The sequence below is a fragment of the Musa acuminata genome, chromosome BXJ2-10 (assembly GCF_036884655.1).
Source record: "Musa acuminata AAA Group cultivar baxijiao chromosome BXJ2-10, Cavendish_Baxijiao_AAA, whole genome shotgun sequence".
Classification (NCBI taxonomy): Eukaryota; Viridiplantae; Streptophyta; class Magnoliopsida; order Zingiberales; family Musaceae; genus Musa; species Musa acuminata.
Genome location: NC_088347.1, coordinates 17,397,359 through 17,469,447, shown reverse-complemented (window position 1 = coordinate 17,469,447; position 72,089 = coordinate 17,397,359). Strand labels below are relative to the sequence as shown.

General features: G+C 37.6%; 5 protein-coding genes across 7 annotated transcripts; 3 read left to right on the top strand and 2 right to left on the bottom strand.

The window, feature by feature from the left end:
- The first annotated feature begins 33,202 nt into the window (after positions 1–33,202).
- LOC135625848 (small ribosomal subunit protein uS8) lies at positions 33,203–35,205 on the top strand. Its single transcript, XM_065130952.1, has 4 exons — positions 33,203–33,355; positions 34,385–34,529; positions 34,604–34,764; positions 34,922–35,205. The coding sequence occupies exons 2-4, from the start codon at positions 34,397–34,399 to the stop codon at positions 35,018–35,020; spliced, it is 393 nt and encodes a 130-aa protein (XP_064987024.1). The 5' UTR covers positions 33,203–33,355; positions 34,385–34,396; the 3' UTR covers positions 35,021–35,205.
- Positions 35,206–35,971: 766 nt separating this feature from the next.
- Positions 35,972–39,899, top strand: LOC135624335 (ras-related protein RABE1c-like). Of its 3 annotated transcripts, XM_065127829.1 has the most exons (10): positions 35,972–36,130; positions 36,247–36,378; positions 38,218–38,336; positions 38,434–38,543; positions 38,667–38,767; positions 38,883–38,948; positions 39,039–39,136; positions 39,236–39,298; positions 39,385–39,477; positions 39,553–39,899. In XM_065127829.1, the coding sequence occupies exons 2-10, from the start codon at positions 36,306–36,308 to the stop codon at positions 39,634–39,636; spliced, it is 807 nt and encodes a 268-aa protein (XP_064983901.1). In that variant the 5' UTR covers positions 35,972–36,130; positions 36,247–36,305; the 3' UTR covers positions 39,637–39,899. The 3 variants fall into 3 exon arrangements, with proteins under 3 accessions (XP_064983901.1, XP_064983902.1, XP_064983904.1); XM_065127830.1 differs by lacking the exon at positions 38,218–38,336 and having other exon boundaries at positions 38,471–38,543; XM_065127832.1 differs by lacking the exon at positions 35,972–36,130 and having other exon boundaries at positions 38,168–38,336.
- A 1,596-nt stretch (positions 39,900–41,495) lies between these two features.
- On the bottom strand, positions 41,496–42,265 carry LOC103999908 (zinc finger protein ZAT12). The gene has a single exon (XM_009421810.3). It carries the CDS (start codon positions 42,219–42,221, stop codon positions 41,691–41,693), a length of 531 nt encoding a protein of 176 aa, XP_009420085.2. The 5' UTR covers positions 42,222–42,265; the 3' UTR covers positions 41,496–41,690.
- A 2,280-nt stretch (positions 42,266–44,545) lies between these two features.
- Positions 44,546–50,241, bottom strand: LOC103999907 (protein ALP1-like). Its single transcript, XM_009421808.3, has 2 exons — positions 49,633–50,241; positions 44,546–45,813 (listed from the first exon to the last, which is right to left on the bottom strand). The coding sequence occupies exons 1-2, from the start codon at positions 49,943–49,945 to the stop codon at positions 44,771–44,773; spliced, it is 1,356 nt and encodes a 451-aa protein (XP_009420083.2). The 5' UTR covers positions 49,946–50,241; the 3' UTR covers positions 44,546–44,770.
- Positions 50,242–50,940: 699 nt separating this feature from the next.
- Positions 50,941–52,966, top strand: LOC103999925 (myb-related protein MYBAS2-like). Its single transcript, XM_065127828.1, has 3 exons — positions 50,941–52,036; positions 52,113–52,242; positions 52,320–52,966. Exons 1-3 carry the CDS (start codon positions 51,916–51,918, stop codon positions 52,705–52,707), a joined length of 639 nt encoding a protein of 212 aa, XP_064983900.1. The 5' UTR covers positions 50,941–51,915; the 3' UTR covers positions 52,708–52,966.
- The last annotated feature ends 19,123 nt before the right edge of the window (positions 52,967–72,089 follow it).

The window sequence follows — 72,089 nt, the reverse complement described above, 5'->3', positions numbered from 1 at the left end:
ATTTCAATCATCAAAAATGAAAGATTAATTCATGAATACCAAAAGACCATATGTCATTTTTGACAAATCTCTTCTTTTGTAAATAGAAGGAACGATAGGAAATTATCTTGATTCAAAGAAAAATTCAAGTCATAAAAAAAATGAGTAATCAAGATAATGATCAAAAAATATATAAGAAGAATTTATGCATTTGGGAGATTTAAGTTTATCATTCAAGCTAGCACTTTTTGGTTCTGTTGATATGCTAGCAATTTTCTTTCTCCCTTTTGTCATTGTAAATAAGGAAGAAGTAGAGTGGAAAAATACAATGATACCCTTTTTTTAAACATCAATGCTATACTTATAACATAAGGTTTCAACCACAAATACAAAGGAATCATGTCATGAAGGATAATATCAAAGATTATATGAATACCAAAAGATATAATTCATTTTCACAAATCTTCTCTTAAATAATCAAAAGAAAATTTTAGGAGATCAAATAGTAAAAGATGTTCAAAAGAAATTTTAAGTCATGAATTCCAAGAAAGATATTCTCTTTAATAAACAACAAAATAATTGTAGGAGAACAAATAATAAATGATCTCGCATAAGAATTTTCAAGTTGTCATGATCATGATTCATTGCATCATTAAAACATCAAGTATGATTTCATTAAACATAATATATTTTTAATCAAAATCATTTTATTTGTTGTAGTAATGCATTTTTCTTTTTAAATGAATCTAACTTTTCATGCTTAGTGCTAGGAGTTAACATGCAATTGTCATGCTCAAATATTAATTATTATATTTCAAAATCACTAGAAAGAGAAGCGTGATATTTTTTTTTATTTTCTACTAACTAATTTTAAAAAAACTCATGAAAATCATCAAGTAATTTCAAAATAAAGTAAAGAGGTTTCGTTTAAGTTGTTTACCTCATTATCGAGAGTCACCAAAGCGAAATTCACCACTTCGTCTTCATCGGTTTGCTCCTCGTCTTCGGATGAGCTCGATTCATCCCAAGCCACCTTGAATACTTTCTTCTTCTTTGGCAACTTCTTCTTTTTAAGTTTATTTTTATTCTTAGTCTCATGTTTTATAAATTTTATAAATTTACTTGTGAGGAGTTCTATGTCATCATCACTTGAGCTTTCGCTCGAGTGGTCTTCTTTTATTCAAAGTGTCAAGTCCTTCCTGTTCTTTGGAAGATTGTTCTCAAGTTCATCATGTGCCTTGCACGTCATTTCATATGTCATCAATGAACCAATAAGTTCTTCCCGAGAAAAATTATTTAAGTTCTTTACCTCTTGTATTGTAGTTACTTTCGGATCCCAATTCTTTGAAAAAGATCTTAATATCTTATTAACAAATTCAAATTTTGAAAAACTTTTACCAAGCGCTTTTAAATTATTGACGACATCTATAAAATGGGTGTATATATTAACAATAGTTTCGCTTGGTTCTATATGAAATAACTCGAAATCATGCATCAAAAAATTAATTTTAAAGTCTTTAACTCTACTAGTGCCTTCGTGTATGATTTCAAGTGTATGCCAAATCTCATAAGCCTTTTCACAAATAGAAATTTGATTGAATTCATTTTTGTCTAAGGCACAAAATAGAGCATTCATAGCTCTAGCATTTAAAGAAAATATTTTCTTCTCTAAATCAATCTATTTGTTCATTAGTCTAGAGGGTTTTCAAAAGTCATTTTTAATGATATTCAATAAATTTAAATTAATAGAAAGTAAGAAAACTCTCATTCGAGTTTTCCAATATATGTAGTCCGTCTCATTAAACATAGGAGGATGAATGATAGAAAGTCCCTCTTGAAATTCGATAAAAGTCATTTCTCTTATGTGTTAAACCAAATGAGAAAAAACATGACTCTGATACCAACTATTAGGATCGAGTCAGCACTAAGAGGGGAGGTGAATTAGTGCAGTGGATAAAAATGACATCAATTCGAAAAATCTTTATTTCGATAAAAAATCGTATCGGAAATGCGCTTGACTTAAAAGCGTACGGAAGAGTGTAATGAGAAAGTAAAGTAAGGCAGTTTGCAATAAAGGTAAATTGCACAAATAGAAATACAAACCAAGTTTTATAATGGTTCGATCGTTGTGATCTACATCCACTCCCGATTCCTCTTTACTCGAGGCCACTGACTTTCACTATCCGGTCTTCTTTCAATGGGCGAAGATCAACTACTCTTTTACACTTTCTCCATTTTACATATTTAGGAGATAATATTTACACCCCTCTTTTACAAGGTATCCCTCACACACCTCCTTAGAACTCTCTCTAAGCTTCAGAATGAGGGAACTCAACTTTCTAATAGGGTTTACAACTTTAGAATCACAGAGTTTTGCTCAACTTTCTTGCTATTCCATGCAGGAATAGCTTGGGTATTTATATACCTCAATTGGCTTTAAAAATGGAGCCAAAAAATGTCTTATCCTGAGTTTCCCTAGTCCTAGCAATACCATCGCCTGAGCTAGGCGGTACCATCGCTTGTGTTGGACGGTACCACCACCTATAGCACTGACACTGGGTAGTACCACCACCTAGTCTAATGGTGTCACCACTTGGGAGGCTATATCTATGCGGTACCACCACTTGATAGTATGAAAAAGTGTGCTCTTGACTTTTCCAGCTCATGGGTGGTTCCTCCTAACTTGGGGTGACCGAATGAGCATTTCACTTGGCCCAAAACATTCCCAACTCAGGTTCAATGGGCCCATAATTGAGTTGACTTAATATCACCCCAATTATATCTTAACACTACTTCGATCTAGATAATTATTACAAAGCATTAATCAAATATTTTTTGACATGTCATTGGTTCATCAGCGCTTTGGCCAATCCTTCGGCACATCGTCCTCTTTTACTACCTTTTGCTCAATTGGTATGCTGACCTCCGCAATTTCAATCTCCTTAGTGCAATATCCACCCTTCTAGGCCCGGCTCGAACTCATGGCATGAAGCCTTCTGCCGATACATCAACCGATCCTCGGCTCGACATCCAATCTTCTAACATGTTTCACTTCAGCCCAACATTGATTCTTCCTACTTTAATTATCTTTCCTGATTGAAACTAGTTCTGTGTCACTTAAAATGTAGATTAGTTTACAAACACATTAATTGATTTCATCATTAAAATCTGAGATTCAATAGTTCACACGTTAACTTGACAAGAACTTGCCTTTGCACTCGACACTTAGTGAGCAATTGTTTGTGGACTTGTAACTATTCATTCAATTTTCTAAAGTTCTTATTTTCTCCTTCCTCTCTTTTCTCTATTGCACTCAAAGTGCTTACTGAATTACTTGAAAAGCTCCCCTCTTCGCGAGACATCATGATTTGTCCACTACTTGTTTTCAAACTAATCAACTTACTGTTTTACAGGTCCTTTGAGACCTACATGAGATTGTAACTAAGCTAACTCTTTGCGAATGAATATACACAAGGGCGTCTCATGGCTTATACAATCATAGTTAAGTCTAAGAAGTTGGCACAAGGGTGCTTCATGACTTAAGCAAGTCCAACTAAGTCTGTGACAATTGTCGCAATGATGCCTTGCGACTTAGGTAATTCCAACTAAGTTCATAACAGTTTGGGGACTATAGCATAATGGCCTAGTACATCTACAATCAATTAGTTGAGTGAATTATTATTGCTAGTTACAGTGCCCTACAAGTCAATCACATTAGTGAAGGCACGTGTAACATACTGCACAATCTTTTTAATTACTATTATTATTATTATTATTATTGTTGTTGTTGTTGTTGTTGTTGTTGTTGTTGTTGTTGTTGTTGTTGTTGTTGTTGTTGTTGTTGTTGTTGTTGTTGTTGTTGTTGTTGTTGTTGTTGTTGTTATGATATTTTCTCACTTTATATTCCCTAATTGATATATTGTGATGTCCATAGATCTATGTAATAGGAATTGGATCATGATGAGATTATGATAATGAAACCAATTTGCCTATAAACACAAACCCTAAAATATTCTCAGTCGTAGGTTACTTGAGAGGAATATTAAGTTAACCTGATAGACTAATATACTATATACTCATCCATGTGATAAAGGTAGTTGGTCTCATAACTGCTTGTGTGATGACATTAAGGAAATAGTGCAAGTACTTATTGGAGAATGAGTTCACTTTATAATCCGCTCATATAATGCTAGATGATTAATGATACATCATTATCGGATAGGTGCAACTCATGACCAGTATTGGGCCTAGAGAGTTACACACATATGGTGGATGACACAACGAATAGAGGATTGTATATATGATATCTAATAGGCCCTTATTTTATTAGATTTATTGGGTAAGGCCCAATAAGAGCTTAGAGTGGATAATTAGATAGAGATCTAATTTTTATTAAGCCAAGAATAATTGGATGGAGATCCAATATCCAATATGCTACGAAAATTAGATGGAGATCTAATGCCCAATATGTAAGATCCATTAGGGTTAGCAACATAAGCTCTTTATAAAAAGGGATATGGGACTAAAAGGATTATAAGGCTAGACCCTTAGCCGCCACCTCTCTAACTACTCTCCTACTTCTTCCTCAACCGACTACCCTCTCTTTAGTGTGAGAGGATAATAAGAAGACTGCCCTTTGCTATATTGATGGTGGTGTTAGTCATAGATGCACTATAAGCCAATCAATTATTATTATTATTAATTGATTTTTTTTACTTTATATTGCATATTGCATATATTGTAGTATCTATAGATCAGTGCAATAAGAATCAAATCATGATAAAATCACGATAATGAGACTGATTCATCTTTAAACATAAACTCTAAATAATCTCGATCGTAGGTTACTCGAGAACGACATCAAGATAACCGAACAGATTGATATGCTATATGCCCATCCATATAATGGAGGTAGTTGGTCTTATAGCTGCTGCTCATGTAGGGACACTAGGGATACAATGTAGGTGCTTATTGGATAATGAGTTCATTGATTGATTTGCTCATGGAATGTTAGATGGTTGATGATATCTCATTGTCAGACAATAATCTCGTGATTCTAGTTATGCGTCTAGTCCTTAGACTTAAGACACCAATGATGTCCTGTATGAGTACTTCATTCTTTGATACTAGACTTATAGGTCTGGAAGTTTCAGATCTAACACAATCGGTCATCAAGAGTGATAGTCAACCTTACGAGGATAATTGAGTATCGATAGAGGATCATCTACTTTCAGTGTTATGAGAGGAATATCCTATATGTTCTTGTTTAAGCAAATCCCTAGCCATGGTCATTTGGATTGAGAGAGAAAGAATTCTCCGGAAGAATCCAATTAGAGTAAGACTTGAATAAATTTCATATGTGCTTAACAGCACTATGCCCAGTATACAGTCTCTGAGATATTAGATGAATGAGAAATTATAGATACATAGTAACTGAGGATAGGCAGGTTCAATGGATTGGATTCTCCTATATCATCTAGGGACTATGACATAGTGGCCTAGTACGTCCGTTGTCGATCAATCGAGTAAATTATTATAAAGATATAAATCACTAAGTTAGAAGGAATTTTGATAGGTATGGCTCACGGCTAACTTGATATTAGGCCTAGAGGGTCACACACATATGATAGGTATTGCGACGAGTAGAGATTCTGATATAAGATATTTGTTGGTGTCCCTATCTTATTGGATCTCATGGGTAAGATCTAATAAGAGCTAATAAAAGATTAATGGAGAGAGATTCACTAATCCAAGAGGCTTAGATAATTAAACAGAGATCTAGTACCCAATAGAGTAGGATCCATTATGGTTAAGTGTTAGAAACCTCTATAAATAGGAGAGGCTAAAAGTAGCATAGGCTAGTTACGTCTTGGCCGCCCCTCCTATTCTCCTCCCTCTCCTCTCCTTCTCAGTCGATAGTGCCAGTTAAGAGTGTGTCGATAACAAGAAGGGTCGGCCCCTTCTTGATCACATGGTGCTTGTGGAGAGGAAGATCATGCAGCAATTTGAGGAGCATCTTAGCTACATCTACCATATGGATCACCACTAGAAAGAAAGACAGTTGACCTCCTTCATCCACTCCTACAAATTTGAGAATTTTCAGGAATATACGATCTCCCTAGGTAACAAATCTCACTTGATATACATGGTTTTTGTGTTTAACGCACCAACCTTCGCACGACGACAAGATACTTATTATAGGAAATATATGATTTTGTTTTCTATTCTTATGCTATACATGTGATGCTCTGATTAGATTTCGTAATAGTGGTATTAGAACCAAATTGATTCATGCAGTGATTGCTTTTTAAACTATATGTGTTGATGAATTGCGTAGAATAGTTTTATATGTGATTGCTTTGATTTTTAGTGTATCTTTCAGATCTGGACAACACCCTTTTTCTTTGTTAAAAAGTATTTTAGAGAGGCATTTTGACATCAAAATTATTGACGCAAAAGAGGGAAAAAGGGCAACAAGTGTTGCTACCCTATAGGTTGGCCAAAGGCTGCTTGAAGCCTTGCCGAGAGCCCTAGAAGAGGCTCTCGGCTTGGCTATCTGTAGCAAACTAAGAGCAACCATGCTGCTCTCAGCTATGGTAGAGAAACCCCATGCAATCAAGAGTCCTAGCTATATGGGAAACCCCTAGCGGCTAGGAAACATCGCCTAGGAGACCCTACGGCCAAGGATTCCTGATCGCATGGGGTAAGCTGGCAGCCAGGGTTTCTTGGCTGCAGAAGGGTCCTTGGGGCCAAGGATTCCTAGTCGCCCAAGGCTATTCTATGGCTAAGGATTCTTGGCTGCAAGGGTAACCCTAGCTGTTTACGGACGGTCGTCGCGCACTCGCAACAACTCCGTTCAATGAACCGTTTGTCACTCACATCCACATGTACAACTTCTTGGCAGCATGTTTTGCCTTGGTTTTGAGTCATTTTGCTTGTAAAAATGTAAGTTCGAACAAGTTGCAATGTTACCAAGCGACCGCTCACCGAACCGAGCAAAACAGCCCCAAAACAGCCCAAAACAGCTCCGTTTTCGTGTGCCACGAGCTGTTTTATGCAGTCCGCCTCTGCTTATCAAAACATCAGCCATCTCAGCCCCTTTGAACCCCCCAGGTGGCATAGGGCTGGATGGGGCTTCGGTATAGTGTCGGGCATTGAACAACCTTTTACAAGTTTGCACGTTACCTTGACGGGAACTTGTTGTCGTGCCCGACACCCGGTAAGCAGTTGTTTGTGGACTTGCAGCTATTCGTTCAACCCTCTAAAGTCCTTGTTTTCCCCCTCTCCCTCTTTTCTCTAGTGCACGTAAGGTGCTCACTGAATTGCTTGTAAAGCTTTCCCTTTTCACGAGATGTCGGGACTTGTCTGTCGCTCGTTCTTTCGAACTAATCAACTTTCTCTTTTACAGGTCCTTTGGGACCTACGAGAGGTTACAAGTGGGCTGATCTTTGTGGAGCAATATTGCAAGGGTGAAGCGCAACTTAGGCAACGCAAGCTAAGTTCGCGTCTCTGCCGCAAGAGTGCCTCGCGACTTAGGCAACACAAGCTAAGTTCGCATCTTGGCCGCAAGGGTGCCTCACGCCTTGGACAATTCCAGCTAAGGCCATGACATTGTGGTATCAGAGCGGGCAAGCACTTCAAGCGAGCAGCGAAGGAACTTCGCAACTTCGCCATGGCAAAGCATCGTGGCGAATCAAGCAAGGCGGGGCAAGCCGGACCCTTGCCCCAAGCAACCGTAGGTGGGCTGCATGTGCACACTCACTCTCATGCTGTTGGAGCCGCTCAAGAAGAGCGTGATAGCAAACATGATGAGCGAGAAGTTGGCTACTCTCCGCGAGCAGAGGAGGCGCAATCTAGAGTGCCAATTGGGAAAAAGAGTCACAAGGAGAGACTCACAATGGCGGAAACCCACTTAGATGTTCTTGAAGTGAGCGTGGAGGAACTCTACCATAGCCAACAAAAGCTTGTTAGGGTAGAGAGTTCGCAAGAGGAAGTAGAGTCCAAGATCGATAAGGTGGAGGCACTAGTCGACCGATTATTAGATGACACCAAAGACTCCATACAATACTTGTAAGAAGTTATGCCGGAACTCACTTCGAGGGTGACCATGCTCACAAGGGCGTTGAATGCGGGAGGAAGCAACACCCGCGTTGCGCTGCTACAAAACTTGAGGGCACCCAAGCCTCATGGTTATAGAGGGGCCAGAGATGCCAAAGAGCTCAAAAATTTTCTATTCGATATGGAACAATACTTTCGAGCTACGAGGCCCGATTCTGAAGATACCAAAGTTTCTATAGCAACAATGTATCTGAACGGAGATGCAAAACTTTGGTGGAGAACCCGTTGGGAGGAGATCCAATAAGGTCGGTGTCGGGTTGACACATGGGAGGACTTGAAGCGGGAGTTGAGAACTTAGTTCCTACCGGAGAACACTGAGTTCGTCACAAGAAGGAAGTTGACACAACTCTGCCAAAATACTTCCATCCGAGACTATGTGAAGTAATTTTCTGCGCTAGTGCTGGACATCCAAGACATGTCCGAGAAGGATAAGCTGTTCAACTTCCTTGATGGTTTGAACCCATGGGCGCAACAAGAACTACATCGAAGGAATGTCACCGATTGGTCGGGGCAATTGCTGCCGTAGAAAGGCTCACCGACTTCGTTTCCTCCGAAGACCCGGGAAGAAGGAAACAATCTTCAAGCAATTGCCCTCCAAAATATTCTCAAGGGAAGGAGCTCGGGGGCGAACAAAAGAAGAAGAGTTCCCACAAAGGGCCAAGCCAGAAAGGCAAGGCCTCGAAACCTAGTAGATGCTTCTTGTGCGGAGGGCCACACGTGGTGAGGGAGTGCCCACAAAAACAGGCACTCAATGCTTTAACAACTTCCATCCACCCTCCCAAATCGGACAAGGGCAAGGCTATCGCTCTTAGTTCAAGTAGTTCTGAAGCTAGCAGCGACGATGAGGAGTTGTAAGGACCCCGGATGGGAGCCATGCGTTTGTTGAACGCCATGCGGGATCAAATGGGGGAGAACCCGAAAACAAGGCAACAAAAAGTAGGAAGTGGCGAGCTGATGTATGTAGACATCAAGCTCAATGGCCAAACAACTTGTGCAATGGTGGACACGGGCACTACCCATAACTTTATTACCGATCGAGGAGCAAAGCGTCTTGGATTGATCTTGGAGAAGAGCCCAAGTCGAATGAAGGCGGTGAACTTGGAGGCCAAGCGAATCTCCAGGTTGGCGAAGGGAGTTCCCATCAAGATCGGAACATGGAGCGGGAACACCAACATGATGGCGGTGCCATTAGACAACTTCCAAGTGATTCTTGGAATGGAGTTCATGCACGCGGCGAAGTTGGTGCCCATGCCGTTCCTAAACTCCCTGTGTATGATGGGAGGTGACGACCCCTGCGTGGTTCCTGTCTCTTGGAGAGGAACTAAAGAACTCCAACATATATCGGTATTGCAACTAAAGAAAGGGGTGCAAAAGGTGAATTAACATTTGTGGCTACTATGAAGCTAGAGCCACTTGACGAGAAGGCTATTCAAGAACCTACTGTGGTGGCAAACGTCCTGAAAGAGTTCAATGACGTTATGCCACCCAAGTTGCCGAAGACTCTTCCACCACGCAGGGGCGTGGATCACAACATCGAGATGGAGCCAAGGGTGAAGCCTCCAGCGAGACTACCCTACCACATGTCCCCGCCAGAATTGGCATAACTCAGGAAGCAGTTAGGTGAACTACTAAGCGGTGGTCTTATCTGCAGCTCTAAAGCACCATTCGAAGCTCTAGTTCTCTTCCAGAAGAAACAAGATGGGAGCCTCCGACTATGCGATGATTACCGAGCCCTCAACAAAGTGATAGTGAAGAACAAGTATCTCATCCCGCTCATCGCGGACTTGTTCGACCAGTTGGGCAAAGCCAAGTATTTCTCAAAACTCGACCTTAGGTTTGGGTATTGGCAAGTGTGCATTACTGAAGGCGATGAAGTAAAGACTACTTGTGTGACCAGGTATGGAGCGTTTGAGTTCTTTGTGATGCTTTTCAGCTTAACTAACGCTCCGGCCATGTTCTGCACTCTCATGAATCAACTATTCAAGGAGTATTTGGATAAGTTCGTGGTCGTCTACTTGGATGATATCGTCATCTATAATCAAATGCTTGAGGAGCATGTCAAGCACATTCGGATAATTTTCAAGGTTCTCAGGGAGAATACTTTGTTCATAAAAAGGGAGAAATGCTATTTTACCCAAACGAAGATCTTATTCTTGGGGCATCGAATCGGTGATGGTTCCATTCGAATGGACAAATCAAAAGTGCAAGCGGTTGCGGAATGGCGAACTCCAAAGAAGGTGCTAGAGTTGAGATCCTTCCTTGATTTTGTCAACTACTATCGACGCTTCATAGCAGGGTATTCGAAGTGTGCAACTCAACTGATGGAGTTGTTGAAGAAGGAGCAGCCTTGGAAGTGGTCTGACAAATGTAAAATAGCATTCTAAGACCTGAAGGCTGCTGTTCTGGAAGAATCGGTGCTCCAATTGCCAGACTATGGGGAGCCTTTTGAAGTCCATACAGATGCTTCAGACTTTGCTATTAGGGGAGTCCTCATGCAGGAGGGTCATCCGATGGCCTATGAGAGCCGCAAACTCAACGAGACCGAGCGACGGTATCCAGTGCATGAGAAGGAGATGACAGCGGTGATCCACTGCTTACGAGTTTGGCGACACTACCTTCTCTGATCGCGATTTGTGCTGAGGACAGACAACATCGCTCTGAGCTATTTCCAAAAACAGAAGAAACTTTCCCCAAAGCAAGCACGATGGTAGGACTTCCTAGCTGAACTTGATATGGCAATGGAGTACAAGCTTGGAAAGGCAAATGTCATGGCCGATGCATTGAGTCAGAAGGTGGAGCGTGTGAATGCCGTACAATTGGAGGGCGGAGGCCAAGTGAGTCAGTTGCACTCCAACTTCTTTTCCAGGATCAGGGATGGACTGTATAGTGACCCCCAGGCAGTCATCCTGATACAGCTCATTAAAGAAGGCAAGACACGATGATTTTGAGTCCAAGAGGGACTCGTGTACACAAAGGGGAATAGAGTTTATATTCCTCGAGTGGACAATTTAAGGCATGAACTCTTAAAAGAGTGTCACAATTCCCTTTGGGCTGGACACCCAAGTATTCATCGAAAGTTGGCTCTCATGGAGAGGGCCTTCTACTAGTCGAAGATGAGGACTGATGTGGAGGAATATGTTCGAACGTGTCTCACTTACCAACAAGACAAGGCGGAGCAGCGGAAGCCGGTGGGACTTTTGGAGTCGTTGCCCGTACCAGAAAGGCCATGGGAGAGCATTTCCTTAGACTTCATATCAAGCTTGCCACTAGTAGGAAGACTCGGATCGATACTCGTGGTAGTTGATCGATTTTCAAAGTATGCAACTTTCATTGCTGCTCCCCTACACTATTCAGCATAGGAGGCGGCCAAGCTGATGATGAAGGATATGGTGAAATATTGGGGAGTCCCGCACAATATCATCAGCGATCGAGATGCTCGATTCTTGGGATGATTCTAGACCGAGCTATTCAAACTATTGGGATCCAAGTTATACTTCTCTATAAGTCTCCACCCCTAGATGGATGACCAAACTGAGAGGATAAACTCGCTCCTGGAGCAACATCTTTGGCACTATGTGAGTGCCAACCAACGAGATTGGGTGAAATTGTTGGACAATGCCCAATTCTCCTACAACTTGTAGCGGAGCTCTGCGTCCAACAAGAGCCCCTTCGAGATCATTATAGGACAACAACTGTTAGCTCCTTATACCATGGCAATTGGGTATACTGGGAGTAGTCCGTTAGCCTACCACTTCGCAAAGGAGTGGCACCGAAATGCAGATATTGCGTGGGCTTACTTGGAGAAGGCGGCAAAAAGGATGAAGAAGTGGGCAGACTTGGGAAGGTGACCACAAGAGTTCAAGGTCGGCGATTTGGTGTTGGTAAAGCTCCAACCAGCATCACTCCATTTCTTTAGAAACAAAGTCCACAAAGGATTGGTGCACAAGTATGAAGGCCCCTTCCCAATTATCAGTAGGGTAAGCAACGTCTCCTACAAATTACAGCTACCGGCGTGGTTCAAAATTCATAATGTTCTTCATGCTAGCAACCTAAAAGCCTACCACTCAGATCTGTAAGATGCTTTTCGAAGTGTTTCAACTCGGCTACCCCCCACCACAGCCTCCTACAAGAAGCAAGTTGAAACCATTCTGGCAGACCGCAAGATAAAGCTACCCAATGGAGCTAAGCAGACAGAGTACTTGGTGAAGTGGCAAAAGCTTCCCCGAACTGAAGCCAATTGGGAGCCTGAAGATGCCATATGACATGAAGAAGCAATCATCAACAACTACCAATAAGCGTCGACGAGGGCGTCGATAGTTTAAGTGGGGGAGAATGTTACGGACAATCATCGTGCACCCGCAACAACTCCGTTCAACGAACCGTTCATTGCTCACATCCACGTGTACAGCTTCTTGGCAGCATATTTTGCCTTGGTTTTGAGTCATTTTGCATGTAAAAATGTAAGTTCGAACAAGTTGCAGCGTTACCAAGCGACCGCTCACCGAACCGAGCAAAATAACCCAAAACAGCTCCGTTTTCGTGTGCCACGGGTTGTTTTCTGCAGTCCACCTCCGCTCACCAAAACGTCAGCCATCTCAGCCCCTTTGAACCCCCCATATGGCACAGGGCTAGATGGGGCTTCGGTATAGTGTCGACGTTGAATAACCTTTCGCAAGTTCGCACATTACCTTGACGGGAACTTGTTATCGCACCTAGCACCCGATGAGTAGCTGTTTGTGGACTTGCAGCTATTCGTTCAACCCTCTAAAGTCCTTATTTTCCCCCTCTCCCTCTTTTCTCTTGTGTATGCAAGGTGCTCGCTGAATTGCTTGTAAAGCTTTCCCTTTTCGCGAGACGTCGGGACTTGTCTGTCGCTCGTTCTTTCGAACTAATCAACTTTCTCTTTTACAGGTCCTTCGGGACCTACGAGAGGTTACAAGTGGGCTGATTTTTGCGGAGCAATATCGCAAGGGCAAAGCGCGACTTAGGCAACGGAAGCTAAGTTCGCGTCTTTGCCGTAATGGTGCCTCGTGACTTAGGCAATGCAAGCTAAGTTCATATCTTGGCCGCAAGGGTGCCTCACGCCTTAGGCAATTCCAGCTAAGGCTGTGACATAGCGGCCAGGGTTTCCTAGCCGCATGGGGCACCCTAGGGTAAGGTACCATAAAAATTCTATCAAGTTATTAATTAAATAATTTAATTAATTATTATTATTATTTTCTAGTAGTCCTACGTGATGATGTATACATGTGATGTATGATGTGGACGGATGATCATAGATCATATGATGTGATGTATGTGTATATGTGATATGATTATTATTATTATTATTGAGGCTTATGAGCCTATATTTTTCTCATTTATTTTCGGGCATGTATGCTTATGATTATGTTGTAATCGCATGAGAAAACGTAGCGGGAGCATGAAAGTGATAATATGACCCACGAGGTCAAGATAGATGATCATGACATATCGAGATGCAACGAGATGCTAGTGGAACCGATGACGAGATGGATGATCACAAGGTATGGAGATGCACCGATGCATACATAGATCATGATGTGAATGATTAGGCTCAATGCCCTGGGCTTGATCACATTAAGTTGTGGTCCATTATCATTTGGTGTAATTGCTTATGTGATGTATGATTGCTTATACACACACACCCATATATATATATATATACATATATATATATATATATATATGTATATACATATATATATACATATGTATATATATATGTATATATATACATATGTATATATATATGTATATATATATATGTATATATATATATATATATGTATATACATATATATATACATATGTATATATATATATATATATATATATGTATATATATATGTATATATATATATATATGTATATACATATATATATATATATGTATATATATATGTATATGTATATATATATGTATATGTATATATATATGTATATGTATATATATATGTACATATATATATATATATATGTATATATATATATATATATATATATGTATATATATATATATATATATATACATATATATATGTATATGTATATATATATGTATATACATATATATATATGTACATATATATATGTACATATATATATGTACATATATATGTATATATATATATTATTAGTCATAGGTGCCCTGCAAGCCATTCACATGAGTGATAGCACGTGTGTCACGCTATGTACTCTTTTTACTTATTATTTATTTGATTTTTTTTTACTTTATATTGCCCATTGCATATATTATGATGTCCATGAATTTGTGCAATGAAAATTAGATCATAATGAGATCACGATAATAAGATCGATTCACCTTTAAACATAGACTCTAAATAATCCTAGTCATAGATCACTCGAGAGGAATATTGAGATAATCGAATAAACTGATGTGCTGTATACTCGTCTATATGATGGAGGTAACTGGTTTCATAGTTACTCATGTAGGGATACTAGAGATATGTGTTCATTGGAGAATAAGTTCATTAATCGATCTGCTCACGGAATATTGGATGGTTGATGATACCTTATTATTAGATAATGATTTCATCATCCTAGTGATATATCTGATATTTAAACTTAGACATCAAGAATCTACCATTTTTCTTTTATCTTTTTTTTCCCTTGATATATCTGATATTTAAATTCGGTGACGAGTAATTGCACCGAGTGGAGATTGTGCGAGACTAAAGGCAAAACAGTAAAGATGATTCAGAAAGGATGTTTTATGGGGATGAAATAAATAACAATTTGTAAGTTTGAAAACGAATTTATAAATGCGAGGAGATTTTGATTTGACAGCAACTTGAGTAAAGTGAGAGGATGAAAACGAAAACTTGCTATAGTGTAAATAACAATTTCAGAAAGGTAAGTACTCACACATTCAAGTAACACACCAATTTAAAGTGGTTCAGTCAAAATGACCTACATCCACTTGCGAAGCCTTCTTCGATGAGGCTCCCAACTTCCACTAGCAAATCACTTTGAAGGGGAAGGACAAATACCCCTCTTACAACCTATTACAAGTGGTTCACACTCATACAATTTTTTAACGAAAATGAAGGAGGTGAACACTCAAGCAATTGAAAACAAGACTTGCTAAAGACTTTGCTAAGGCTTTTATCTTAATCTATTGCTTCTCAAAAAGTTGTATTATCTACTGAGAATTGAGGGGTATTTATAGGCCCCAAGAGGATTCAAATTTGGGCTCTAAATTTGAATTACTTTTGGGTTTCCCGGTGCTAGCGGTGCCATCGCCTGTCAGTGTCGGTGCCACCACCTGTCAATGTTTGACACTAATAGTATACTGGCGGTGCCACCGCCTAGTCCGATGGTACCACCGCCCGATCCTTCGGGTTCTAGGCGGTGCCACTGCCCAGTCTGATGGTTCCACCGCCCAATCTTACGAGTCACTGGTTGGGCTTCAGATCTGGCCCAAACCAAGTCATATTCGGGCCCAATTGGCCCCTAACTAGGATATAAGATTATCCCTTAATCCTAACCCTAATTACATGCAAACTACGCAACTGAAAACATAGTCCTAAGCAAGTTTTTAACCAGCAAACGTCGAGTCTCCTTCCGGCGAGCTTTCCGACGATCTTCCGGTGGACTTCCGATACACCCTCGGATTTCTTCCGGCAGACTCCCAGCAGGCTCCCGATCTTGTGGTGAGTTCAGCGAGTAGCCGAGCCTTCTTGGTGATCTCCGTGAATCTCTGACGATCTCTTCGGCGGACTTCCGAAAACTTCGACAAGTCCCCGATTTCTTCTCGATTGGTTCCGGCAACATCTCCGACGAATCTTCGGACTTTCGACAAACTCTCGAACACCTATCGAACTTGACTCCGGTAGACTTGCTTTATGTCTTCAAGCTATCGTAGTTAATCCTGCACACTTAACTTAATAATATGGATTAGATCAATTAACCCATCAGTTGATTTCATCATCAAAATATGAGATTCAACAATCTCTCCCTTTTTTATGATGACAATCAATTGATAACGGAGTTAAACATAACTCCCCCTATCTACATGTCATATAATGAGAAGATAAAATCTCTTGAATTTAATTTCTTTGAATTCAAGCCCAAACCGATAAGTTCTATCCATTGAACTTATCGTTATTTTCTATAAGAATGAGCAAATACGAAACTTCATATTTCTCATAATTTCAAGCTATAAAAATTATTTTCAAGTCGAATGATAAAAGACAATTATTATTTCGACAAGAGATATGAACTTTTAACATAAATCTCATGATATAAATGTAAGGCATAATTTCATATGATCATGAGATGAAACGACAACCAATCTAAAAACTTTCATATTGCGATATTCTCAAAAAGTTTTACGATGCATATAAGACATTTGCATTACATAACATATTAACTTTTGCAATTCATATAAGCCATGCTATGGATGCATATAAGAAATTTGCATTACACAACATATTAGCTTTTGCAATTCATATTTTACACAAGTCATTAATCTTTTGCACATTCTTCTCCCCCTTTGTCATCAACAAAAAGGAGATGAGGTGTTAAGCATAAAACTCATGATCATTGAAGACATTCATAAAATCATCTCATAAGAAAAAATCTTGAAAAGAAGATGGCAAAATTGACAAAGCTTCAACTTGGCATTAATATTGATCATTCAAGGAAGACATCAAATCATCCAAAATAACATGAAGGAGCTATCAAAATGTTGACAAAATTTTAGAAAGAAACATCCAACATCATATACTAGGATAATGTCAAACGCATGTCAAGGTAGTATAGATGTTTACAATAATAAGAAAGAAGTCAAATCCATGAAAACTAGAAAGAGGATGAAAAATTTTAGAAAATACATACAATCAAGCTCATTCACAAGGACAATTTAACATGCCTAGTTCCCTTCTAATAAAGTCAAATTGATCTTCATTTAAGGCTTTTGTAAAAATGTCTGCTAATTGATGCTTTGTGTCAATAAACTCTAGAATGAAATTATTGTTAAGGACATGATCGCATATAAAATGATGCCTAATGTTGATATGCTTAGTTCTAGAGTGTTGAATTAGATTTTTGGTAAGACAAATGACACTTGTATTGTCACATTTTATGGGAATGTTCTTCAAGTAAATTTCATAGTCTTCCAGTGTATTCTTCATCTAAACAACTTGTGCACATCATGCACTTGCAGCTATGTATTCGACTTCCGTCGTAGATAGTACAATCGAATTTTATTTCTTGGAAGTCCAAGAAATAAGTGCATGTCCTAAAAATTGGCATGTTCCGGATTTGCTTTTTATATCTATCCTACATCCGCCAAAATTGGCATTTGCATAAGCTATTAAATCGAATTTATCAGATTTCGGATACCACAATCCTAAATTGGGAGTTCCTTTAAGATATCTAAAAATTCTTTTAACACTTTTAAGATGAGATAATTTAGGATTAGATTGAAACTTAGCGTAAAGTCCTACACTAAACATAATATATGGTCTAGTCATGGTGAGGTAAAGTAGACTTCCTATCATTCCTCTATACGTTTTTTATCAAAGTTTTCACCATTTTCATCCATTTGATTAAGAAATATACCATTACTAAGTTGTTTAATTTACAATCCTAAAAAGAAGGTTAATTCTCCCATTAGGCTCATTTCAAATTTATGACTCATACATTTGGCAAATGATTCACATAGTGATTCATCCGAAGAACCAAAAATAATATCGTCAACATAAATTTGAACAATAAGAAAATTATTTTCAAAATATTTGATAAACAATGTAGTATCAACCTTGCCTTTTGTAAAATTATTTAAAATAAGAAAGGAACTAAGCCTTTCATACTAAGCTCTAGGAGCTTGTTTTAAGCCATAGAGAACCTTAGTCAATCTAAATACATGATTAGGAAGAAGAGAATTTTCAAATCTGGGTGGTTATTCAACATACACTTCTTTGGAAATAACACCATTCAAGAAAGCACTTTTGACATCCATTTGAAATAGTTTAAAATCATTACTACTAGTATAGGTAAGGAGCATCCTAATGGCTTCTAATCTTGCCACAGGAGTGAAGGTCTCTTCGTAGTCGATACCTTCTTCTTCGTTGAAACCTTTGGCCACTAGTTTAGTCTTGTTTCTAACCACGATACCGTATTCATCTTGCTTGTTTCTAAAGACCCATTTAGTACCTATGACTAAATGGTCACTAGGTCTAGGAACAAGCTTCCATATCTCATTCCTCTCAAATTGGTTCAATTCCTCTTGCATTGCAATAACTCATGAATCATCTTTCAAGGCTTCATCAATGCATTTAGGTTCAATTTAAGAAAGGAAGGAGGCGTTAGCACAAAAATTCTTGAAGGAAGAACAAGTTTGAACCCCGTTTGATGTATCTCCTATAATTAGCTCCTTTAGATGAGCATCTACATACTTCCATTCCTTGGGTAAGGAAATTTCGGAAGAAGATGCATCTAAGTTGCTATTTTGGGGAGGGGGTTCATTTAAATTCAAATTATCAAAACCAAGATCATCATCAAAATTATTTTTCTTTAACTCAAAATTTTCATTAAAAACTACATGAATAGACTCTTTTATAACTAAGATTCTTTTGTTAAAAACATGAAAAGCCTTAGAAACATAAGAGTAACCAAGAAAGATGCCTTCATCGGATTTAGCATCAAATTTTCCTAAAGCATCCTTTTCATTCAAAATAAAGCATTTGCAATCGAAAACTTTAAAATAAGAAACATTTGGTTTTTTGTTATTTCATAATTCATAGAGAGTTTTTGATAGAGATGGTCTTATTAGAACCCTATTCATGACATAGCAAGCCGTATTAATGGCTTCGGCCCAAAAATACTTAGGTAGACTATGTTCATTTAACATGGTTCTTGTCATTTCTTATCAATTTCTATTTTTTCTTTTAACTACCTTGTTTTGTTGAGGATTTCTCGGAGTGGAGAAGTTATGATTATATCCATTGGATTCACAAAAACTTTGGAAGTCACGATTTTAAAATTTGCCATCGTGATCACTCCGAATTGATGAAATCATGAAGCCTTTTTCGTTTTGAGTAAGTTTACAAAATTTAGAGAAACATTTGAAACAATTACTTTTGTGAGCCAAGAAATAGGTCCAAGTGTATCTACTATAGTCATCTACAATACGAAGGCATATTTGCTTCCTCCTAGACTCATTGTGTCAATTGGTCCAAATAAGTCCAAATGAATCAATTGCAATGGTCTAGTGGTGCTAATTTGATTTTTTCGTTTGAAACTAATTTTTATTTGTTTTCCTAGTTGACAAGCATCACACACTTTGTCATTAACAAACTTCATATTGGGAATCTCTCGTACTAACTCTCTAGATGAAATCTTAGATATTAGTTTCATACTTGCATGGCCTAATCTCCTATGCCAAAGCCAAGCATCATCATTTAAAACGGAAAAGCACATTTTATTATTAAGTCCATCAAGGTTGCTGGTGTAGACATTATTTTGTTTTAAGAATATCATTGATATGTTATTGTTTGGTTTTTCAATAATGCACACATTAGATTCAAATCTAACGATGTAACCTTTATTGTATAATTGACTAATGCTTAAGAGATTATGTTTCAATCCATCAACTAGCAGTACATCATCAATTGAAAAACTTGATTTGTTACCTATGGTTCCCTTGCCAATGATTTTACCTTTGTTGTTGTCTCCGAAGGTGACATACCCTTCTTCTTTGCTAGTGAGCATAGAAAAATAAGATGGATTTCCGGTCATATGCCTTGAGCATCCACTATCAAGATACCATCTCTTGCTCCTAGCTTGTGAGTTTGTCTACAAAAGAGGATGGTTTTTAGGTACCCATTTGATTTTGAGTGCCTCAAAAATTGATCTACTAATTTTGTTATTCATCATTGAATTATTTATAGTTCCTTTAGGAACCCATATCAACTTATATGGACTAATTTTCTTAAATGGACATTTGTAAACAACATGTCCGGATTTACAACAAAAGTTGCATTTCAAATGAGGTGAAACATATAATGTAGGTCATTTAATGAAGGTGGTAGGATTTTGGTGAGATCCTCTCACAAAACCAATTCCACTTCTATTTGCGACGTGACCCTTGTTTGCAAGGATCATGTCCAAGCCTTTGCTACCGACCTTAAACTTGTTTAAGGTCTCAAGTTTAAGGTCTCTTTGAGTAGCAAATTCTCATTTTTTATTGCTTCTAAGTGTTCACACTTAGAGTATGGAGGAGTTTGAAGACTATCAAGCTTATTTTGTAGTAAGGCATGCTCTTTCTTAAATAGATTGAACTTCTTACTAATAGTTCTACACTCATCAAATAATTCATGAAAAGCGATAGAAAGTTCATCAAAAGATAAATATTTATTAATTAAATCACATACCTCTCCTCCTAAAGTCATTAGCACGAAGTTTGCCTCCTCTTTGTTGCTAGCTTCTTCATTCTTGGAATCACTTGAGTCATCCCAAGTCGCTTTCAAAGCTTTCTTCTTCTTCAGTTGCTTCATCTTGGCTTGGGGGCATTCATTTTTGAAGTGCCCTGGCTTCTTGCATTCGTAGCATATTACTTGGTCCTTTTTATGTTCAAGTTTGTTTTTGATGTCATTTTTTAATTTGTTCTTTCTTATAAATTTTTTAAAATTTCGAGTTAAAAGTGCAATGTCATCGTCACTATCCTCTTCACTTGATATTCCTTTCAAATGGTCTTCTTGTGTTCTAAGTGTCATATCCTTCCTGTTCTTTGGAAGGGGGTTCTCGAGCTCTTCATGAGCATGACACATCATTTCTAGGTCATAAGAGACCCAATAAGTTCTTCAAGAGGAAATGTTTTAAGGTTCTTGGCCTCTTGAATGACCGTAACTTTTAAATCCCAACTCTTTGGAAGGGATCTTAAAATTTTAGTTACTAGTTCAAAGTTAGAAAAACCTTTACCAAGAGCTTTGAGTCCATTGATGACATCCGTGAAACGGGTGTACATGTCTCCGATTGACTCACTTGGTTTCATCTAGAAAAGTTCATAAGAATGCACAAGAATGTTGATTTTGGACTCTTTCACTCGGCTAGTGCCTTCATAAGTGACATCAAGAGTTCTCTAAATATCAAAAGCTGAATCGCAAATCGAAACATGATTAAATTTATTTTTGTCAAGTGCACAAAACAAGGCATTCATAGCCTTTGCGTTTAAAGCAAAAACCTTCTTCTCCGATTCATCCCACTCGCTCATCAGAAGAGAAGATTTTTGAAATCTATTTTCGACAATATTCCAAAGCACAAAATCCATGAAAATAAGGAAGATCCTCATACGAGTCTTCCAATACGTGTAATCTGACCCATTAAACATATGTGGACGTATAATAGAGTGACCCTCTTGTATGCCAGAGTAAGCTATCTCTTTTGGGTATTAAACCAAATATGAGAGTGAACCTTGCTCTGATACCAATTGTTAGGATCGGAGCAGCACTAAGAGGGGGGGGTGAATTAGTGCAGTGGATTAAAACTTGTAAGTTTGAAAATAAATTCGTAAATGTGAGGAGATTTCGATTCGATAGTAACTTGAGAAAAGTGAGAGGATGAAAACGAAAGCTTGCTGCAGTGTAAATAATAATTTCAGAAAGGTAAGTACTCACACATTCAAGGAACATACCAATTTAAAGTGGTTCAGTCAAAATGACCTACATCCACTTGCGAAACCTTCTTCGTTGAGGCTCACAACTTCCACTAGCAAATCACTTTGAAGGGGAAGGACAAATACCCCTCTTACAACCTTTTACAAGTGGTTCACACTCTTACAAATTTTCAACAAAAAAGAAGGAGGTGAACACTCAAGCAATTAAAAACAAGACTTGCTAAAGACTTTGTGAAGGCTTTTATCTCAATCTATTGCTTCTTAAAAAATTATATCCTCTGCTGAGAATTGCAGGGTATTTATAGGCCCCAAGAGGATTCAAATTTGAATTTCTTTTGGGTTTCCCGGTGCTAGCGATGCCACCACCTATCAATGGCGGTGCCATCGCCTGTCAGTGTCTAACACTGATAGTGTATTGGCGGTGCCACCACCGGACCTCTTAGGTGCTAGGCGGTGCCACTGCCCAGTCCGACGGTACCACCGCCCGATCATTCGGGTTCTGGGCGGTGCCACCGCCCAGTCCAGCGGTTCCATTGCCCGACCTTACGGGTCACTGGTTGGGCTTCAGATTTGGCCCAAACCAAGTCATATTCGGGCCCAGTTCGCCCCTAACCAGGATATAGGATTATCCCTTAATCCTAACCCTAATTACATTTAAACTACACAACTGAAAACATAGTCCTAAGCAAGTTTTTAACCGGCAAACGTCGAGTCTCCTTTCGACGAGCTTTCTGGCGATCTTCCAGCGGACTTCCGATATACCCTCGGATTTTTTTCGGCAGACTCCCAGTAGGCTCTCGATCTTGTGGCAAGTTCAGCGAGTAGCCGAGCCTTCTCGGTGATCTCTGCGAACCTCCGACGATATCTTCGGCGGACTTCTGAAAACTTCAACAAGTCCCCGATTTCTTCTCGGTTGGTTCCGACAGCATCTTCGACGAATCTTCGGACTTTCGGTGGACTCTCGAACACCTATCGAACTTGACTCCGGTAGACTTGCTTTATGTCTTCAAGCTATCGTAGTTAATCCTGCACACTTAACTTAATAATATGGATTAGATCAATTAACCCATCAATTGATTTTATCATCAAAATATGAGATTCAACAGTAGGTTGAGGGCATCCATGCTGCTCTCATTCCTACTACTTTTAGCCAGGCCAAGAGCAGAAAATTGGAGCTCTCGGCCAAGGTTACAAGCAGCCTTCAGCCAATCCAAGGAGCTGCAATAGTTGCTTCCCTTTCTTCCCCTTTTATGTCAACAAATTTGATATCAAAAACTCTATCTAAAACACCTCTTAATAGCAAGAAAATGTGTAGCATAGATTTGAAAACTACAATAAAAAAATCACAGCAATCGTGCAAAACAATTTCAACGCGATTAAACACAACACATGCAGTTTAAAAGTCAATCTTTTGCATGAACAACCTAGCTCTGATACCACTGTTGGGAATCTAGGGTGACATAATATGCACAATGGAAGAATAGAAAAAATAAAATCCTAGAATTTTCATAGAAAAGAATGTTTCATCGTCATACGAAAGTTGGTGCGCAAAAACCTATGAAATCGAAAAACTACATATCAGAGAATTACCTAGAGAGATAATATATCCCTAAAAACCTATAGATCTGTCGGAAATGATGAAAGAGGTCAACTGTCCTCTTCTCTAGCGGTTTTCCACATGGCAAGGGCTACAAAGATGCTACTCAAATCATTACCCAAAAATCTTCCTCGTGCGCACCATGCAATCAAGAAGAGGCTACCCCTTCTTGCTATCCATAGGCCCCAAATAGGGGCTACGGTATAATGAGGAGAGGGAGAGAGGAGAATTGGAGAAGGTAGCTAAAAAGAACCTCTAACCTATGGGTCTTTGGTTCCCTCCTATTTATAAAGGCCCCTTGTCAACTTAACCCTAATAGATCATACAATATTGGGTACTAGATCTCCATCCAACTATCCAAGCCTCTTAGATTAGTGTGTCTCTACCCAATAATCTCTTATTGGCTCTTATTAGATCTTATTTATAGGATCTAATAATTCAAGGGCTTATTGGATATCCAATAAGATAAAGACTCCAACGGATATCTTACATCTGAACCTCTACTCGTCGCAATACCTACCATATATGTATGACCCTCTAGGCTCAATATTGAGATGATCATGAGTTATATCTATCAGAAATCCTTCTGGCTTAGTGAATTATTATCTTCAGAATAATTCACTCGACTCATCGACTACGGATGTACTAGGCCACTACGTCGCAATCCCTAGACGATATAGGAGAATTCAATCCTTTAGACCTATCTATCCTTAATTACTATATATCTATAATCCCTCATCCATCTAATACCATAGATATCATATATCGGGCATGGTACTGTCAGGCCCATATAATTTCTACTCGAGTCTCACTCTAATCATATTCTCCCGGAGAACTCTTTCTCTCTCAATCCGAATAACCCTAGCTAGAGATTTGTCTAAACAAGAATACATGAGATATTCCTCTCATGACATCGAGAGCAGATGATCCTCTATTGACACTCAATAGCCCTCATAAAGTTGGCTGTCACTCCCGATAATTGGTTGTACTAGATCTAGAACCTCCAAACCTATAAGTACGGTATCAAAGAGTAGAGTACTCATATAGGATATCCTTGGTGTCTCAAGTCTAAGGACCAGATATACCACTGGGATGATAGAATCGTTGTTTGACAATAAGGCATCATCAACCATCCAACATTCCGTGAGCGAATCAATCAGTGAACGCATTCTCCAATGAGCACCTACACTGTATCCTTAGTGTCCCCACATAAACAGTTATGAGACTATTTACATCCATCATATGGATAGATATATAACACACCAATCTATCCGGTTATCTCGATATCCCTCTCGAGTAACCTATAATCGGGATTATTTATGATTTATGTTTAAAGACGAATCAGTCTCATTATCGTGATCTCATCACAATCTAATTCCTATTGCATAGATATATGAACATCACAATATATTCATGCAACTAGCAATATAAAGTGATAAAATATCAAATAAGAATAATAAGCAAAAAGACTACGTGTCAAGTTATACGTGTCATCACTCACGTGATTGGCTTGTAGGGCACCTATGACTAGCATCCAATACCCAATATGACAGGATCCATTAGGGTTAAGTTGATATAGGGCCTCTATAGATAGGAGGGAACCAAATGGCCATGGGCTAGACTTTTTGGCTACCATCTCCTATTCTCCTCTCCCCTTTTTCTCCTCAACCTACAGCCCCTATTTGGGTCGTGTAAACAATAAGAAGGGGCTGCCCCTTCTTGATTGCATGGTGCGCATGAGAAAAAGATTTGGGTAGCGATTTGAGGAGTGTCTTTACAACCCTTACTATGTGGATCACCACTAGAGAGGACGACAATTGACCTCCTTCATACTCTCCCATAGATCCATAGTCTTTTAGGGATATACAATCTCCCTAAGTAACACATCTTTTTTATATGCGTAGTTTTCAGTTTTCTAGGTTTCTGTGCATCAATTTTTGCACGACGATAAAACCTTCTTTTCTATGGGAAATTCTAGGATTTTTATTTTTTGTTCTTCTGTTGCGCATATGATGTACCACAGATTTTCCTATAAAAGCTATCCAACAGAGCTGAGCAGACCGAGTACTTAGTGAAGTGGTGAAAGCTTCCTCGAATTGAAGCAAGTTTGGAGCATAAAGATGCCCTATGACATGAAGAAGCAACCACCAAAGCCTACCAGTAGGCGTCAATGAAGGTGTCGATAGTTTAAGTAAGGAAGAATATCACGAATGGTTATCATGCACCCATAACAACTTCGTTCAACAAATCATTCGTCAGTTTTGCAGACTTATACAGATGCTTGGTAGTATATTTTGCCTTGGTTTTGTATGTTTTTTCTTGTAAAAATGTAAGCTCGAATAGGTTATAGTGCTATAGTGTGATTGCTCACCGTGCCAAGCAAAACTGCCCCAAAATGGCTCTATTTTCGTATACCATAATATTTTTTCTGTATATTGCAGTAGAATGTGAAATGTCAGCCATCTCAGCACCCTAAAATCCCTCGAGTGGCACGGGGGAGGATAGGGATTTGGGGTAGTGTCGAGCATTGAATACTCTTTATAAGTTCGTACGTTAACTTGATAGGAACTTGCCTTTTTACTCGACACCTAGTGAGCAGTTGTTTACAAACTTGCAACTATTCATTCAACCTTCTAACTTTCTTGTTTTCTCCTTCCTTTCTTTTCTCTCTTATACTCAAGATGCTCACTGAATTGCTTGTAAAGCTTCCCTCTTCATGAGACATCGGGACTTGTCCACCGCTTATTTTCAAACTAATCAACTTGTTGTTTTATAGGTCCTTCGGGACCTGCACGAGATTGTAACTAGGCTGACTCTTTACGAACGCATGTATGCAAAGGTGCCTCATGGCTTAGGCAATCCCAATTAAGTCTAAGAAGTTGGCGCAATGGTGCTTCATGACTTAAGCAACTATAGTTAAACCCGTGACAATTATCGCAAGGGTGCTTTATGACTTATGCAATTCCAACTAAGTTCATGATAGTTTGGGGACTATAGCGTAGTGGCCTAGTACATCCATAGTCAATGAGTTGAGTGAATTATTATTGCTAGTTATAGGTGCCCTGCAAGTCAATTACGTGAGTGAAGGTAAGTGTGACATACTATACAGTCTTTTTTATTGCTATTATTATTATTATTGTTGTTGTTGTCGTTGTTGTTGTTGTTATTGTTGTTGTTATGGTATTTTCTCATTTTATATTGTTTGATTGATATATTGTGATGTCCATAGATCTATGTAATAAAAATTGGACCATGATGAGATTATGATAATGAGACCAATTCGCCTATAAACACAAATCCTAAAATATTTCCAGTCATAAGTTACTCGAGAGGGATATCAAGTTAACTTGATAGACTAATGTACTATATACTCATCCATGTGATAAAGGTAGTTAGTCTCATAGCTGCTTGTGTGAGGACTATTAGGGATATAGTGCGGGTACTCATTCAAGAATGAGTTCATTGAATAATCCGTTCACGGAATGCTTGATGGTTAATGATATATCATTGTCTGATAGGTATAACTCATGACCAATATTAAGCTTAGAGAGTTACACACATATAGTTGATGACACGACGAATAGAGGATTGGATATGTGATATATAATAAGCCCCTATTTTATTAGATTTGTTGGGTGAGACCCAATAAGAGCTTAGAGTGGATAATTAGATAGAGATCCAATTTCTATTAAACCAAGAATAATTGGATGAAAATCCAATATCCAATATGCTAGGGAAATTGGATGGAGATTCAATACTCAATATATAAGATCCATTAGGGTTAGCAACAGAAGCTCTTTATAAAAGAGGATATGGGACTAAAAGGGTTATAAGGCTAGACCCTTAGCCACCACCTCCCTAATTACTCTCTTACTTCTTTCTCAACCGATTGCCTCCTCTCTAGTGCAAGAAGATAATAAGAAGATTGCCCTTTGCTATGTTGGTGTTGGTGTTAGTCATAGGTGCCCTGTAAGCCAATCAATTATTATTATTAATTGATATTTTTTTACTTTATATTGTATATTGGATATATTGTAGTATATATAGATCTGTGCAATGGGAATTGAATCGTGATGAGATCACGATAATGAGACTAATTCACCTTTAAACATAGACCCTAAATAATCTCGATTGTATGTTACTCAAGAAGGACATCGAGATAACCAGACAGACTGGTTAATATATACCAATTAGTATGATAAAGGTAGTTGGTCTCATAGCTGCTCGTGTGGGGACACTAGGGATATAGTATAAGTGTTTATTAGAGAATGAGTTCACTGATTGATCCGCTCACGAAATGTTAGATGGTTGATGATACCTCATTGTCAAACAACAATCTCATGGTCCTAGTTGTGTGTCTAGTCCTTAGACTTAAGATACCAAGGATGTCCTATATGAGTACTCCACTCTTTGATATTGGACTTATAGGTTTGGAAGTTTCAGATCTAACATAATCAGTCATCGAGAGTGATAGTCAACCTTATGAGGGTAATTAAGTATTGATAAAAGATCATCTACTCTTAGTGTCATGAGAAGAATATCCTATATGTTCTTGCTTAAGCAAATCCCTAGCCAAGGTCATTTGGATTGAGAGAGAAAGAGTTCTCTAAGAGAATCCAATTAGAGCGAGACTCGAATAAATTCCATATGGGCTTGACAGCACTATGCCCAGTATACAATCTTTGGGATATTAGATAAATGAGGAATTATAGATACACAGTAACTGAGGACAGGTAGGTCCAATGGATTGGATTCTCCTGTATCGTTCAGGGACTACGACATAGTGGCCTAGTACGTCCGTAGTCGATAAGTCGAGTAAATTATTATAAAGATGATAAATCACTGAGTTAGAAGAAATTCTAATAGGTATGGCTCATGACCAACTTGATATTGGGCCTAGAGGGCCACGTACATATGGTAGGTATTGCGACGAGTAGAGGTTCGAATATGAGATGTATATTGGAGCCCCTATCTTATTAGATATCCAATAAGCCCCTGAATTATTGGATCTTATAAGTAAGATTCAATAAGAGCTAATAAAAGATTAATGGATAGAGATCCACTAATACAAGAGGCTTGGGTAATTGAACAGAGATCTAGTACCTAATAGGGTAGGATCCATTATGGTTAAGTGGTAGGAACCTCTATAAATAGGGGGGGCCAAAAGTGGCATAGGTTAGTTATCTCTTGGTTGCCCCCTCCTATTCTACTCCCTCTCCTCTCGTCCTTAATCAACAACACCGGTTGAGAGCATGTTGATAGTAAGAAAGGTCAGCCCTGTTAAAACTCGTATTTTGATGATGAAACTACTTGATATATGTTTATGATTTAAACTGTGTTTTGAGTGACGCAGGGTGCTTCGATCAGGATGAGACAATTAAAGTAGGAACATCATGTTGTGCTGGAGGAACATGTCAGAAGATTGGACGTCGGGCCGATGGATCGATTGACGTATCGACAGAAGGCTTCGGGTCGTGGACTCGGGCATCGGGCCAAGAAGAGCGGGTATTGTGCCAAGGATATTGGAGTTGCGGAGTCAACTGGCCAATTGGGCAATAGGCTGCAGGAAAGGACGATGCGCCGAAGAATCGGACGAAGCGTCGAGGGACCAATGACATGCCGGACAACTTGGTTAATTGCTTAGGACTAATTGTCTCGATCAAAGTTTTTGTTTTGAGTGTGCAGGATTAACTACGATGGAAGAAAGACATGCAGCAGGAGTTGCGTTGGAGTCATGACAATGATCACGTTGGGAGTTCGAGAGCTCGACGGAAGTTCGGACAGTCGTCAGAGGTTCTGCGGGAACAAATCCGAGAAGTCCAAAAGCTTGCCAAAGGAGCTCGTCGGAACTTGCCAAGTGGATCGTCGCAGTCCAGGAGTTTGCCGGAAGTCCGCAGGAGCATCACCGAGGGTTCATCGGATGATCGACGGAAGTTCGCCGGAAACTCGCCGGAAGAAGCGAGTGACGCACCGAAGCAAGCTGCAGAATATGTCTTAGGAAATAATCATAGTTAGCACTTTGATTAAGTTAGAAATGGGAGGTGATCCCATTACCTTAATCCTGGGGCAATTGGGCCCCTGAAGAACTCAAATTGGGTCGAATGGTTCAACCCATTCGGACCCAGGTTGCTGTGGGAGGTGCAACCGCCCATGCAGGGAGGTAGCACCGCCCAGGCTATGTCTCCCAGCGAGACTGGGCGGTGCAACCGCCCCAACCAAGAGGTGCAATCGCCTAGGGCTCAGTCTCCGAGCAAGACTGGGCGGTGCAACCTCCTCTGTCAGGAGGTAGCACCGCCAGAGCTCAAGTTTCGAGCTCTGCCAGGCGGTGCAACCTCTCCAGTCAGGCGATGCAACCGCCTGAGCTCGGTCTTCGAGCTCTGGCAGAGAGGTGCAATCGCCCCTGACAGAGGTGGCACCGCCCAGAGGCTTAGTCTTCGAGCTCTGCCAAGCGGTGCAACCGCCCTAGTCAGGAGGTGCAACCGCCTGATCCCGGAATTCCGGGAATTGACAGAATTGAGCTCCAAATTTGAACTGGGTTGGGGCCTATAAATCCCCACCCATTCAGCACTGAAAGCACAGAACTCACACTCGAAATCTTGCTGTCTTTCTGTGTTTCTTAGAGCTCAAAACTGCTAGTTCTCCTCTTTCTATTCTTCAAGTTTGAGTTGTAAAGAGAGGAGAGAAAACTTCTATAAGGGTTGTCTCCTAAGCCCGTCAAAAGGAGTGAAACTGTAAAAGGACAGTTGGCCTTCGCCTATTGAATGAAGGTCTCTAGTTGACGTCGGTGACCTCGTCGGTGGAGGAAGCCAAAAGTGGAGTAGGTCAAGACTGACTGAACCACTCTAAATCTCTGGTTTGCTTTTATTTTGAGCACTTTATCATTACTGCAAACCTCCTACATAGCTACTGCACTCTGCGCTTTTACGAACAAGTTTCTAAGTTTTGATCTTTCCGAATATGCATTCAGACGTAAATCGGTGTTTCGTACGATCTTTACATTGCAGTTTACATTTACGTTTTGATTCTATTTATAACTACAAACTGTCTTCTGCGCTTTTACGAACGAGTTTCTTTGCAGTTTACGTTTACGTTTTGATTCCATTTATAACTGCAAACTGCGCTTAGACGCAATCTGCGCTTAGACGCAAACTACGCTTAGACGCAATCTGAGCTTAGACGCAAACTGCGCTTAGATGCAAACTGCGCTTAGACGCAATCTGCATTTAGACGCAAACTGCATTTAGACGCAAACTGCGTAAACTGCGCTTAGACGCAAACTGCATTTAGACGTAAACTGCGCTTAGACGCAAACTGTGTTTAGACGTAAACTGCACTTAATCATAAGTAATCTTAGAATCGGCTTTTGCATCAAAATAGTTTTTATCGAACGAACGCAGCTTTCATTTTTAATCACTAAAAGATTTCCGTTGCACTAATTCACCCCCCCCTCTTAGTGCTCTCGATCCTAACAAGCCCCTTCTTAATCATAGGGTGCCCATGGAGAGGAAGATCGTGCAGCAATTTGAAGAGCATCTCGACTACATCTACCATGTGGATCATAACTAAAGAAAAGGTAGTTGACTGCCTTCATCCACTCCTATAGATATGAGATATTTTTAGGGATGTACGATCTCCCTTGATACACGTGGTTTTCATGTTTTACGCACCAATCTTTGCACGTCGACAATATATTTTTTCTAGGAAATCTATGATTTTTGTTTTCTATTCTTATGCTATACATGTGATGCTCTGATCAGATTTCCTAATAGTGGTATCAAAGCTAGATTGATTTGTGTGACGATTGGTTTTTAAACTGCGTGTGTTGATGAATTATGTAGAATAGTTTTATACATGATTGCTATGATTTTTGTCATATCTTTTAGATTTGGAGAGCACCATTTTTCTCTATTAAAAAGTGTTTTAGAGAGGCATTTTGACATCAAAATTGTTGACACAAAAGAGGGAGAAAGGGTAGTAAGTTTTGCTACCCTATAGGTCAGCCAAAGGCTACTTGTAGCCTTGTCGAGAGCCCTAGAAGAGGTTCTCGGCTTGGCTATCTATAACAAACTAAGAGCAACCATGTTGCTCTCGGCCATGGCAAAGAAACCCCATGTAGCTAGGAGTCCTAGCTACATGGGGAACCCGTAGTGGCTAGGAAACACCGCCTAGGAGACCCTACGACCAAGGATTCCTAGTCGCATGGAGCAAGCTAACGACCAAGGCTTCTTAGCTGCAGAAGGGTCCTTAGGGGCTAGGGATTCCTGGTCACCCAAGGCTATCCTGTGGCTAGGGATTCTTGGCTGTAAGGGTAACCTTGGCAACTAGGATTTCCTAGCCGCATGGGGCTCCCTAGGGTAGGGTACCACAAAAATTCTATCAAATTATTAATTAAATAATTTAATTAATTATTATTATTTCTTAGTAGTTCTACGTGATGATGTATACATGTGATGTATGATATGGACGGATGATCATGGACCATATGATATGATGTATGTGTGTATATGATGTAATTATTATTATTATTGAGGCCCATGAGCCTCCATTTTTCTCATTTATTATCGGGCATACATGCTTGTGATTATGTTATAATCGTACGAGAAGATGCGACGAGAGCGTAGATGTGATAATATGACCCACAAGGCCAAGACAGACGATCGTGATATATCGAGATGCAATGAGATGCCAATAAAACCGATGAGGACGAGATGGATGATTACAGAGCATGGAGATGCACCGATGCATAGATTATGATGTGAGTGATTGGGCCCATTGGCCCGGGCTTCATATTAGGTTGTAGTCTATGATCATTTGGTGTGTTTGCTCATGTGATGTATATATATATATATATATATATATATATATATATATATATATATATATATATATATATATATATATATATATATATATATATATATATATATATATATATATATATATATATATATGATGTAGATATTATAGTCATAGGTGCCTTGTAAGCTACTCACATGAGTGATGACACGAGTGATACACTATGCACTCTTTTTTCTTATTATTTATTTAATATTTTTCTCACTTTATATTGCCCGTTGTATATATTATGATGTCCATAAATTTGTGCAATGAAAATTAAATCATGATGAGATCACAATAATAAGATCGATTTATCTTTATTAAACACATACTCTAAATAATTCGATCATAGGTTACTCGAGAGGAATATCGAGATAATCGGATAGACTGGTGTACTACTGTATACCCATCCATATGATAGAAGCAACTAGTCTTATAGTTGTTCGTGTGGGGACACTATGGATACCGTGTAGATGCTCATTGGAGAATGAGTTGTCAGACAATAATTTTATTATCCTAGTGGTATATCTAATCCTTAAACTTGAGACACTAAGGATCTATCCCATATCCCATGAGGTTCTATCAATTTTTTTTTAATATTTTTCCTCTGGTCTCTTGCTCGTAGACTTCTCCCATTAAAATGACGAAATCTAGGGTAACGGAGGTTGTGGTGGAGATGGAGGTGGAGGTGGAGAGGGTGATGGGGAATTGCACCGAGTGGAGATTGGGCGAGACTAAAGGCAAAACAGTAAAGATGATTCAGAAAGGATGTTTTATGGGGATGAAACAAAAATGACCTATGTGAGAAATAATAAAATTTAAGATTTTTTTAAAATTTGATCAAAAAGTAAGAGCAAATGAAATAATTCAAGCATTTTCACATGTTCATGGGCCCCGCTGTTTTTGTTGTCTAGCGGATTAAGCCCAAATACAGCCCATTAAGCACTCGTAAATCTCCGATTACTTGCGAAACCGAGCGAGATCATATGCTTCGTGTCTGCCGTTAGATGAAGATCTAACGGTCAGAAGCAATGAGACGGCACTTGACGATCAGTATTCTTAACGCTGCCGACTCCGCTGCTCTCTCGATCGGTGCCGAGAGCTGTGTGTTAGGGTTTGCGCGGCGTCCTTTCTCACCGCCGCCGTAGTCGATCCTCACAAAGGTGCGATCTCTTTGACTTCTCGTCTTTTCCTCTCCGCTTCTCTTCTTTGATTCTAGGAATAGATGCACTACCAATATATTTCTTTCGTAGATCTGGGACGACTCCGCCAGTTTGATTATCTCTGTTTTGGTCTATTGTTCTTTCGCTAGAGAGCTCATCATTGAATCTCATTGAAGACGCACTTTGCTTTGCTTGAAAATTTCAAGTTTTATCATTGCAAGTTGCAGTAAAGTTGAGAGAATCGCCATCGTTCTTTGTTTAAGTAATACTCACGTCTTACTGAACCTAGCAATCATAATGGGGAACATTGTGTTAGGCATACAAGCCATTATCCACTCGATTGTTTCCTACTTGTTGTTGTATCCATCTTCTGTGTTACCAAGATAGTTAAATAACGTATTAGTATGATAAATATTTTGAATTGGATTAATAGAAATCCCAAAAAACGTAAGCTGTTGGTATAGGACTAATCCATATTAAATTCTACCATTCCCTCTAACGTGAAACTGAACCAAGTGATCGGGAGAAATATTTTACAAAAAATATTAATTAAATATCAAACAAATTAAAGAGAGAAATATAGAATTTGAACTCTCAATCTGTTCGGATATCATGATAATTATTATTTTTTGGGTTATCACAAACCCCAAGTGTAATAATTTTTCTTAGGTTGTCGCAAATCCAAAAGCTTAAGTTGTTAGGAACTGATCTAATCTATATTAATTTCTAATATAGAATGATATGATATTTTGTTTCTTTTATTATTTTCTCTACCTCAAGGTTCAGTGTTTATCGAGTGGATATTACTTCTTACTACTCCAAGGATGCTAAGTCTGAGGAATTCACCTTTATTTGAATTTGATTATCTCATTGTTAATTATTAGCTAATGATAATAGTGATGATCTATTATGGGCAAATACATCTGTACTAAAATTTTTCCCGCTGATGTTAGTACTCTAACCATGATCATCAGGCATATGTTTAATGTATATTATTTATTGCCTAATATGAGTGGACATTTCTGGAAGGCTGTCTAAAAAATGGTGAGAGTCAGTGTCTTGAATGATGCTTTGAAGAGCATGTATAATGCTGAGAAGCGTGGGAAGCGGCAGGTCATGATAAGACCATCATCAAAAGTGATAATCAAGTTTCTACTTGTTATGCAGAAGCATGGTTAGTCCTGCAATTTTATTTTGCTTTTGTGGCATTGAAGTATTACATTTTGATGATAACTACAAATTCTGTAGGCTACATCGGGGAGTTTGAATACGTAGATGACCACCGAGCTGGTAAGATAGTGGTAGAACTGAATGGGAGGCTGAACAAATGTGGTGTTATTAGTCCTCGCTTTGATGTGGGTGTTAAAGAAATTGAGCCGTGGACTGCCAGGCTACTTCCATCTCGTCAGGTATGTTGCTTTTACTTCTTTGTAATTAACACTGTAATCCTTGCTTATAGGATTTGAAATTACTATGGTGTTCTTGTACCTGGCCAAAGTAAAATTTGCTGTAATTTTTTGCTCTCGAAGCTTGTGGTAATAATTGTTTGTTATGTTAAATGGACAGTTTGGTTACATTGTTTTGACTACCTCTGCCGGTATCATGGATCATGAAGAAGCCAGGAGGAAGAATGTAGGTGGTAAAGTACTTGGATTCTTTTACTAGACCAGATGATCTATCTCTATTGGAGGATTGAGAGTTGCCGTGCCGTGGTTCTGTCGGAATTTTTGAAGTGGATAATTGGAGCATTTTTGCTATCCTTTTTTATATGATTTGTATTAGACTTAAAATCAACTAGAGATGTTTTTATTTGAAGTTCTGTTCCTTATGATTACTCTGGATTCGTGAAATCTATTCTAGTTTTTGTCTGTCAAAACACGAATGTTGAATTGTGTGTTGTTTGATAATGCAGTCTAGTCATCCATGTACTATGTGATACAGAAAACATTGGATGACTGATCGAAATGGCCGGAAAACAATACCCAAACTTGGGCTTAAATTTGACTGTGGAAGTATACTTTTTCTTTCTAAGTTGAACTCGGATGAATCCAATCATCGCCGATGACACGCTATCTAATTTGTCATGTGTTTGAACCAATCAATGCAACAGGGAATGGAAAATACTACCGAGGAGGAACATTTCCCAATTAGAAGCATTCAAAATCGATTGAAAGCTCAATCCGCGGCATTTGATATTTCAACATTTTGACCTCCGCCTTTAACAGGTACATTGTCAGCGCCTGGGAAGGAGTCAAGTCAGGTCGGCTATTCATGTGGTCTCCCTTCGGTGATAGGATCCGGAATGACCAAAATCCAACAGGGAAAGCATCCGATAAAGAAGAGCCCGTTCCAACCATTCGATATTTATAATATAATATGTATCATCGTTTTGGATCCTCAAGATCCGAATCCGACCCGATATTTATCCTACCAATATGACATTATAAATCCTTTGCCATGCGCAATTCTAACGAATAATTGAAAATATTCCCGTACCCGTCTCAGGTTACGCGCTGCCGCACCTTCTATGTGTTTGGACACGGTCGTGGGTATGGTCGTTGGGGCCCCACGTTTCTCCGAGAAAGAAAAACGAAAAAGATAAATAACGTGGTGTGTTGGTCACTCGCTACTATTTCCTCCTCTCTCTCCGATCTCGACGGCCGAACCCACGGCCACAGAGAGAGATCCCTCTTCGCCTCCAAATCTGCCCTTTTCGATCTCTCCATCTCGTGAGACCTCAGAGCCTTCTTCTTCCTCTTCCAATCGAGGAACCTCGTGAGCTCTTCTCCTCTTTCTGCCCTCTCGTTTTCTCTTTTCCTATCTTTGCTTCCCATTTGGTTTCGTGGATCTCTATTTGTCTTGATCGGTTGCATTTTGATCCATTTACTCAGGGAGGAAGGGAGGGAGGGGATCCTTGGCCGTGGCGTAGGATTAAGGAATCAAGATCGCAATGGCTGCTCCACCTGCTAGGGCACGGGCTGATTACGATTACCTCATCAAGCTTCTCCTGATCGGCGACAGCGGTAGGGTTCTCTCCATCTCTCATTCCGATGCATGTGGTAATGAGATTTTAGGCCTTTTTTTGCTTTCCCCGTTTTGATGTGATTCCTTTATCGCAATTTTGATTTGTGGAATGTTGGATTGGTGTTCCGGTATGGCTGGGATGGATCGGCATGAAATCGTGGATTTTGGAAGATCTAAGAGTGGTTTACAGATTGATATCTGTTTGAGACAAACATTTCTTTTACCTGGGGATCCCGTTTGGCTGTGTTGCGCACAATAGGGGTGCTAGATCTAGTTAGATCTTATACTTTTGGACGGGGCACTGGGTTTCTTGTGGCATGACATCCGAAACCAACCATTTGATGCTTCATCCAGCGTTCCAATGTGTTCACTTTTGTCTTGTTATTTCTTTAGGAAAAAAATCTCTTTTTTTGCCTTTTCTTTCTCTGGAAGGATGCTTTGTCATCATGATCATTGTCTAGCTGGCACACTCTTTTATGTGATCCAGGTTAAGCTGACAGGAAAGGGGATTAAGTTGATCTATCTATATTTGCATGTGACTTGTATGTTATCGAGCATACTGAAAGGTTATGTCAACACACCTGGAGTAGTTTCTCATCTCTGGTACCTTGTAACCATGGATGTTATGTTTTTTGTGCTCCTAAGCTTGGAATTCGATGAGTTCTCTGATCCACTAGATTACAGATAACTTTTCGTTGGAGCCATGAGAATCTTTTCATTTCTTGGTTGGTAAGGATATGCTCAATATGTTGGTACGGTACTAGGACCTTGAATGATTGAGACTTGGGTGCTCATGAAAGATGCATGGGGTAATGATGGAAATTTGGGTGCTCATAAACGATGTATGGGGGGCTGTGTCTGGAACCTTTTATAAGCCATATGCTGATTGATGAGACTTGACAGATACTTTATACTACTGCTGTATCCTTCATTTTAATTACTTAAAGAGAGTAAATTTGGATCCAAAATGGTAAATTTTTTAAAGACATTGTGTAATGGGTTAAAGATGAGAGTTAACCATGGTCTCTGTTGTTACAATCTTTCTCTTGTTTAAAAGATTATATACTTGTGAAATGCATGGAATCTGCTCTAAACACTATGTTATGTTATTAAGTATGCTGCTTGCCATGCAAAATTTTATATGCCTCTAAGGGATGGAACTAGGAGAAATATGTAAAATTTATACAATTTAAGCAGCAAAATTTTGAAGCCTCCTTAAGTAGATGCTTTGAACATAGTTGGATCTATTTTTTTCAACATAGAGAGACGATTGATAAAGGTATTGCTTCTGTAGTTAAAATATGATGGTTAAAGGGGAGATTGTATTCTAAAGTATTTTGTGATATTTGAGTACTTATTAATTTAAAGGAAAATTCTATCAGGCAGTTATAAAGCTGCATAGTCCAGAATGTTGGATATTTTGGAAATAATTTATTTAAAAAATTAAGATTGCAGAGTTAAGAAGATGTGATGCATGTGTAAATTTACAAAGATGGAGCCAGAAATGCTTACTCCTATGAAGAATTAGGAATAATACTTATCATGATTGCAATGAGGTATAATTGTTTCTGGAAGTTTCGGTATGCCCAACGGAGACTTAAAATGTGTCCTTGTGGTGAATTTAGTTAATACACATTGTTGGTGTTGAGAGAGGTAATGGATTCGATGAGCCTTAAATTTAGTAAGTTATGTTGTAATTTTTTAGGGATCAATTGTACTTGTCTGATGTTAACCAAAACCAACATGAACATTAGCTTCTTGCTTGTCCATCTGGTTGTTTAATGGCAGGCACTAATGCTATATCACCATTAAAGCTGTGCCTGGATAAGTGCCTGCAGATAGGAAGCTCGGGTCATTTGTTTATGCAACTGAAGATATATGTTTGGGTTCAAGTGGACAACAAAGACTTCTCTCGGCATATAAGCTTAGAGTTGTAGCGATTGGCACTTCTAATATGATAAGATTTTCAAAATATCTCTTCCTTTTACAAGAACTTTTATGAATGGCGCTGAGAAATATAAAGAAAATTATGTTTGATTTTTTCTGATGTTTACGAGGTTTCCATGCTTTGGTATCAACATTCTTCTATAGGTGTCGGTAAGAGTTGCCTCCTTTTGCGGTTTTCTGATGGTTCCTTCACTACAAGCTTCATTACTACCATCGGGTGAGTTATGTTTCAAGCACCGACAGTTACCTTTTTCTCTCCTTTTGAACTTCTCATCCTGTTGTTATTGCCCAATATCCACAACTTTGTAGTTCTGATTGCAATATCCTTGTCTTTACACAGTATTGATTTTAAGATAAGGACAATTGAGCTAGATGGCAAGCGGATTAAACTGCAAATTTGGGATACGGCTGGTCAGGAGCGCTTTCGAACTATAACAACTGGTAGTTTCTTTTTTCCTCTTTATGCAATTGGTATTTTTACAGGGTGAATCTTGATATAGGTTGGCTTTTCCAGAAGCTTTGCTGATCTAACAAATCCTATTTTCTTTTGTTGCAGCTTACTATCGAGGTGCCATGGGTATCTTGCTTGTTTATGATGTCACTGATGAGTCATCTTTTAACAGTAATCACTTTTTACACTTTTGTTTTTATAGCTTAGTGTTTACATTTTTGCCTTGTGAGTTCCATGGTGCATGGTTTTTATGACATACAGACATAAGGAATTGGATTCGCAACATCGAACAACATGCATCTGATAATGTCAACAAGATTCTTGTGGGCAACAAGGCTGACATGGATGAGAGCAAAAGAGTATGTTCCCATTGTCCATTTTAGCTGGTTTCTTTACTTTTTTCCCTCGGTTTGTCTTTTCTCTTCTGCTAACATGGTGTTTAAACTGTGATAATACAGGCTGTGCCAACTGCAAAGGGACAAGCACTTGCTGATGAGTATGGAATTAAGTTCTTTGAAACTGTAAGTATTAAAGTGTTGGGTATCTTTTTACTTTTATAATTTCATGGTAATTCATACTTTATAATAACTTTGTTCTAATGCTGCAGAGTGCAAAGACAAATCTAAATGTGGAACAGGTCTTCTTTTCGATAGCTAGAGATATCAAGCAAAGACTTGCAGAAACCGATAACAAACCTGAGGTAGAAAGATTTTCTTTTGATGTTAAAATAGCAGAGTACCCTCATCATAGAGCTTAATTAGTTGTTTGGCTGCAGGATCGGACAATCAAGATTAACAAACCAGATCAGGCAGCTGCTGAGGGTACTGCAGCATCAAGATCAGCATGCTGTGGATCTTGAGAGAATGATGGGGGTTGTGTGGGATGGTTTGGGTGTAGTAGTCGTAACTAATTTGCTTGTCATAGGTAGTGATGCTATGATTATAATGGAGACACGGCGCGTGCTTGTGATTTTAATCCTTATAATTTTCGCTGACATTGGGTCTTAGACGGGTGAACTAATCCGACAATTCTTTCTCGCTTTGGGATTGCGAACTTGCGATTCCTATTCTATTGTCTTTTTGAAATCAGTGTTGGATTGAATGCTTTACCATCTTTCTGTCACATCAACGTGCCAGATTTTGTCTTCCTTTATGTATATATTGGATCTCTCATGGTTTAGATATATTATATATATATATATATATATATATATATATATATAGCTTGCTATAATGGAGATTTCTAAATGTTATTCGGTTGTTGCTTTAGATGTTGTGTTGTGATTCATTGACTATCATCATTATTTTTGGATGTAGATACATTTCCTTTCATTTCTTTCCATCCAAGTGTTGGCTCCATCATATATTGGTAAACTACATGGACAGTTGAATACAGTTGATTGATTGTCGTTTTTCTAGTCGGTTGACCATATGGACATTTTCTTAAGACAGTTGCATAGTGGTGATTGAGTTGACTTTTGCTACCACATGGAGATCAAATTTGTTTCCATCAAAATTGGTTTTAAGTTGATCTTTGTATATAATCCACATTTGGGTAAATAAAAAGTGTGCCTCTTCGTCATTATGCCCTTTTGAATGAACACCACATGTAATCGACTACTTTGTGTTCCCTTTACTTGCGGGGAAACATTGTTGTTATTTATTCACTAATTTTATTAAATACAAGACGAAGAGAACTTATTATTTATTTATTGTAGATATAAGACTTGAGGCTGCAAAAAACAAGGCACAGTAGAAGACAGAGACCATAGTGGAATACAAGATCCAAAGAAAACAAGAATAATCCTCAAAGGAAATAACAAAGATCATAAAATATCTTTTTCTCAAAGGAAAAAAAATACATGATAATCTTTGAACTAAAATATATTTGCTTTAAAGCGTGTTCTTGAAAATAAGGTGTTTTGTCCTCTGTGAATGATTTTATATGAGTCTTAAATCCAATATTCCAAAATCCTTTTGTATTATATTTGAAAACACATCTTATAGAAAACCAAACAAAAAATAAATAACAAGGAAAGAAAAAAGGACAAATAATCAATATAGAACATCAATGACGTGAATTTTCCCAGTTTTAAAATATTCTTCTCAATGAAACTCTAAAAGAAAATTCAGAATTCACAATCTTTTCCGGATGAGACTCTGAAAAGATTTGTAGTTTCTTAAAGTTATTATTATTATTATTTTTGTCTTCAAGAGGCCTTCCTTCCACAGATCATAAAGATTTACTGATATATGAACATGGGGGTGAGGACTCTGAGAGCCTTCATCCTTATAGCTTCCGGTAGTCATGGACAGCCAGAAAGAACAAATGTTTTTAATGGTAAAAACTATGCCCTACCTCTGTAACTAGTAGTGCTATCTCATGGATCGCAGATAGGATGCCTCCATGTCTCCTGAGGGGTCTAGTGGAAGGAAACTGCAGGATAAATGAGATGAAGGCAGTGGATGCCTCCATATCGTTGAAGGAAACTGCTGGATAAATGAGATGAAGGCAGTGGAAGAGAAGATTAATATTGCCATGGAAGAACGAATCCTTAGCAGGCAGAAACAACCTTCTTGGGTTTTGACTAACCGCGTTAGTAATGTGTTGTCTGCTGAGTTCCTTAAGGTTTTGGGCTTTGATGAGAAGAGCACAGGTATTAATATTATTGGATCCATGCAAACAAGAGAGAAGAAATATTTCCGACGAGATGAGAACTCAAAAAAAAAAACAAAATGTATTAATACCATGGTGTGATTCTGTACATAGTCCTGTGCGTGTGTCCTCTCTCTCTCAAGAATCTGCCCTAACATAAATAGAATGTGAACGTAGTTTGTGCCAAGTGTTTGTTGCATACTAACTAAGTCGCAAATTGAAGAGGAAGAGCAAAAAAGAAGAACCAAGCCTGATCGATCAATGTCCACAACCCACCATTGGAATCTTATCTACGATCTCCAATCCTAAACCAAGCTTAAGATCAGTCTCCAAAGGCGGTAGGTTCAGGTCCAATAGCGTCCCTCTGCGGTCGCCCGGCGGCTTCTCCGTGAGGCCATGCCCGAATCCTTCGGCCGTGGTCCTGTGCCGCCTCATATGACCACCCAAGGCCTGTCCGATGGCGAACTCGAGCCCGCAGATGGAGCACTCGTGGACCCTCGGCTTGGCAGCCCCGCCCTGCGCCTGGCCATGGCCGTCGCCGCCCAGCCTCGGCTTCTTGTGGCTCGCTCGGTGGCCTCCCAGCGCTTGGAAGGATGGGAACTGCCGGTTGCATGTCTTGCACTCGAACACCCGCCCCGAGTGATCTCTCTTTTCCGCCCCGCCACCACTTCCTCCTCCTCCTTGAGATAGAAGCATCAGCACATTGGCCATGTTGACGCTATCGATCTGCTCTCCTCCTCCTCCTCCTCCTCCCAGTCTATATCTCTTCGTGTCCTTGAAGACATCCATGTAGGAAGCTGTTTCCGAGCAAGGAATGAAGCAAATGGATGAGATCAGGAGATACCGGAGGCTGATACTTATAGGTGTTTGATTGGTGATAGGTACGTGAAGCGAGCTGTTTCTTGGTTGCTTAGATAAGCTAGACTTTGGGTAACCTTCTTGACACGTAAATGGCAGCCAGAGATGACGATGATGGGATTGGCTGCTCCGTCTTAGAAAAATTAGTCTGGTCTTCCTGTTCTAGAGACTGACACAGATCCAACCAAGTTCTGTTCTTATCCTCTGCAACAAAACCCAGTAGTGATCAGAACAAGTCAGCAGCAGACCTGCACAGGGATGTTGCTGTGTACATGCCATTATTCCTTCTCGCAAGTCACTCACTGATGAGTGCCAAACAGGTGGGTAGTAGAGGATCAGAAGACACACTAAAAGCTTTGTTGATAAGGTGTGGAGAGCATCACCATCGCCTGGTTTTTCTACATGCTTTCGTGTGACTCCACATCAGTCAGTTGTTCTGGATGAAGCATGACGAGTACACAGTTTTCGTGGTGGAGAATGGAACTGAGCACCTGTCAATTTGGTCAATTCCCATCTGTTCTAGAATGCCGACTAAGTGTCAGCAGAATGCGGCGACCTTTATTAAAGGTTATCACTACTTTAGCTTCATCATGGTTTCGTGCCAACTGCCCAAAAAGACAGCAGTGGGCTTCAAAGATCAGCATGTGTGTGTTCTTCACATTTCATATCTTAGGCTCAATCCGTGCAACGTGACGACATTATTGGTGCTATTATTATTGTTCTTCAAGAAAGAAACATGACAACGATGGCCTCACAGGTTCTGACTTTTAGCTGGAAGACGTAGTCAATGCTGCTGCTTCTTCTTCTTCTTCTTCTTCTTCTTCTTCTTCTTCTTCCATTTCTGGATGGGTTGACTTCGATGTATGATTGACGATCCATTATCTAATACATCCCCCTGCATATTATCGTCATGCCTTCCGTAACGCAGTCTTAAAGAAACAAATCCTCATGCCAGTGAATAATCACCAATTGCTTGAGTGTTTAGCACATCAAGTGCAGCTATTTCCATTTCCAGTTTGGGATATGCTACTCCACGAAGCAACAAGACTTTTGTGGGATGCCATGAATGTGGACATCGGAGGTTGATTCTAGAAGATGGCACAGCTGGAGTAGACACAGCTTCTCTGGCTTGCAGTTAATATGACATGCAGCGTATGTGTGTACTTAGGAATCTATGGACGAAAGCAGGGAGAAGACGCAGCAAGTCAGCAAGAAACTGGTGGGCTGTTAGATTTGCAAGATGTCTAAGCATAGTTATCAAAGATGGTTCTTGATGTATCAAGGCAACATCGATCTACTTGGGAAGTTAAAAGCACTAAATTCAAGGATTTGCTTGCACATGTATACAACAACTATAGTATCATTTCTTGTGGTTTGCTTCAAGTTTCAGTGTTTGCTTTGAGTTGACCAACAAATAAAATTGATGATAGGAGTATTTTCTACACCACTACTGGACTTGTATATTGATTTGTTTTTGGTTTCAGTTGCTATCAGACTATGCGCAGAGTTCAGCAGAAGAGTTCAAACTAAACACCTGCAAATGCTTACCCAACTCAGTGAGGTTGTCTTATGCATTACATGAAAAAGACAGCACCAAACACCATGGAACAAAAGACAAACTGATCTTGCAGGAAGAGTAGCTCAATCTTGATAGCAATCTCAGCAAAGCAACTGAACAAGTTGACTTGTCGAAACGCTAATAAAGAATTATGGAAAGGACAGGTAGTGTGGAGTTAAAGACTTGTCTGATAAAGAATATGCTTATCAGGACATTTGAATGCGAAGATGGAAGTATGGACATAAAGCATCTCCCAAAATCTTGCTTCTGCAGAATCCTTTTGCATGAATAGATTTCTTGAGAGCTTGCAGTTTCTTTTCTTTGCTCTTTCTTTTTGTCTTTTTTGGGCTAATTTTGTTCTTGCACTCAACATCGATGAGACCAGCCAGAAAAAAAAATCATTGAATCAGAAGAAGCGATCAAAATTGTATGAACAAATTACTCACATTCGGCATCAATCAAGTCAAAAAGTGAAAGATAAGGGTTTGCCAGAGAAAAAGTTGAATCTACCACAGAAAGTTTAGGAATGTAATCAAGAGTATTAGACCCACAGTATTTTTTATGGGAGTGTTTATTCCAACTTAAAATCTTCTGTCAGAAATTGCAAGTAATCCATAAACAAGCAATAAATTTGGATTCCACAAACCTTTTGATCCTTTTGTATCACAGTATCACTAGATCAGGTTTTGCCAAGCAATGGTGCTAAAACTGACCTGCCCTGCCAATTGTCAATTGATCTTGTTTTCAGCATTCTCTTTTACAACATCAAGGTCAGTCTGCTTCTAGTTGCTCTACAAATCGGGAATGCAACTCTAGCTCATCCCACAAGTTTCAGTTGGAAGTGGGAGCCAATGCAAACACACAATTAGCCATCAAATCCAATGATAGAATCATTGAGGAAGAAAGAAGTTCAATGTTCATTTCAAGGTGGCAATCTGCCAGACAGATATGCGGACAACTTATCACGAAGCATGACTCCATTATTGTCTGCAATGTTGCAGAGTTGCTGCTTGTAACTCGTGTCGTGCTCGTGGGATGACAGCGCATCATCTCTCACCTCATCTTCCAAGTCTATTACTATGTTGTGCAGCAAGCAGCAGACAAGGATTATTCTTGGCAGTCTGTGCTTATCGGGTCTCCACATCTCCCCACCAATGATCTTCCACATATCTTTCAGTTTTGCCAATGCACTCTGTGCCACCGCCACGGTTGCAGAAAGCCTTTTATTGAACTCAGTTTTGGCATCTGAAAGATCCTTCCCTTGGTAGGGAGTGAGAAGCCATGGAAGAAGAGGGAAACCTGAGTCTCCAATGATGTACTCTCTCACTTGAAAACCTTCAGCCAGCTCCATTTCTTCTCCATCCAGCCTTGTACCCTTTTCGCACATTTTAAAGAAGCCTGAGCTGCGTAACACCGATAACTCATTCATGCTCCCAGGCCACCCAGTGGCTACATCTCGGAACCTCATCTGATGGTCAACAATAGCCTGCAACAACATGCTGTGTTTCTTCTCATGATCAACCCATATAACATTAGAAGTGTCCGCTGAAGATAGGCACATCATAATATGGGTAGTCCCAATGACACCACAACAATTTGGAAACCCTCGGATCTTTTCGAACTTGCACTTAATATCTTCCATCTCTTGAGTGGTCGGCCATTTGAGATGGTGGATGCCCCTCTCTTCCATAGCTTCCACAAAGCGCCAGGTCACCTGGGAGACAGTTGACTGGTTCACCCCGAATGATACTCCAATATTCAAGAGTGACTCACCGGAGCTTAATCTTCTCAGAGCAACAGCAACTTGATCTTCTACAGATAGGATTTTGCCATCTGCAAAAGCTAAATGTGAAGTTTTTGACATCATGTCATCCCTGACCAATGCACATATGTAGTTGAATGTCGTCCTTGATATCTTGAAAACTGACTCAAACTTTCTCGGTTCTTCAGGTAAAGACAAGTGTCCTGAGAGCACCAAGAATGGAAGCACACATGAAGAATGTTTCATGATTTTCACATGAGAATTATATAATACTAAAGCTGCTTCTTATAAATTCATCACAACAGACATGTCCATGCATTGCATTGGAAAGGAACATTATCATGAAATGGGGATGATATATGAAGACCAAGAACAAGATTTAGACAAAAAATGACCTTTAGCAAATTATATTTAACTATTTCCTTGTATTTCTCATACCAAAACTTTCGATCAACTGAAATATTCATGTTTTGTATAGAAATATAAACCTGAATTTTATATCCTTTGACAACTAAAGTTCAAAGGCATTTTTATTAGAGTGAGAGGAGTATCAACAATAAGGAACATAAATGAGGATACTTATCCTTTTTTCACAGTGACGATATATATATATATATATATATATATACACACACACACACACACATACACACACAAACGGTCGGGACTCCCAATTGTCTGATTGCCTGGTTTATTGGAGCATGTCAATTGGATCATGTGTTCAGTAAATCTTATGGACTGAGTAGTTCTGTAGTGCAATTGAAGAAACACAAAAGCTCTACTTCAGTTTAATCCCATATGTTGAATCTGAAATATGAATAAATATATAGATCTTACTTGCTACTGCAGAAGTTCTGCAACGGACACTCCCATCTATGTTGAAATCTATCGTTGAAAGGTAATCTCAATAATTTGGTCATTTATTTCTAGGAACGTTGCCTCTTCAGAGTTGCATAAGTAGCAATGTGTACCTTCTGCAGGATCTGACTCATTCCCCCTTTAGGACGAGCAAGAGTTGCATGCAAATGGTAAATCGCAAATTTCTAGATGGAAGTAAGTTTAATGATAAAGACTCTTACGAGTAGGACATTGACTCTTTATTATTTTCCTTATTGCAGTACAGTTCTTAAAACTTTTATTCTTTAGCAATCTGTTCTAAAAGTAAACTGTAGAGTTGTATGTGCAGATAATAGCTTGAAAACCAAAAAAAAAATGAATTTGACCCTAGTTTCCAGTGATCAAGATTTGTGATTACTATGGGATATGCAGATGCATTAACAGGAGGTTCTGTTCACTGGGAAGGGAAACATATAAAACAAGAAAAATATAGAATGCTTGCTACTTGTACTTATGAAATCAGACAAATTTTGGATGCTTGTAATATCAAAAATTTCATTCGCTTGAAACTTTCAGATAAGTGACACTGCCATATACAGTGTCTGAGGAATCTAATATAGAGTAGTAAGTAATCACTGGAACATAACAATGAGAATTATTTCTGGTAAGTAAAAACTAATTATTTCCTTAATGAAGCTGTACAATGATACTGCATAGGGAATATTTAGAGTTCACCTACAAGACTCACTGCCTACGACCTTCGAAAACAACCAACTGGATCATATGGCTATCAGTCAACTACCAACTACCAATTAAAATGTTTATGACAAATAAACAACCTTACCCCAAAGACAGAAAAAGGGAATCAAGAAAATACAGTTGAGCAATCTTCCAACAAAACAAAATATGCAGCATTTTAGGCAAATTGGAGAAAAAATCCATGTCTAGATCGAAAAAAATGTGAGATCATTCAACTGTTTACTAATTGGTCTCCTGTGGAACTAAATTATTCAATGTATATCTTGCTTATCACATGGATGTTTCTCACCGATAAGCTGGCATGTTTAATTTCCTACTTCAACAACAGCATATGTTGCTGAAAAATTTCATCTTTCCATGATTATCTACAGGTTTAGTCTGCTTCTACAGGTCACCATAGAGATTACTTCTATTGGAAAGACAACCCTTGGCAAATGTGAACACTCAGTATGTCAACTCTTCACTATATTTTAGTTCATCCTAGACAGACCAGGTTAAACACATCAAATATAGACAAAGATATGACATTGAAAAAAAGTAAAAAACTCAATTCTCACCAACCACCTTCATGAAATCCTTTTAGGCTCTAAATGCTTCATGGATGAGGAGCATGGTTTGGGTGGCATCACCTTTCCATAAGAAAAATTTTAGGTTGCTTCGTGTTAGGTTGCTAGTCGCTATAAGATAATACCAACACCTTTTATAGCATCATGAAACATTCTTTAAGAATTCATTTTCCATTTACTCTCCACTTATAAGAGAAAGAGGACCATTAATATGCAACACAAACTCCACAAAGGAGTACAATAAAAAATCCACCAAAAACCAACAGAGCTTTTACGGTAACTGTTCTCCATTAGTATTTTTTTCATTTTTTTCAGAAACAAGGCTTAAATAAGCTGCCCGAACTTCATCTCAATCAGACTGTTGTGAAGAATGCATTGATGTCCGGATGGATGCATCAACTAAATTACCATCATTTTGCTTAATCAAGAATCCACTGCCAAAGTCTTTGTTTGGTGCTCATCAGTCTAACTAGGATGCAATTATTGATCACTAAAGGAAGTCAGAGTTTAGTTACTGGTACTATCTCAATGTTTAGAAGTTTATACAAAAAAATTGATAATATGAAAATATTATGTATTTTCTTGCATTCGAGTGTAATGTTGGCATTGAAAAGAAATGAAAAGTGTGTGGCGATACAGAAAAGACCATGTGGTATGACATAAAACCTTGAAGTATTAATTATTAAACAGACAGCCCGATAGGTTAATTCAAATAATCTTCCTGCTATATTTGAGGGCCTACGATTTCAGTAACGACCATTGCTAATTGTAAACTTCATGTTTCAGGAACTTAGAGGAATGCCACCCCTTGATGCTTGTTGACAGCACAACACACAATAAACACTCCATGATACTCTGACCGTAGCATCCAGTTTGTGACCTCGAGGTACCAGTGTTTGCAAGCCCTTGTCAACTGTCTATTCAAGGACTTTCTTGGTGAATTTATTGAGACCCATACACATTGTTTTCATTGTTATACTTCTAAGTTTAGTTTTTCTTGATATAATGTGGCATGATTGTAAGTTATCAAAAGAGATCATTCACAATTTTTCTTCTTCTTCTTCTTCTTTTTTTCCGTACACTACTCGTTCTTGAACTTTAGACCAAATTTTGTTTGGGTCTCTTTTATCTTCATTTACAGTTACTTGGTCTCATACTTGTAAGGATTTCTCCAAGTCCATAAATATAAGTAACTCCAAACCAAATTCTTCATGATCCACAGATCTGTAAAATTGAGTGACAGTGACAAAGTTCAAAACATTACAATCCAATTTATATTTTGTAGCAACGCAAATAACAAATTAAGATATTCCCAGTTTTTTTATCAGTTAACAATGAACATTCACCTCTAAGATTTGAGATGTCATTTCGAGCATTATCATTTACTACATTAAGATCTCTGGAAATTAAAGCATGAATAACAACACTATAAGGGCATCCCCTATTTGATTGCACCAAACATCATTAAGAGAAGCGAAGTAAAGAGATGAAACCACTATCGATGTGCTTCAACCAATTACAACATGGAATGCTTTGATGCATGATTTATCTTAAGAGTCGTCGACATCACCGAGAAATAAAAGTACAATCTGGTGAACATCCAACATCCCCAATCAAGCTTTGCATACTAGATGATAACCTGTATTAATTCTAACCAAGATGATATCGATGCATAAGTGATGATTATAAGAGAATCGAGATTCTAATTAAGGCCCAAATGCCATTACCAAAAAGCACACAAGAAACCCAATCTAACAAGACATGACTGCCATCGACTGTGATCATACTCCCACTAAACCCACTGATTCCATGAAATAGAAGTGAGCATAAAGATGAAGGAGAGGGGAGAAAGAGAGGAACCCGTAATCCTTCTCGAGAAGTCAACCCACCAGTCTCCACCTTCCTGCCCTGCGGCCGCCGCGTCCTTCGCGGCCCTCTTCCTCCTCCTGAACCCTCGAACAGGCCCCATGTTCACGCCTCCACCACCGAGAACTCGATTCAAGCGGTAAGCCGACAGGGTCCAGAAAAGATCAGCGAACTCCAAAGCGATTGAATTAGGAGGAAGAAGACACGGAGACAGGCAGGTTCTCAATCTCCAGAGGAGAGGAGGTTTATAAAGGAGATCGGTGGGGACAAGATGTGGACGGTGTCGGAGGGTGACCGAGGCAGGCATGCAAGGCTAGTCATAGCGACAGGGGAAGAGAAGAAGGTTAGCAGGAGCGAGAATGTTGCAGTTGGGGAGTCGTGGTGGCGCTGCTGCTGCTGCCGCTGTCTCCATGGCATGCACAAGACAAAGCTTCCATGGGTGATGAGTGGGGTGTCGAACGGATCGAGAGCAGCGAAGCGGCCATCTAATGAGGATTTGTTGTCTCTGGGCGGTGCCGGTGCAGCCACCACATGTGGAGTCTTGGTTGAGTCCGGAGCCTTTGGGCCAAAGCCAAACCACTCCATGCGCTCCTCACACAAAGCCTTACACGATGACTGTAGAAATAATCCATCTGCCAGCGTAAGTTGACGCATCTTATTTTGACTTTTGTTAGATTCTTGTTGGCTCGTGTGCGTGCGTGTGTGTCAGATGACGACTCGCCCTGCTTCCTATTTCGTGTTCGGCGGCAGATGAGCCTCTTGAGCACTGGTAGGCTCGCCTTCTGGCAGCCCAGAATGCCGACGAGGTGTTTGCATAAATGCTTCATAAGGTGGTAGCTCGAGACATGCACGTACAAGGTTGAGGAAGATAGAGAGGAGTGCCTTAATCATCTTGCAACAATAATGGTGCAGGTGGTGAGTGACGAGGACCACATAGGCAACTACAACTATCTTTCTTGATGAACAGAGAAGAATCGAAATCAACATCGACAAAACTGGTGGCTCCTCTCTTTCAAACGACGTCTGCTTCCGAAGAAACTCCAGCTCTATCTTGGACTCTTCTGCCAATGTGGTCCGACGACTTGACTCCTGCAACTGGTTCAATTGAGGAAAAATATGCAAGCACAGTTCGGCTGCATTGCCTACACCATTCTGCCTTACGTTCTCAATGACTAAAAGAAGAAAAGGTTCGACTTGACGATGTGATTTTGGTGGGTTGTTTGTTGTTGTTTGAGTTACCACCAGAGGCTTCACGTCACCAAAAATGTATCGCTTTTGGCTCCCGTAGGATCATCTCAGAAGCCAAAGCGATGGGCTAAGAAGAAAAAGAAGAGACAGGAGCAGGTGAAAAGACGCAAAGAAAAGAAAAAAGAGACATTTCATCAAACAGCTGTAAGCGGCCATTTCATCAAACAGAAATTAAGCCCAGTGTGGCAGCACCAATCTTGGGCCAATCATGCACAAAAGTCCAGCCCAACCACACAGAGAGAGGAGGAGGAAATGCCCCGTTGGTCTTATCAAGACATGAAGGAGAGCTCTCGTGTCCTGGCACTGCAATGCCACCCGATCCTTTCCGGATACTGAAGCCGCACCAGATCTGGGAAAAGGGCAACAAGCTATTCTACCCACTAGTTGTGGAGTCCAACAGAAACACTCAGTATATCTATCCTTTCTTGTGTCTATCTGCAGGATATTGCCATGGATCCAAAGCAGCACTCGATGATGGTGGCCCTGGAAACTAGATATTATCCATCCACTGACCAAGAAGACAAAGTGCAACCCTGCCACGCCCATAACAAGTGGGCAAGACCTTCCTTGTGCTGGTGTTTCCTCAAAGCCATCGATCACATCGGCAACTAAAAGCAAGAAGGCTAAAATGGAGGGATGGAGATAAGAAGCGCAGTGTCTCCATGTTTACAAAGTGTGATGTGCTCCGTTCACGAGGGACCTGTTTGAGGCCGTACCATTTTAGGCTACCAAGTCAACATCGCATCGACAGCCTTCGCGATGACAAACGCGTTGTGTGCATGCATCACCTACATAAAGGAGAGTGATAGAAATGGGTCAGGTCCACCATATCTTACCTTCACTCGGCTCCTTGAATTCTGATATCTAATGGTGGAAAAGCTCCTGTGGATCTTATTTACGGTAAGCTCGAGTTCATCTCAAGAGATGGTGTTGATAGTGATGCCGAAGAACACCATGAATGCTTAAGCTTAGATTGGGATATCTTATAAATAGCACCCCGAAGGAATTGGACAAGCATAAAGGACGAGAATGGTGATGGTGAAAGAAGAGTTGCGAAGGGGACCGTGGACGGAGCAGGAGGACCTGCAACTGGCTTGCTTTGTGGCCTTGCTCGGCGAACGACGTTGGGATTTCATAGCCCAAGCCTCAGGTTGGTGACCATTCGTTAGGTGATGGATTGGAGAGTGGTGACAATTCATTTACTGTGTCTCTTGATGTTGTGGCAGGTCTGAATAGAACAGGAAAGAGCTGCAGGATGAGATGGGTTAATTACCTCCACCCCAGTCTCAAGCGCGGCCGCATGACCACCCAAGAAGAGCACCTCGTTCTCGAGCTCCATTCTCGCTGGGGCAATAGGTTTCTGCTTGAATACTAGAGCTAAAAATCATTTTATAGCCTCTTCCATGTGGATTTATTTTGATGGAGGTTCTCAGGTGGTCTCGGATCGCACGGAAGCTCCCCGGCCGCACTGATAACGAGATCAAGAACTACTGGAGGACTCATATGAGAAAAAGAGCACAGGAAGAGAAGAGAAACTGCTCACCTTCGGCGACGTCTTCCGCACCGCCTGCTGATGATCTCCCCACCCGATCAGAGGTCGCTGCGGAGAGTCAACTTAATGGAAACGGTGACGGTGGTAATGCTGACTCCGTGGATGAGGTGTGGGATGAGATTGCACTAAGCTCTGGGGATCGCAGGGATGAAGCCGGCGGTTATGCATGCACCCCTTTGACTTCCGCCACTCCTGTGTGGGAATGCTGCTCTGGTTCGCTGTGGAAGACGGAAGACGAAGAGCTCGATGGCGTGTCATTTGGTTTCTGAGTACCAGAAGAACAACGGGGAGCCTTGTTCTCGAAGCCTGTTCATGCATGACGTTCGAAGATAGTTGTGGATCCATTGAAGGAGGATGGTATGAACAATGTAGGTGGGGGGCTCGATGTCATAAGTGGTGCGTGTAAAAGGATGTGCCACGGGCTTGCTTCTTTTCTCTTAGGTACACCAAGTGAGGGTATATCTATCGGGAGACACAACAGATATCCATAAACGAAGCGTTCGATCCTCTTGCTTCTGGATGATGGATGGCAGTAATATAGTAGCTTCATATGACATAAAACATGGTTGTCATTATGTAGTTTGGATCATGCATGAATCATTTTGTTGCTCCTTTCTTTTATACTTTGCTATCAATCCGTTGGAACCATTGCAGCTTTCTCCATTCCACTAATCCTGATGGGAAGATGATGGGCATCTTAGATCACTATAGAAAGCTACTGCAGGACTGTGAACGAAGTGGATGGCGATAGGGCGGCTGAAAAGTGCTGATAAGAAGGTGCGGTTCTCTCGACGTGCTTTCGCCCCTCTATTATTCCTAGTGGTGGTATCAGCTACCTCAAAACAGGGAAATCTATGTTGTGATAAGCTTGAATCAAAATGATAATACATCAAATAACACTATCAAGGATCATAATATATCACTTAGGAAAAGGTTTACCTTCTCCGATGTTAATGAAAAGCTTTTCTTTCTTGATCACATTACCTGCTGATGTAAACCAGTGTCCTCCAAATTCAACCTGCGAACACTTGCCAGCATTTTGGTCAGCTTAGACATCGACTGACGACTACAAGAAATGGCATGGCAGCTTACAAAACTGTTATGAGATCGACAATAAAGATGAAAGCATCATATTATGTATGCCACATGAAAATAAAGCTGAACGAGGAAAAATATATATTGTCATACATCTCTCCTCAATATTATATACGATCGCAGCCTTCGTTGTGCTGTGGTTTCATGTTTAACAATGATCCCTAAAGCTGTCTAAAAGAGAACCAGATAGGTTCATATGTTTCCAAGACCGAAGCAGAACACCGATTCGATGGCCTCAAATGTATAATTGCTAGTTTTCGAGTGCTCAACTCCAGATAGTCCATGAAATATACCAATGCATTTGTCCATCCACTACTGAAGACAGTACCATCGGTTTGTCCTCATAAAAAATAATAATAATAAAGGAAATGAGCAGTCCACTTGTGACAGACGGAGGAATGGGTAAGATGTCAATCGATGTCCTTTGCTTGCCACTCATAAGTTGTGCTGTACAACGCATCCAATGCAATTCCATCCAGACTATTCCCACTGGTTCAAAACCACAGAACTTAATCATGCTGGAACAACCCAATACTGCCATAAGATTGTTAATTGAATGTTTGCTACTTCGAATGCAGGTTAGAAAGGTGATTCTACGTTAAAAAAAAAAACCGCTACGGTTACATTGAAAAATTTTAATATCATGATTAAAATCAAATAATAATATATCGAATTTATGATATATATCTTTCGTTATCATCTAGAAAGATCTTTATCTAATCTATATGGATATCGCCCTCGGATCAAAAAATTATAATGATGTCGATCTACAAAGAGAACTAGATTCAACTTCTCCTTTCTCGTATCAATCATAGTGATCCTATGATTGATAGATTAGAAACAAGGGAGGATGAGAGAAAAATTATAATATCTGAGAGGATGAGAGGATAAGAGGATGTCATGTCTCTTTTTTCTTTGAGATCTAATCAAATCGTCGATTGTGATTATTCTATTGGATCATTAGCGGTGACATTAATATCATGTGATGGTTCATCAATGTTATTTTATTATTTATCCTCATTCTCTCAATGATTTGAGGAATAATAATATCTCAAATAGAAAATGATAAAGGAGAATTAACATATATCTCCTCTATGTCAAAATTGATCCTTCGAGATTTTTCACTCACTCTCACTGATTTCATCATTTTTTAAGAATTTTGTATTACTAGATTTTATTATCCTCATACTATGATTAGGGTAATAAAATTTGTATCCCTTAGATTTTTTTAGATGATTAATAAAATATTAAAAGATAGTTCTTAGATCTTTTTTTTTTTCATATAAATTGAAGACTATTTTCTTTATAGGATACCCCAAATATATAGATGTCTCATAGTGTAATTTTTTATAAGTCCATAACTCAAATGAAGTTAATAGAACTGACTTATTAAGAACCTTGTTCAAGATATATATAATTATCCTAATAACTTCACCCCGCATTGACTAAGTATAAAAGAATAGCTCATTATACTCCTAATCATATCCATACGAGTACGATTTTGGCTTTCAACAATACTATTTTACTATGACACACTTGGTAAGATATACTGAGCACAAATATCTTATTTTTCTATTAATCTAGTAAAAGGACCAACTTTTTGATCGGATTTATCATATTTATCATAAAATTCACTATCCTATCAGATTTAATAATTTTAACTTTTCTATCTAATTGTCTCTTGATCTCATTTAGATACATTTCAAGAGTGTTGACGGCCTAAGACTTTTCATGTATTAGTTATATATAGTTATATCTGGATAGATCATATATAAATATGATGAAATACCTTTCTCCATGGAAACATAAAATAAGAATTGGTCACAGATATTAGTATGAATAATCTCAATGGGTTCTTTACTTTTTATGACATTTATTCTTTATATACTTAGTCTGCTTTCCCGTAATGCAATCTATGCAAACATCTAAATCAATGAAGTCTAAATCTTCTGGAATATTATCCTTCACTAATTTTTTAATTTTTTCCTTGGAGATATATTCAAATCGTCTATGCCACAATATAGAAGATCTTTTATTATTGAAATTATATTTGAATCATTGTAGGGTCACTAATGTCTTGTAAACTCAAAATTCAAATTAATTCTATATAAATCATCAGAATTCCAAAATCAACTTTTATTTAATCATGAAATATACTAATTTTATTATTACTAAAAGAAAGATAATATAGAAAATCTTTTATTATTGAAATTATGTTTCAATCCAACATTTGATTGCAGGGTCACAATATCTTGCAAACTTAAAATTCAAATTAATTCTATACAAACTATAATACACAATTCCAAAACCAACTTTTATTGAATCATGAAATATATTGAATTTACTATTACTAAAAGAAAGATAATATCATAGCTCATCGATTCTAGATAGAGAAACTAAATTTCTAGAAATAGTAGGAATATAACATGTGTTAGCAAGAACAATTAGATGACTCGTCTCTAGGCGTAGGTGATAAGTTCCCAATTATATCACTTTCGTTTTAAGAAAATTTCTTATAATGATAAATATTTTATGTTTTTTTTTTATTTTCTAGGTTGAAAGAAATCTATGCATATTATTGGTAATATGAGTTGAAGCACTAGACTCAATCCACCAAGTATTAGAAAGAACATATATAATATTTGATTCGAGATATACAAAAGTCAAGTTTATACCTTTCTTTTCAATCCAAGTCTTGTGTTTAATGCAGTTCTTTTTATATATCATTTCTTGCTATAAAAGAAGCATTTTATTATGACAACTTTATTTTCATTAGTCTGCTTAACATTTCTAAACTCGATAAATTTATTTAATATATGATGCTTCAGCCTTCTTTTCTTATTACTAACTCCTTGAGTAATAATAATATTATTATGAGAACTTTCCTACCTTAATCTTAATTTTTCTTGAGCACACATACTAGTCAGCTCATTTAAGTACTACTTATCCTTATTTATATTATAGTTAATCTTAAATAGGACAAATTGATGAGGAAGAGAATTAAGAATAAACTACATAAAGAAAGACTCATCAATATTCATACTTAATGTTTTAAGTTTCATACTCATGTCATGAGGATGTGATCTTAAATCTAGTTCCTTCATTAATGTGCTAATCAATAACCTATCAGTAGATTCAAATCTATCTTCAATAGCCCTAAAATATTCATGTGCCCTAGATGTAGTTAGTAATGAAATCTTTATGTTATTTGCAATCGTCATTCTTATAAATATTAAATTAAGCATATTAGATCCTTTTCAAACATTTAGTTCATTAATTTATTCTACAGTACGTTCATAAGTCAAGTTTATGGGTCTTTCAATAAGCAATGCTAAGTCAATATCTAATATACCCATTATGAATTACACATGCTTTAACTATTCTGAATAATTTGAACCAGAAAGTACTAAAACACTAGAAGCATGAGAGTGTATGGAAGAAAGTACCACTATAAAATCTAAAATAATATTAATATTTTAAATTTCTAAACTATTTATATCATCATTATTTTACCTTTGGGTGAAATATTAACATATCTAGTATTTATTTAAGATTATCTAAGGAGGATTGATAACATTATTATGGAATAGTATTACTACCCTTTATGTATACAACTTTAAATTGTAAAAGTATCCAAAATAGTATCATCCTATCAATCATATAATTATTTGAAGTAGATTCTCCTTTAAGATTATCTAAATATCTTAAATATGTGTCATTGTGAATATTACTTCCTTATAAGACTAATTATTTAATATAATTTTATAAATTATTAGTCTTTGGTAGCTACAAGACTAATATAGTAATATAAAATATGAATGTCCTACAAATGATAAAATAATTATATAATTTATATATCATAAGTCTACTATCCTAGGTCAATTTGATAGCTACAAGTCAAAACTTAGGGATATAAGTTATTATAAATAATATTCACTAAGTATCTTTGATTATAATTTATGCTGAAACAATTTAATAATAATAAAATAATAATCATGATAATTATTAAATAATAATATGCATAAATAAAAACTTATATGATAATGGTAATCATAATAAAATGCAAATCACGCCTTTATGTGAAAAAATATATAATTTTATAATCTTTAACATGTGAATAACTAAATAAATATCCAAAAATAATAATTAAAGTTTATTTATCACATGTAAAAATATACCATATTAGAAAACTATAAAAAAAGACTATAATTTATATTTTTTATTTCATATAAAATCTTAAATTAGACCAATCAACTTTATTTAATAGGGAAGCCTAGATTTAGGCTAAACATTAGCCCAATTAAGTAAGTTAAAAAATAAAAATTAATCAAAATAAAAAATTTGATTATCTACCGATTTGATCGAAACTAAATTCAATTAGACAATCAAAATATAGTAATGATTAGATTCAATAATAATAAATAAATCATATTAGTTAATTTTAAATTAAAGATATAAATTAAAAATTATCAATTTCTTAGGGGTAAAACTATAATTTTAATTGATAGGATATAAAAAGAATTACAGAGTTTCTAAAGGGTAAAACTATCAAAAGGATGTAAAATATAATTAATAAGATTTATAAGGGTAAAACTATAATTTTTAAAATATAAACCCTAATTTCTACTTCTCGAGGCATGCAACTATCGCTTGTGCGGTCGTCGATTGCATGGCTGCCACAATGCATAGCCAACGCGATGCGTGGTCCATCACCTGTGTGGTCGCCATAATGAATGGCCAATGCGACACGCAACTACCACTTGTGTGGCTATCGTGATGCGCAGTTAATACTACACGTGGTTGCTACTTGCATGGCCGCCTATTGTTATCCCCATGTGCATGCACTACTCGGTGCAATTGCCTACGATAAGGATATGTCGTCGTAGCGATCGCATGTAACAACGTTGTTGTAATCGCTGCAACTAACATCGAGTTAGGTGCTGCACAGCCATGTCGCCACCATAGGCAATGGTGTTGCTATTGTTGGCGTACGTAGTGGCACTGTGCATCTAGCGTAACTATCATAGGATTGGCAATTATTGAAGACCACAACTCTCAATAATACTATCATCAATAGCTTGCTATCGACGATGATCCATTGATCTAATGCAAAGATAGGCAACAAGATGGATTAAATAGAAAGGTAGATTGACAATATACACAGATTATTCAACCATCAGAAATAAAAAATTAATAGATTTAAGGTATTTGATCTCAAAAAACTCGGCTTTAATACCAATCGTAAGTATAAAAAATTATAACATGCTACTGCTATGCATAAAAACTTTAATGCAAGGATTGAAATCAAATAACAATATATCATATTTAAAATATATATATTTCGATGTCATCTAAAACGACTTTATCTGATCTGTAGGGGCATCGTCCTCGGATCCTAAAACCATAGTGATGTCGATCTGCAAGAAGAACTATACTTTTTTTTTCCTCTTTTTTATCCTTCACGGACAATTATGATCAATGGATTATAAACAAGAGACGATGAGAGAAGAATTATAATCTTTAAATAACTGTCATGTATCTACTTATCGTGATCACGTGTTTCTATTTCGTGTTTAGCTTTTATAAGGTCATGTGTATTTATAGGTGAGAACAAAGGATCTATGATAAATAATTTAGATAATTCCTCTCATCAAGATTATCTCATAAGAAATTTTATCATAATTAAAAAAAATTTAATGATAGATAATTATCATCACAATTCAATCAAATATATAATATATGACAATTATTTCATCTCATGTTCTCAATCGGCAATTACTACGTCGTAGGCCAGTAGAAGGAAACTCGATTCGCAGAGATGCTCAATGAGTCGTGCTGTACCAGTAATCACTCTCACATCTGCTTTGAACATTGAGCTGGTTCCAGAAATCCATCTAAATAGCAAACTATGTAGCGTACAAACGTAAAAGCAGGCATCAACCTGCATTTTCTGACTCCGGAGAGATGGAGGACGGCCGTCCTACAGCTTGTAGATTTAAGATCAGCTCTTCGGAGACCAAGCCGGGCCTGTAAGATGGAAAAGAAAGATCAGATGGAACAGGCTGCTCTAAATGCCATCTTGTCGGAGCTAAATCGTTGCAATTACATAATCCAAAAGATGATAAATTACATTGCCAGGTAAGATATTATTGTCAACCACAGACTATATATATATATATATACACAAGTGTCTTCCAACCTCAAGGAGGACGGCAATTCAGATCGCATTGCCTGGTAAGCATATTGGTAATGTGCTCAAACAAATAGCAATGAGCCATCATTTAAAACTAAGAATTAATGTCTCACGAACAGTTCAACCATGTAATACGGTCGACAAAGCCTCCTTGCAAAATTCATAAAATTATCACGCCATTTATCACACACGATCCAAAACACTATTACCCTACATTATTAGAAAATTCAAACCCACCTATCACTACATATCAGATTCCTCTTTCTCTTCAGGTGCAACAATGAAGTGACTCCACTAGTTTTGATGTATATCCTTTGAAATATTATATATATATATATATATATATATATCAAGTGGGTGAAAGAAAATTCAGCAGAAACCACATATCTGAGAATTAAACGACATAATCATGTGTGCATCTGTATCGGAATGGCATGGATGCGAACATGTTAAAGGATACAATTCTGACTGCAGACAACCGAAGGAAATTTCCAGCAGTTAGATTCTGAAAATTCACAGATCTCAAAGCAACTATCCTAAATTTCAGCTGATTAAAGACAAGTGTATTCTTTGATTGTGTTATAGATGTATTATACATCTTAAAATAGAAGCATATACACATACACAAGCATCAAATGCATGCACCAAGATCATATACACATCCTTTGTGTTGTAGCAAACCAAGAGAACAGATGGTATTATGAGCTCAAACAGCCTGAACATTAGAATATACCTTTGCACATAGAGAACAGACTAGAATACCATAAATAAACATAGCATATATGAGAGGAAAAAAAATAATGGACATTCTTTTTGGAACGCATTTCTAATAAATAAATCAAGGACAAATTAAGAGCAGTTTTTAACTCCCTCCAAAGGGATCTCAGAAGTAATATATTCAGGCATTTAATAATAATAATAATAACAATAATAATAATAATAATAATAATAATAATAATAATACTAATAATAATACTAATAATAATAATAATAATAATAATAATAATAATAATAATAAAGGAAGAGGAATCTCACAATAGGGAAATCCTTTCTGGGAATGCCATCTAATAGATGCCAACTTCCAAGATTTGAAGTCTAAAACTTGGGACAAACACTTGTGTTATACATGTAAAGAAGACAAGTAAACTTTTCAACACTTTATGAAACAATCGACTACATGTTAGTATTAGAAGCACAAAGTCTGCTTCAGTGCAATCACACATAAACACTACCTCTTGAAAAGTGATTCTTGAAAATTTCGAAGTTAAAAGGGTTCAGATCCACAAAACACTACCGCTGCAGGAGTTGTCACGTACACAAATTCAACAATACAGTTCCGCTTTATGTGATTATCGATGTAATGATCGACTTGAAGAGAAAATAGCAAAGGAACAGAGATGACAAAATCAACACAAGGACGACAAGGTCAAGCATACCCTTTCAGTGTAACCCTCGAGAACCGCTGCAACAAGAACTACACAAGCTCCTGTGCCACAGGCTAGGGTTGCTCCTGAATAGAGAAAATGATAAGTCATTTATGTCCCAAATATTTGAGGCCAGATAAAGTTGCTCCTACTATTTGTAAATATATTTTCATGACGGGGCTGATTTACTTTGGAATTCAATGCCGATCACCATCTCCGAGCATAGTTTCAACAGTTCAAATATAGGATTTCTTTCTACGAAAACACTGTTGCGCATAGCCGCACCACGCTCCCATGCTCGCATTTTTTAGTGTGACCAAGAGATGACTTGCACAAATTCTATAAAGAATATTAAAAAGTGAATCAGTCTGGAAAAAAGATAAAGGGCAAGTCAGATGCGAAGATATATGGAGTTAAGGTATAGTTAAAGAGGAAACAGATCTGACAATACGAAAGAATCAACAAAATCATAATGAGACATAGACATATGAAATAAACTTCCAACGAAAATAATATTAGTTAAAAATAAATCAAAAGATGGAGTGAAAATAGAGAAGAATTAACTGGAATTAAAACTTGCACTTTGTCTTGATTATTGCAACTAGAGGTTGATAAACTTTTTTTTTAAAAGAAAGTTTATAAAAATCATGATATAAGATATCAAATAAATATAGAGAAAGATTCTATCTAAAGAAAGGTGGGCTAATTACATATTACCCCCTATAGTTACTTATATTTAGTATCTCGATCCTTATATTTTAAAAAGTTACGTTAACATCCATATAATTACGAAAGTGAAACATCTATGTTCATTTATCATAATAATATTAATTTTATTAATAAAAATATAAAAATAAAGAATAAAAAGATAATTTTAATATTCGGTGGAGGACGACGGCATCGACGCCAACGCAGATGCCTAGCCACCTCCGACGATGATAAGGTTCACTTTCACTGCGATGTCTCCACCTCATCAATGCTACCCCATGGCGCTCTGTCTATATCAAAACTAACGCAGTTGTCGAGCGGTAATTGTGATGATGTCGATGCAAATAGTGGTGGTCGTCGCAACGTCTATGGTGAAGATGGTGGTCGACTCGTCGCTGACCCGTTGGGCAGATCCTAACCTCAACCCGAAGTTGGGGTCATCAAAGCTCATATCGCTCCCTTGTTGTCGCATCAGTTTCGACACCACCTCTCGCTGAGCGGCCCTTTGTTGCTCTGTATCTATGTTAGCATCAACGCAGTTGTCGAGCGACAAAAGGGTCGCTTGTCGTCTGCATCAACATCAATACGGATGTAAAGCGGCATGAGATGGGTAGCGATGAGGTTAGCGACGATCTCCTTATGGAGGCACGTGGCCCTATGGTGAGAGTAGACCTTATCATCATCGAAGGTGGTCAAGCAACTGCATCGGCGCCGACGCCAACAATGCCACCACCGATACCTTCCACCACTAAATACTAAAATTATCTTTTTATCTTTTATTTTTATGTTTCTATCGATAAAATTAATGTCGTTAGGGTAAATGGACCGAGATATTTCATTTTGATAACTATAAAGATGTCAACTTAACTTTTTAAAGTGTAGAGACTAGGATGTTAACGGTAACTAACTCATAGTATAATATATTATTAACCTAAGAATGGTAGAATTATTCGGTCTAGATTTACAAGTAACCAAATCAGTAGCTTGATTATGCTCTTTAAAATAATATAAAACTGTCAGATTATTAAATAAGGAATCAATCTATATTTATTATAAGGAGACGAATTTCTCATGGTGTAGTTGTTGATGACCATGAAGAATCTATTAATCAGTCATAAGAAGTTTAAAGTCATCAACTCAACGAATCACAAATTCATATCCTCCATCCTGATGAACCACTCGTGTTAATCTTAACCCATCCTTCAGAAGGTGGTTTTTGCCATTGAATCCTAAGAGTATTACTCATTCTATTTCCTATAGAAATGTTGGAACCAAATCGATGTCACAAAAGGTGCAAATCCTATAGAAAAAAAAGCAGAATTGTATGCTTTCCAGATAAACAAAAACTGGTTTGCAATGATAGTTTGGATTATCATTCCCAAGCCCAAATTAGATCCTTCTCTTAGCCAATCTCCCAAGTTCTAGGAGTCTTTAAGTTAGAAAGAAATAGGTAATCGATTAGTCCAGCAATCAAAGGTTTTCAAGGAGAAAGGACATTAAAAAAAAAAAAAGTGGTTAATGGATTCTGGAGTAGAATTATAAAGTGGAGAAATTTTCTGTGGCCTTATATTCATTTTGTGTAATCTATCAATGGTGGATAATCATTTATGGGGGGCAATAGAAAGCTTCCATAAAATCAATTTTGTTTTATTTTAGGAATCTATTAGCTATGGTCTTACTTTCAGTATTTGCTTTCTAAATACATAAGTCATCACAAGGAAGGCAAGTAATTTTTGAAGATTCAATGAGCATAACTAATTCTGGGCCAAATATATATGACAACAACTAAAGATTCCAAATAATAGATCGGATAAGACATGAAGCAGATGCATTCATATGTAAAGCAGAAATATTTATAAATATAGGCTTAAGATATTGTGGCAAATCAAACTGCCATTAATTTGAAGACCATTACCAATTTGTTAAAAAAAAAAAAAAACCAGGTTGAAGAGCAATTAAAGCTTGAATAAACAAATGCCAATTCCAACTAGTATTCTTCAAATTTGGAGGAAACCATGGATTAGTTGGCTCCTATTTGCTTTAACCACATTACACCAAAGACTATTATCATGATTAAGGAATCTACAAATAAAAGAAGCTTACAAAGTATATTTACAAGTGGATAAGCCTTGAATAGCTGCTTAGCCTCCTTGGTTTTAGGAATCAATAACAGTAGACCAATTCATAAGATGAATTCTTATAGAATTAGGGGCCTTTTGCCAAAGAAAATTCTTGATAAGACTCTATAATTTATGCATAATCGAATAAGGAATACAATTAATTGGGAGTGTATGCATGGGAATTAAGTTTGAAACAGATTTGATTAAGACCATACAACCAACTTGGAAAAGATAATTGCATTTCTAGGAAGCTAAGCTTGATCAAAATTTGTGAAAGATATCATCATAATTATGAATTGATTGAAGGTCTTCTAGGAGTAATGTAGGCACTAAGATATTTAAAAAGAAAATGGCCCTCTTTAAATCCTAAATCAGCATAAAATGGATGTTCTAATTTGTCTAGGGGTTGATTTAGGGAAGAAATTTCAGATTTTAAAATATTTATTCTTTGATTTATGATAAGCTCATATGTTTGAAATATAGATTTAATAGTAGCATAAGATTTCTTATTAGCCCTAAAATAAAATAGAATATCATTTGCATACATAATATAACTAATTCTATAATTGGGGCCAAATTTAAAAGGAGTGAGTTTATTAGAATTAATAGCATCAGAATAGTTGAGCTACTAAGATATATAAATAAGGAGATAAGGGATCTCCTTACCGAACCCCACAATTACTTTTAATTGTATTAGAAATATTACCATTAATAAGATACACAAAAATAGGGGAGCATATGCAGTCATGAATCCATTGAATGAATTGAAAAATAAAAAAGGACACAGGTGATCGCAGTCCAAGATGGTCTGTTAAGTGCCTTCTTTCTTAAGGTCTATTTTAATAAGAACTAAATGATTTTTATCTTTAGAAGAAAATATTGAATGAGCAGCTTCTTGAGTAATACTAATATTATCATGCATACTATGTTTTGGGATGAAAGCTGATTGATTAAAACTAATAAACTTATAAAATTAAGGTTTGATATGGATGAAAATGACTTATATCCTATACTTTACATTAAATAGAGCAATTGGCCTATAATAGTCGCACTCATACATATTCAAAAATTATACACAAATAAATGCCCATAAGTCATTATTTATATTTGCACTTGTATAAGCTTACATGTGCTTACTTTTTTACTGAATCACTTGGATAGAGTACTAATACTTTACCTACAAAATAAAGTTTATAATAAGTAATCAAGCCTTTATTACTTTATTTAGGTGAGCAAGTATCATGTTATGTATATAATATTTTAAAATTATTGACATAAGATATCTAATGGTAAATATCTCATTCTATGATTTCTTTAGCAAGTATAACCTTTAACATAGCATATATAAAATAAAAAAAATAAAATTTTATATCAAAATAATTCAAAATGCTTATATGCACATATAAAAAATATGTTAAATTAATAAACTTCTACATCTCATATCATAACATATACATGTGTTTCCACACCGTACGTTATCGTAATATATATATGCACATTCTCACACCACATATCATAATATATATGTTCACTCTTATACTATATGTTATAATACATATGTACACTCCCACACAGCATATCATAGCACATACGTATATTACACATCATAATATATTTGTGTACTCCTACATTGCATATCATAGAAAACACGTGTACTCCTAAACCGCATGTCATCATATATAATGCATATAAGATATTTTTATCATAATTTATATATTTTTATACTTACAATATATATATATATATATATATATATATATATATATATTCATATTTAGCTCATGACAATCATATCATTTGAAATATACTTTTTAAAATATATTATGAATATGATAATTTATACTGTTAGTTTGGCAAGTCCCATAGTCCCACATCGGGAAATTCAGACTTGTTGTCTCGTATTGGAACTATAAATAAGGGCCTGGGCTTTGAAGTCAGATGTACCACAAGCAGCACAAGAGGCGCCACAAGAAAACCTGCTTACGGTTTGGGTTTTTCTTGTTTAGTAAGCTGAAGGTGTTTTATGGCCTAGGAACATCTTCCTAAGACATTTGTAAGTGTCCCTCTTTTATAGTAGTAATTTGCTCCTCTTTCTTCCGTGGATGTAGGTCAAAGTCAATTGACCGAACCACGTATATCTGGTGTTCTGATATTTTGTTTGTTCTTGTCACTTTTATTCTTTCCACTTTATTATCTTTGTTGTGTTGCCAAAATTATCCTTTGGTAAATTTCCTGGGGCTAGCTCTAACAAATTGGTATCAGAGCTTGGTTTTGGGATCTTTTGGCAACGATGACAATAACAAAGATTGTTGTCGAGAAATTCGACATAAATGTCAACTTCGGCATGTGGCAACTCAAGATGGAGGCCATTCTGGTTCAAGACGGAGTTGATTTGGCACTTTAGGGTGCTGAGAACATTCCAGATGGTACGTCAAAGGAAGATCTTGCAGGTATGGATAAGAAGGCCCGATCCAGCATCATTCTAAATCTCTCTGACGAGGTTTTACGGGAGGTAGCTACGGAGACTACGGCTAAGAGTATGTGGGACAAGCTTAAAGCTTTGTACATGAAGAGGACAGTGGAGAATCGTCTCTACTTGAAGCAGAGACTATATATGCTTCGGATGATTGAAGGTACATCTATACTCTCGCATCTTGATAAGTTTGATTCTTTGGTTATGGATTTGGAGAATATAGATGTAAAAATTGATGATGAGGATAAGGCTTTGTTACTCTGAAATCTAAGGAGCAGATAGACAGGAATATCACTGGGGAAAGTAGAGAGAATCAGGCTGAGGGTCTGGTTATTAGGGGGAGAATGGATAAAAGAGAATTTGACAGTAGTAGATCTAAATCTAGATCTAAATCCAGACATAGAAATTTGGAATATAGATATTGTCATAAAATGGGGCACATTAAATCTGATTGCTTTAAATTGAAAAATAAATTAAAACAAAAGGAAAATTTTGTTGAAAAAACTACTGAATTCGCTGAAGTTAGTATAGCAACTGATGAGATTGTTGGAAATATTTTTTCTGCTATTGATGACAGGACGAGGTCTAAAAATTAATGGATTTTAGATTCAGGTTGTTCTTATCACATGTGTCCCAATAGGGATTTGTTTTCTACATATGAATCTTGTAATGGTAGAATTATTTTGATGGGCAATAATGCCGCATGTGATGTTGTTGGTAGAGGTACAATCCGAATTAAAATGCATGATGGTATTGTGAGGACGCTCACCAATGTTAGACATGTTCGTGATTTAAAAAAGAATCTCATCTCTTTAGGCACCCTAGAGGCCCTTGGGTGTAAATACACAGCTGAAGGTGGAGTTATGAAAGTTTCTAGAAGTGCCCTTATTGTTATGAAAGCTTGTAGGTCTGGTAGCTTGTATATTATGCAGGGAACTACTATCACAGGTTCGGTTGCAGTTTCGTCATCATCATTGTCTGATTCTGACATCACCAAATTATGGCATATGCGTTTGGGTCATATGAGCGAAAAAGGTTTTAGCATATTGAGCAAAAGAGGTCTACTTTGCGGACAGAGTACTGGGCCACTGGACTTTTGCGAACACTGCATTTTTGGAAAGCAGAAAAGAGTCAGCTTCAATTCTCCGGCAGTTCACAAAACGAAAGGTACTCTTGACTATATTCATTCAGACCTTTGGGGTCCAGCTCAAGTTCAGTCTAAGGGTGGTGCCAGGTATATATTGACTTTCATTGACGATTATTCTAGGAAAGTTTGGGTTTATTTTCTGAAGCATAAAAATGATGTTTTTCTAACATTTAAACAATGGAAGGCTTTGATTGAGAAGCAAACAGGTAAACAGATTAAGCGGCTTCGAATAGATAATGGCATGGAATTTTGTGAAGGTGACTTTGAAGAATTATGCAAAAATGAAGGAATCGTTCGGCATCGTACTGTTAGGACGACGCCTCAGCAAAATGGTGTGGCTGAACGTATGAACAAAACACTCTTGGAGAGAGCAAGGTGTATGATCTCAAATGCAGGGTTGATAAAAGACTTTTGGGCAGAGGCGATTAATATGGCCTGTTACGTTGTCAACCACGCTCCTTCTGCAGCACTTAACTTTAAAACTCCAGAGGAAGTTTGGTCAGGTACTCCTGTCGATTATTCTGATTTTAAAATTTTTGGGTGCCCAGCATACATGCATGTAAATGAAGGAAAATTAGAGCCTCGGGCTAAAAAGTACATTTTCCTTGGGTATGCTTCTGGGGTGAAAGGATACAGATTATGGTATTCTGATCCCAAATCCCCAAAATTTATAATCAGTAAAGATGTTACTTTTGATGAATTGTTTATGTTATCTTCCAAAGAGGATTCTACTAGTTGTACAAATGATAGTGCGTAGAAGCAGGTGGAGCTTGAGATTGGTAGTTCAGATTCTTTTAAGTCGAACTCTTCTACTCAAAGAATGCCAGTAGGTGGTCCCGAGTCTACTGACGCAGTTGATCCAGAGGAAGAGCAATATTCCATAGCCAAGGATATACCACGGAGAGATATTCGACCACCACAAAGATATGCAAATTTGGTTGCATATCCTTTGTCTGTTGTAGAAGAGACAAGTGAAGTTGGTGAGCCTACTTCCTACTCAGATGCAGTTTCTTGTGATAATTCCGCTAAGTGGTTGATTGCGATGAATGAAGAAATTGAGTCTCTCCATCGGAATAGAACTTAGGATCTTGTGAAGCCGCCTTCGGGTAAGAAAATTGTTGGATGCAAATGGGATACCATTGCTGAGGGGAAAGTCCTTGTTCAGAAAATTCATACGAAGGACAATCCAGTTGATATGTTTACGAAGCCTCTTCCGGTTTACAAGTTCAAGCAGTGCTTGGACTTGGTTGGTATTCATTGTTGGTGATTGCCCGTTGGGGCTGTTATGAAGAAGGTGGAGCAAGTTTTGTTGGGACATGCCAAGGTGGAGATTTGTTAGTTTGGCAAGTCCCATAGTCCCACATCGGGAAAATCAGACTTGTTGTCTCGTATTGGAACTATAAATAAGGGCCTGGGCTTTGAAGTCAGATGTACCACAGGCAGCACAAGAGGCACCACAAGAAAACCTACTTACGGTTTGGGTTTTTCTTGTTTAGTAAGCTGAAGGTGTTTTATGGCCTAGGAACATCTTCCTAAGGCATTTGTAAGTGTCCCTCTTTTATAGTAGTAATTTGCTCCTCTTTCTTCTGTGGATGTAGGTCAAAGTCAATTGACCGAACCACGTATATCTGGTGTTCTAGTATTTTGTTTGTTCTTGTCGCTTTTATTCTTTCCGCTTTATTATCTTTGTTGTGTTGCCAAAATTATCATTTGGTAAATTTCCTGGGGCTAGCTCTAACATATACGATCATCATGTTATAGCGAATTAAACTTATTTGATTTAACTCAAAATAATGATAGTAGTGAAAGACCACATTCCTTAACGATCTGAGTGTGCTAGGAAATGATATATATATCAAATTAGGAATATAAAGTCATCAGATGTCTTAATTAAGAATCTTATCTCTTAAATTATTGATTTATAATAATTCATAGTAAAATTCATAAAAAAAATTTAATAAAATCTCTAATAAAATGTACTATACTCAACCTAAAAATTTATCTAAATTTTGTCGTCAATTTTTTAATAATTCATTCTATAATCAAATGAACTAGTTATTATATAATTCTACGAAGAAATTTTACTTCACTATTTTAATTAACCAAATGATCTTAAATTATCATAAAGTTTTATAAAAAAATAAGATATATATAAAACTAAATACACACTAAATATAAAATAGAATCATTTGAAGGCTAAACTACCCTCCTAATTCATCTATGACACCAATTTTATTTTGCTGAAATTAGATTAGGACTATCTAAATTTATAAACCATATATCTTAGTGCAGATAAGTGGTATTCACCCAATTCTAAATCTCACATAAGAGATTTTTTTTAAATATATCAAAAGAATATATCATAATCTTATAATTAAGGGAGTCAATTTATCTCAAATAAAACCCCTTAGAAAATAGAGGATTATGAGTATCTCATATTATGATACTCACAACACTATAAACCAATCTCTAATTAAAGTCATACAAGAGGTCTTAGAACCATGAGAGATTTATACAAAATATATCCAAAAATTAAATATTAATTTGAAGTCTAAGTTACTCAAAAGTAGTTAAAAAAATTAGTTTATAATCTATAAAACCGAAATCCTAGGTATAGTAAGGGAAAAGTTAACCTTCCTTAAAAGTTAGAGTTTTCTAGAAAAGTTTAAAGAATGACTAAAGAAAGAAAAAATTAATAGTGACTTATTAGATTGATTATAAGGATGAAGTCAAAATAAAATGGAAGAACTTAAGAGGTTATCTCGAGGTTTGAGGTTCAATTCCATTGGACCTTATTTTAATTTTTTATTATTTTATTAATATAATTATAAGATCACAACAACTTCAATTGGGTCTAATTTGATTTGACAAAGATAATATTTTTGGTCCAAACTCATTCTTCAATAACATATCTTAATATTTATATTATAACACTCCTATTTGATTTATATTTTTATTTAATTTTGTATTACTCTATGTATGCGTAAGTAACTTATTATCCTCCGGACGATGTAGAATGAGATATTTTTGCATAAAATAAGTGTTCTAGCAATCGATACCAAAAGAAGCACTTGGAAAATGGATCAAATGAGATGCTTTTGTTCTTAATTTCTTCGTGCATGTTGGATATTACTTAGATCTACAGCCTTAAAATTATAAGCAATTGTTCAACTTTAAAACAGTTAAATAATAACAAAAATAAATGAAAATGGCCGTAAATTATCTTGCGACTGAAAATAAATTATGTATGGTTTAAGATTTTATCATGTATCAGAGAATTAAAACAATTTAAACGGGTTTATATTGCTTCGAAATGCATATAGCCTCTTTATTATGTATTTTGCATCATATACATAACAACCATGACAACGGGGTGACATTATATGTGTGGCTGATCTAATTAAACCAAATTTCATAAGAAATGAAAAAGGATAAATACAGAACGCTCATAATCATGAGTTGGAAAAGGATACAAGGATGCCCTTTGATGGTCAATAAATGTTGAGGGTGCAAGGCTACCCACAAAGGTTGGCATAAATAGGTGTTTGATTTTAGATTCTTGTACAAATAGCATAGCATTCCTACTCTTCCCACTAATTTTTGTTCTAAGCTTGTTTGTGTCGTCTAAAGGTTGCCTACCTGCTGTGATTCTTTGATGAAACCTAGTTGGCAAAACTGTGCTGGGATAATCATATCATACACTTTCTGGTATTTGTGGCACCTGAACTTTCGAGGATGACTTCAAAACTTCTACTGCTCCTAGAACTTTGTTTCAGAGGATTATTCTCTGTTTTCTCTCATCTTGTTTACTGGAGATTCTACAGGAAGAGAGAAGCAAGATTTGACATGACGAATAACTTTCACCCCTGAAATTGAGAGCAGAACCCAGTGACCCACCACTGCTTTCTGGTGTCTGTAGTACATGAACTCTCAAGGATGGATGAGTTAAACACTTCTATTGCACCTCTAACTTGTTTTAGAAGATTAGTCTCTATTTTTTTGTTCTTGTTTCCATCTTTGATTCACCTATAAGGAGATTATAATGTTAAGCAATTTTAGGGTTCGATTAGTATTCTTATTATTTAGGATGATAAAAGGGTTTAATAAATAATATAAGAGCATTATTAAAAAAATAGTAATAATTTTCTACCTAAGGAGTCCATCCTAATTTTTCTCATTTCACCTTGGACACATGGAGCCATCATTGTTGGTGATGATGACTCACCCTCCTCAAAGAGGGAGATCAATAGAAGGATCCATAATTTTTTTAATTATAATTTAATAAACAGTACTGTTTTTCTTCCTTTTTTGATTTTTGGCTTCCTTTTGTAAATATCATCCCAGACGGGTATAATTTTGTTCTAAAGACCTTTTGTTGTTGATGTTGCCAAAACATAGGTATAATAATATGTTTGACAATTTCTTGGAAGTTATCAACTACATTGTGTTAGGATCGAGAGCACTAAGAGGGGGGGGTGAATTAGTGCAGCG

Bases quoted from the DNA above. Each gene is read 5' to 3' on its own strand.
- LOC135625848 (XM_065130952.1), top strand. From the start codon at position 34,397: ATGGTGAGAGTCAGTGTCTTGAATGATGCTTTGAAGAGCATGTATAAT. The intron at 34,530-34,603 runs GTTAGTCCTGCA...CAAATTCTGTAG, and splicing joins ACTTGTTATGCAGAAGCATG to GCTACATCGGGGAGTTTGAA. The intron at 34,765-34,921 runs GTATGTTGCTTT...TTAAATGGACAG, and splicing joins GGCTACTTCCATCTCGTCAG to TTTGGTTACATTGTTTTGAC.
- LOC135624335 (XM_065127829.1), top strand. From the start codon at position 36,306: ATGGCTGCTCCACCTGCTAGGGCACGGGCTGATTACGATTACCTCATC. The intron at 38,544-38,666 runs GTGAGTTATGTT...GTCTTTACACAG, and splicing joins AGCTTCATTACTACCATCGG to TATTGATTTTAAGATAAGGA. The intron at 39,478-39,552 runs GTAGAAAGATTT...GTTTGGCTGCAG, and splicing joins AAACCGATAACAAACCTGAG to GATCGGACAATCAAGATTAA.
- LOC103999908 (XM_009421810.3), bottom strand. From the start codon at position 42,221: ATGGATGTCTTCAAGGACACGAAGAGATATAGACTGGGAGGAGGAGGA.
- LOC103999907 (XM_009421808.3), bottom strand. From the start codon at position 49,945: ATGCCTGCCTCGGTCACCCTCCGACACCGTCCACATCTTGTCCCCACC. The intron at 45,814-49,632 runs GTTCCTCTCTTT...TGGTGCTCTCAG, and splicing joins CTTCTCGAGAAGGATTACGG to GACACTTGTCTTTACCTGAA.
- LOC103999925 (XM_065127828.1), top strand. From the start codon at position 51,916: ATGGTGATGGTGAAAGAAGAGTTGCGAAGGGGACCGTGGACGGAGCAG. The intron at 52,037-52,112 runs GTTGGTGACCAT...ATGTTGTGGCAG, and splicing joins TTTCATAGCCCAAGCCTCAG to GTCTGAATAGAACAGGAAAG. The intron at 52,243-52,319 runs GTTTCTGCTTGA...GGAGGTTCTCAG, and splicing joins CATTCTCGCTGGGGCAATAG to GTGGTCTCGGATCGCACGGA.